Below are 70,913 nucleotides of genomic sequence, written 5' to 3'. Positions count from 1 at the left end.
TCGTCAATATACTAAAGCATTCCTGCTTGTTATGGAAGGGACAGAGAGTACATGCTACCCTTAGGGATGGGCTCTCCAGGCATTAGGTCTATTGCACAATCCCAAAGTCGATGCGGGGGTAACTTGGCTGCTGCGACTGGATTAAACACAGCGGAAAAGGAACCATAGCATGAAGGAACACTAATGGACAGATTTTCTCTTTGACTTTCAATAGACGTAGAATGAATGATCATGGATTCTGGCTTTTCGTTGGGATGAGATACATGGTTTGTTTTATTGCAATTACAGCCCCAATTTATAATCTCTCCTGTGGCCCAGTCTAGTGAGGGTTGGTGTTGGATCAACCACGGACACCCTAGAATAATGTCTGTCTGGGTTTTCTTAAGGACAAATGGAGAGAAAGACTCATGGTGAGTATTCAGTATACTGAGTGTGACAGGTGCAATTTGGGAGGTCACATACCCTTGGTTAATCATCTCGCCTGTCACTGCGTAGATGGAGTATTGTTTCTGAGTTTTGGTCGTTCGGAGATCGTGGATTTCAGCGAGTTTTTCCGATTATGACATCTCTAATTTGCAAAGTCACACTGATGGTTAAAGGGGATGACACAGAGGGTTTAGGAAGGACTGAACTCACCATTAAATATGGAGGATGAGATGGGAAAGTGCATATTAAATGATTTTCATTCCCACAATAAAGACAGAGACGGTTTTCTCATCTGGGAATTCGCTCAGTAAGAGTCGGTCTCTTTGTTTCCACTTGCATTTGTTCTGGCCGTGATTCAGGGAGTTTTTCAGATGTGGGCTGATGGGGAAGAGGAGCTGGGGCAGGTGTGTCTTGGTAGCAGGACTTGGATGTAAGGTGCACTCGTTGGGCTTGTTGCATGAATTTTTCTAACCCCATATTATCGTCATATATGGCGAGCTATAACCGTAGCACAGGATTTAGCCCTTCCCAGTACACTGTCAGTAAGGCTTTCTCGTTCCATCCACTCGCTGCGGCCAGGGTTCTAAATTCAAGAGTGTATTCCGACACGTCTGTCAGGATATCACACGGAGGCTGAGGTTAGTGAATTCAACACAGTGCTTTATTTACAATATATTCGTGGAAGGTGAGTCAGGGAAATCTTGGTGCGGGAGCTGTGGAGTTTGTGTTTGTGGAAACCCGGTGAATGGCGCTTCCTCGGAAGCCAGGTGAGTTTGTTCGGTGTCGGAACGTCAAAGCCACACAATGCTTGAATATCAACACTTGTCTCTTTTCCTTCTGCAGTGAGAGTACAATTACGTGAGCACTCAGGAGGTAACGAGGTACGTAGGAGCATTCACATCATGGAAGTGCCACCAGAGTTCTGGAGACAAGAGAACAAAGACACAAAGGTTAACTGCCAAAAGTGAGTATACGTTACGGCTGGTGCTCTGTCGAGATGACGTGGAATTGGAGACAAGATCGTGAGGTCGATTCCTGTTGGAGGCTTGACAGTGAACTGAGGTTTCCGGAGGTGTCTTATAGTGCTGGGGTAATGGAGACCAGGTGCTGGTGATTAGAATTCAGGGGAGTGTGAGCACTGGCGATTGGCTGGGATCGTGTCTGCCCGATCCCTGATAAAAACAAAAAATGCATTACCTTTTACATTTTATATCTAAACTAAAGCATTCATGTACGAAAAACAATCAAATGTAAAAATAACCTTGTGTGTTCATTACATATAAATGTATTATTAAAACTACAAAAGCAGTTCAATGAAGTGCAGAGTGATGCCCTCTTTATTCTTTTATTGTTAGATTAACATTCTGATAATGATAGAGACATCCTATACTGTAAAGCACGGATCTAATATAATGTTGCACATCAGATGTTTTCCCCCAACAGTTAACTTAAGACAGAGCAGATTATGTTTGCGTGAATTCTGAAATACTGTAATTCTGTATACGTGTGTATTTATTGGGATTCTGCGCTGTTATGTGCACGCACTTCGGATGACAGTCAGCGTGAGAAGCATGCGGAGAAAACCTTTTTATAAAATGTATTTCTTCCGGTAGATCACATTAGCTGTGTGAATTTACATTAACTTTGCCAGCTTGGGTCACATATGACGTCGTTAAACCGTGGAGAAGTACCAAATTGTCACAGTTTTAAAGACATACAGAACGCAATGCCTCAGAAAATCCGATCTGCCCGTTTACATATGACAGTCGCATTGGCACGTATATGATTTTTATCAGAGCTATTTCCACATATGAATGAGGCCTGAAACCGATCTTGAAGTATCCGAATGCATGCGCTTTTTTCTGTTTACACTGTCATAGAACAGATCTGATCTGTGTCACATATGAGCAAAAAATCGGCACTCTATATCAGGGTTTCAGCCACGCAAAGACGTCAATATATATATTATTCTCCTGAGTAATCCTATTTCTTTAATGTATTTAACAATAACACATATTTTACCTTGTTCTACATGCTCTTTCAAAAGGCTTGACAAATAAATGATTCCACATGTTTCTTAATATATATAAAAAAATATTTTTTACTGTTATTGTCTTCAAGCTCTACATTCAGCACAATATTGCCCATTTTAAATTTGAGATATTATTAATAGTATATTTGGGATTTTTGTTGTCTCTAGTAGAGGGAACGTTGTTATTTAACTTTAACATTGCAGTTTTATATAGGCTAATGGATACATTTGTAAGGCTTTTCTCTACACTCCAAGTTACAATTTAATTAATTTAAACTTTATTATTGGGGACAGTGTATGTAAATTCAATATGTTGTATTTAGAATTTTGCACTGCATTTTGTTTTGTGTTTATCAGAAAACAAGAAAATTAACCATGATTTTATTACACTAAAATTTTAACCATATATTTTTTGTCAAATTGTTAACAGAATATGAGAATCAATCCATGGTTTCTGCACTTTTACTATAGCAAAACCATTTCGTCAAAATTATTTATTTTTCTTTTATCCTAAAAATCATTAGGATATTGATATTAAGGATATTAAGTAAAGATCATGTTCCATAAATATATTTTGTAATTGTCCTACCCCAAATGTATCAAAACTTAATTTTTAATTAATAACATGCTTTGCTTTGGACTTTAAATATTTTTCGCAATATTTAGATTTTTGCACCCTTAGATTCCAGATTTTCAAAAAGTTGTATCCCTGCCAAATAATGTCCTATAGTAACAAACCATACATCAATGGCATTATTATTATTGATATAAAAATCTCAATTTAAAAAAATTTACCCTTATAACTGGTTTTGTGGTCCAGGGTCACAAATAGGCTTGAATAATTACATTGTCTATTTTTTATGGTACATAGAGTCTCTATTCACTTTGAGTCATTATTTGATAATAGGTTGTAACAATTACATTCAGATATGGATATGTAAACAGTTACCACTGACAGTTTTATCTGGTTTATGTCACTGATCTTGGCATCACTCTTATTTGGAATACAAATAAATAAATGATTAAAACTATTAGAGTATTGAGTGACTAATTCTGTTTATTTTTATCAGGATCATATTATGCTTGCTTTATGCAGAGAAAAGTCAATTCCTCTCAGAAAAGTACAAATAAAGATAATGTTGGATGTGTAATATTTGGAGCATTGGGATCACTAGACCAGGGCTTACTGAACTAATTTTTGTGAAAACCTCAAATAAGCGTAAAATCCTGGGATGCCCTTGGATGTTACAACACTCGTCATAAATCGACTGGATCACTGGAGACATTCTACAGTGGAGTTGGCTCTGAAAGGAGCCTGCCTGAAAAGTCTCCTAAACTAATCGGATCCAGTGTCTATCAACTCAGCAGTTGGCTACAAAATTACCCCCACATCGGCCATGGGACTGCGCCATAGACCTGCTGCCTGGGGCAATGCTACCTAAAGATAAAAATTAGGGATGCACCGATACTGCTTTTTCCAGTACTTGCCCAATACCACACTTTTATTTTTGGTACTTGCCGATACAGAGTATCGATACCAATATTTTTATTACATTTGTAAAAAAAAAATTATATTGGGTAGAGAAACCAAAAGAGTATGTATAATGTTAGCCGGTTAACTTCATTTATTAAGTAGATGCAGTCAAAGCAATATTTAATCAAAACACACCTAAATTTAACATTACACATTAGCACAGTTTAATCTCTGTAGTTTAGAAGATGGTAATAAAATATCACAAGAACTCAGAGTTAAACTGTGTAAGAACAAATTCGCCTTGATAATGTTAAATAGCTTTGATAGAAAAGTATGTAATGGATTACAATCAACCCAAAAAAATATTCAGTGAGGATGACAATATTTACACATCTATCAATACTTAGTCAGGCAAACCTTAGCCTTAATGACTGCCTGTTGTCTCCTGCACATGCTGTCATCCAGGTTCATACAGACTTGGTCTGAAAAATCTTTGGTCCCAAATTTGTTTTACTGGTAGTCCACTCTTTTAATAATTTTTGTGGTATAATTTGTCACAGTTTACTTTATTTTGCTAACTTTACTTACATAAATTAACTATGGTGTCCTACACCCACTTGAGCTGCTCCATTGTAGCGATTTATTACTGTAATGACACACTTTGCTGTAATAATGAAGAGAACCACTCGTTATAAATCTGTGATAATTTTCAGAAATAGAAGTCATGTTTTTTTTTTTTTTATCTGAAATGTGCTGCGATTTATATTCCAAAAGCCACTCATATAATCAGGGCCATTTCAAGATATTTGGGGGTCCTAGGCAAAAGACGGAAGTGATGTCCGAAATCCTCCCCCAGGATAAAAATTCTGGTGCATTTTAAGAGTCATGAATTACTCTGTAATACGTTACACAAAGTGACCACTAGAGTGTAGTAAAGGATACAGTGTCTGCAATGAGGCACTGTTGATGGGAATGACACAATTTGATAAATGTTTATTTTTGTCAACAAGGCAAAAACAAGGTAAAAAAATTATAATTAATCATATTATTATTATTATTCTTAAGAACTGAATAACCATCCAAAATTAAGAGGTTTAGCAATGGCTGCGGTCTTATAGAAGGAATAGAAGGACAAACGCAAAGGAAAAGGGGCATTTTTCTCCAGATGGAATAGAAATATCACCAATGGAAATTGATAGCCTGCGTACACCTAAAATGTAACCGGACTTGATGGATTATTTTGTTTGGACCTAACTGCATGGGAGTCATAGGACTAGCTCATTTTGTTTGGAATTGACAAAATTTTTACTGTGACCACAGCCGCGGGCAGACAGCCGTCAAGAGTAAGTGACAACACTTAACTAGCTTTTGCCTTTATACATTGCAAAAAATCTCATGCAATGGTAATCTGGGCTCATGCATCAAGAGGATTTAGCTCAAAGGAAGTTTTCGAGCGCTGTAGCTACAACAGTGAAGGGTTGAGAAGTTGTCTGGTGAGTATTTTGTGCTTAAATTTTATGCAGACAGAACAAAGTTGTGTGTATGACTATTAGTCAAACTTTTTCACCCTCTAACAGCGCTCACATCTAACGTTGTGTTTGGTGACTGTCAAGGTTTATGTTTGCAGATATGTGAAAACACATCAGACAGTTGTATTTGGAGATAATAATGGTTTAATTACATCTTTTGGAAAATCCTGAAGGGTATGAGCACTTCATGATGACATTTTTAAATGTAAATGCCCGCGATAATTCTGAGTGTGGGAACAACAGTTTCTCTTCCACTGATAGCTAGTTGGGGACCTGAGGGGTGCGCGACGATGGAGGTCACTTCAAAATTACAGCGATTAGGGCACTCATAGTGTTTGTCATTGCATGGGGGAATCCCTCTAGTTTTGGGGGCCCCTCTCACGGAGCAGTACTGGAGAGTGATAGCGCTGTCTCACTGTGGTGGTTTGTTTACGGTGGTTGATAATGTTTGACTAGGGCAGATACACAACCTAAACGTACTCTTACCTATAAAGCCACTTCAGTATACCCAAATAAATTGTGCCAGATATACAGTTAGGTCCATATATATTTGGATACAGGCACAATTTTAGATTTTTTTCAGGTATTTACTAAAATATACAGGTGCTGGTCATATAATTAGAATACCATCAAAAAGCTGATTTCACAAATTCCATTCAAAAATTGAAACTTGTATATAATATTTATTCATTACACACAGAGTGATATATTTCAAATGTTTATTTCTTTTCATTTTGATGATTATAACTGACAACTAAGGAAAATCTCAAAATCGGTATCTTGGAAAATTTGAATATTACTTAAGAACAATACAAAGAAAGTATTTTTAGAGATCTTGGCCAACTGAAAAGTATGAACATAAAAAGTATGAGCATGTACAGCACTCAATACTTAGTTGGGACTCCTTTTGCCTGAATTACTGCAGCAATACGTGTGGCATGGAGTCGATCAGTCTGTGCCACTGCTCAGGTGTTATGAGAGCCCAGGTTGCTCTGATAGTGGCCTTCAGTTCTTCTGCATTCTTGGGTCTGGCATATCGTATCTTCCTCTTCACAATACCCCATCGATTTTCTGTGGGGTTAAGGTCAGGCGAGTTTGCTGGCCAATTAAGAACAGGGATACCATGATCCTTAAACCAGGTACTGGCAGCACTGTCTGCAGGTGCCAAGTCCTGTTGGAAAATTAAATCTGCATCTCCATAAAGTTGGTCAGCAGCAGGAAGCATGAAGTGCTCTAAAACCTCTAGGTATATGGCTACTTTAACCTTGGACCTCAGAAAACAGAGTGTACCAACACTAGCAGATGTCATGGCACCCCAAACCATCACTGATTGTGGAAACGTTACACTGGACTTCAAGCAACGTGGATTGTGTGCCTCTCTTCTCTACCTCCAGACCCTTTACTCTGAGACCCTGATTTCCAAAGGAAATTTACTTTCATCAGAAAACATAACTTTGGACCACTCAGCAGCAGTCCAGTCCTTTTTGTCTTTAGCCCAGGCGAGATGCTTCTGACACTGTTTGTTGTTCAAGAGTGGCCATTTTTGAATGGGTTTTGTTTCACAATCCTCTACAGGGTGTGGTTATCCCTATTGCTGCTGCACTTTTTTTCTACCACAAGTTAGTAGTTTTCCCCATGATTGTGTAGCCTAGAAAACTAGTTAATTAGCTGATTAGAGAGTGGCACCAGGTGTCTTCAATATTGAACCTTTACACAATGTTCTAATTTGGGATTTTCCTTAGTTGTGAGTTATAATCATCAAAATTAAAAGAAATTCATGCTATACTTATATAATGGATATGGACTGAAAGTGCATACTCTCAGGTTTAATGTGAGAGTATTTTCTCCAGGAGTAGGTGTGCCATTGTCAAAAGGTTCCCAGTAATCCCAGTAAATTTTTGTAAAATTACCAGAACGACTTCACCGGTAAATACAAAAATGTGCCGTTCACACAAGCAGTGGTGTTCCTATTTTTACCATTCACACATCAGTTCCAAAATACCGGTAAACTCAGAGATGTCAATCATCCACCTGTGGAAAAGTGTCTTAGTTTCACTCTGGTTTCAACAGAGTGAGAGGGTTTAGGACGCATATCCATCATATCCATCTTCCACAGGCAGTTCAGAGACATAAGGCCGATGGCTAGGAGATCTGGGACTACACAATACCATCTGGGGCAGAAGGACTGGCTCTTCACCAGGGATATTCGACTTTGACTGCCTAGTCAATGTCCATGTTTGGCCATCTGAAGCTGCCCGTGGGGGAGGAGGAACTGTCAGAGTCAGTCACCTCCACAGCACTAGACCAATCAGCTCCAACCAGCACTCTGCTCACCATTCACCAGCATCTGGTCTCAAACTTCGACTCCTTCCTTCCTTAAATTCCCTCTCCTTCTGTGCCCACCCGTTCACTGGAAACTTCAGCCAGCCTGCACCAGTTCATCTTCTGCAACATTACTCAATTTAAGTTCTTACCTGTTGATCTGATGCTACATAATTACCTGTTTCCCCCACTGTTTGTCTTCCAACATCTGTAAATAAAGATCACTGCTAACTCCACCTGTTTTTTTAGTGACATAGCCAAGATTAAATGTTATAATACTATTCGATTGTTAAGTGATGTAAGAAGCGCTGTAAGAAGCCTCAACTCACTTCACTTGATAATATGACCTCAGTAGTCGTTTATGAGCACGTTTATTCATATTAATCATTCACGAGAACGTTTTCAAACTTACGGTGCACACTGTTTTCTTGAGGTATCTGATTGTTTTAACTGAGTGTTTGGACACAGAAGAAGTAACCCGTAACATCAGTCTTAAAGAGTAACTAAACCCTAAACCAAGTTTTTTTAGTTAATGATCTGTAAGAATGGGGCTTTATTAGTGCTGGTTCATTGATTCGAGTAACTGTTTTGACATTTGAGTATAAAGAGTTTTAATTCTACAATATATGGTGTAAAAACATCTGAGTGCTGCCCCTCTTCAGGTTGAACGGTGCAGTTTATTTTTCCTATTGGATGTTTGCGGTGGTAGCCTACATGACGCAAGTGGTGGCAGGTAAGCAGGTAAGCAGTTTCCAGCTCACCGCGCCCTTGGCACGAGCTACCACGCCCTTGGCAGTATAAAACCATCTTGTTCTGTCAAAATCACTGTAGTGATTCAGGAGTTGGAATTGTGAGTATTGAAAATGATCAGAATAGAGTATTTAAGCATCTATTTATGATTTATATAGTTATTTAGATCATTTTGTGTAGCATTTGTAGTTAATTAGCATAGTTATTAGTGTTACATTAGTATTGTTAGAAGCATAGTTAGTTATAGTATTGCATCAGTTAGGATAGTTTCAAGTTAGCGTAGATTTATTTACAGTGGTCAGGATGGTATGTAAATGTAGTGTTGCTGGTTGCAACAGCACTGCTGGACTGCATAGTTTTCCAGCAGACTTGAAAATCAGGCACCAGTGGTTGCATGCACTTAGCCTGGAAGACCACGAGTTCCTGCCTGGAGCTTGAGTGTGCAAAAGGCATTTTGCGCCGGATTGCTTCTCCAATGCAATGGAGGTGGAAATGGGCTTCTCCACACACCTCGTGCTGAAAAGCGACGAAGTTAAGAGCACTAAATTTATATGGCTCAGGCCCTGTATCCACAGACACCTCGACATCCTCAAAGCTACTTGCGTCACTACAGTTACTCTCAATTTTAGCGACTCTGACAGCAGCTGTCAATCCATCACTGCGGATTTCAGGTTCACACCCCACCTGCTCAGCCTCACCCATTGTAGTTTGTGGTTCATTATTAGCTTATTGATTAAAACACACAAGACATAAAAAAGTACAATGGCAAATATGTGGTTCAATGTTTTATTCATTTATTTATTTTTAATTAAAATATCTACAATAATGACAAACTAAATTAGCCTATATTAAATGAAGAAATTTAATTTTTTATTAACAAAAGGTGCGCTTTTGCATCAGTATCTCGCATCAGTGTCAGGTGACCAACCAAACCCCTATTATAGCCTAAATAGAAACTCTGCATATGCTTGCACCAGTTAATTGTATATATTTTATATTAGTTAATGTTGCTTTTGTGCAATAGATGAATAAATATTTATTTTATTTAGATATTTCTATTTTGCGGCAGTCCCGTGAATAATTTTATTTAACCGCATCCCGCACACACACACACACACACAAGTCTCTGCACTCGCTTATCAAGTCTTGTCCCATGCGCTGCACTGTTGCGTCGGGTCTCGTGCGAGAAGATCTCTAATCCACTGGTACTCGACTCAACGGTGAGTGTGCTACACCCTCTTTACAATCACTAGATTATAAAACACTGTATTCTGTCAGAAATGTAACACGGTTTCTACTGGTAAGTTTAGTCAAGTTAATAGGCTCAGTAGCTTCTGCAGCATGTAGTCCTCTATTGTTGTTGCTGGTGTTACATGAAGTAGCCGTGTTTGACTAGGGTCGTGACAAGGGGTGATGACTTCAGTTTTTTTTTTTGGATCAACTTTTTTTATTTTTGAGTCAATAAAACAACATCCATTAAAAAAAATAAACGGAAGGGGAAGAAACAGACACATTAATATTTTTACAATCTGAAAGTAAAGAAGAAAAAAATCTTATTTGACCTGAAATCCCGGTAGATAAACATTTCCATGCATCAATGGTACTGGATTTAGCCTTGTTCATTTGTGCCATTGTACATTCACAACTATTTTAAGTAGGCTGTAAATCCAAATGTTTTTGTACACGTGAGTGAACCAGTTTTGTATTATTGTCTACTTTGCAGCTGTAAAACCAGCAAACAACATTCTCTTTATGGAACTTAAAAGAGCAGTTGGAATCCTTATTGAGAAAACATGAACATGGGTTAGACATGTAATCAATTTGCAGCAAAATGGATAAAACAGAATTCACGGGTCCATAAATGTGAAGAAAAGAACCTGATGATACAGGGTTACAGATTATACATTGACTACGTTTACAAGCTGTTAAAATTCGGGTTATGGTCGGGTTAAGGTCACTATTTGGGTTTCTGAAACATTCGGGATAACCCGTTTAACCCGAGTTACTCCTGTATACATGGAATGTGTAATCAGTCGCCAATATCCCGATGTAAACGGCGACGCACGGTTAGCGTCTGGACGTAAGACGCAATATGCGTCATTTCCGATTCTTCTTCCTGTATCCAAAGACTCAAAAGACCAAGATTCCTTGCGAATAGAACATGTGCAGAACACACATTTTGATGGGGATATGCCGAAACGCGTTTACAAGACCAAATATTCGGGTTAGAAAAGGGGTACCCCAGGTATAATATCCCGGTTTTTAAAAATCGGGATATGAGCATATCCGGGTTTTTGCCGGTGTTTACATGGCCGTGCGCGACCGGGTTATTGCTAATATCCCGGTTTTGAACGGGTTATTGGCTGCATGAAAACGTAGTCCCTGTTACAGATATGTCAATTATAGTCGATTGAAGTTTCATTTTAAACCTTTTGTAAGGAGTTATTTATGCTCTATGGATGACTTTGAAATGGATTTAAGGATGAACCAAGTTTTTAGAAGTTAAGATTAGGTTTGACCACACCCTCTCCCAATCGAACGATAAATCAAAATCTTTTAATTGTCAATTCCACATGTTTAATAGAAATTAGGCTTTGTAGTGTGATCATTAAGTTAACTATATATTAATGAAATAGATGGCCAACCAGAGGATGGTGCAATCAAATCCCACATAGGATGAGAGGAAATGGGGGATTCCCAGGGAACTCAATAGGCAGAGCAGAGAGCAGAGCGTAACTGAAAAAAGACAAAATATGATGCTGGTAAACAAATATTAGTTCTCAGTTCTTGAAATGAGTAGAGTCATTGCACGTTTTCCACGTGAATAATGTAAGTTCTGCCATAAGTCTTGATAAAAAATTTGAAAGGTCCTCCCATCAGGCATACCACCTTTTCCAGATCCTAATAGAATTGGCCACAACAGGGGCAAAAGTTATGTTTATCACTTTTATTTCCTGTGCCAGCAAATAAAATATCGGAGCTTACGTGGTTTAACCTTGTCAGCTTCGATTGCTCTCCCTGAAGCTTTAGATTGAGGATCAGCCCAAATACGAAGAGCCTTAAATTGAAAGGACAAATAATATAATTCAAAATTGGGTACACCCAATCCTCCCAAAAGTATAGGATGCTGCAACATGGCAAGTTTTATTCAGGGTAGTTTAACATTTTACATAAACTGGGAAAGTATAGAATTGTTCAGCATAAAGTAACCTGGAGGAGGGCTGGAGTCTTCTTCAAGACTGGATTAAAGCTCTTTCTCTTGGTAGTTGTGGCTGGACTAAAGTCAGGAAAAAAATTGTAGCGTGACATATCCATATTTCACCGGATATGTCGGCCGAGCACCTTTAAGGATCGCAGACCTGTCATGCCTTCGTAGTGCAAGGAAGATGAGAGTACATTGCCAAACTGAGTTTTTCCTTCCGTGATACACGCAATGTGCCCGGTCAATCATGATGTCACTGCTGGAGTCAGTTCAAAATTCTGTTGCTTCTCATACAGTCGAAGACACAACTGAATCGAGAGCACTTTGTTGCTCTTTGAGCACTAGCTTGATACCGTTAGCTATAGTTCCTCAGTAAATGGCAGAATCTTTTAATTTTTTCTTTATTAGTGATTGTTCAATCTGTCTTTCCCGAACATCCTTGACTGTGGCTAGTTGTTCACAATTGACTGACAGGATATATCAGTGATGGAGTCCTGGACTCAGACTCGAGTCCCGACTCGAGTCACTATTCTTTGGACTTGTGACTCGACTTGGACTCGGACTCGAGGATATATAAAATCGGACTTGAGCATTCTTCACGTTGTTTTTGACAAAAAATTTTATTTAAAAAAATTATATAAGGTGTTACACTTTTCCTGTTTCGTGCCCAAGACCGGCCGGGATCTATTCTTTTCCCTCACAGACACTGCTACCGCTCGCTCTCTTTGCTTGACAACACACTCACTGACGTCACTCACTTTACTTTCACTTTACTTTTTTTCCGAAGCGCTCATGCGCTTGTGGGAAAGGATGAAGCTGATTGGTTAGTTCTTGTCACATGACCTGCGATGCGAATGCGGCATTCTGAAAAGTTGAGAGGTTTTTAACTTGATGCGGTGCGGACGCACCTGGAAAAAACGAGCATGTCTTTTCCATTATGAGCACGCATACCGCGCGCCTACATTGGAAATAACGAACTTGAGCGCGCAAAATACACGTTGCTTTCTGACCAGTCGCGTGCCGTCACACACACACATTCACTTGAACACATACAAACGCACTCACGTTAAATCACTCGGTCACACACAAACGCTCTCTCTCTCTCTCTCTCTCTCTCTCACACACCCACTCCACTCTCTCTCTCGGCATATCGTATTGACTTTTTATGTTTTAAGTAACTTTTAAATACAGTGTCTTGTAAAATGCACGTTTCTTTTATTCTCAGAGTGTATTTCTGTAATACAGTGGAAAATTTCCTAATCATTTACTCCTCCCAATGCCATTCAGGATATCCATGGCGTTTTTTCTTAAATTATGTTAAGGAAAACATTTCACCATGTTTTCTTCATATAATGGACTTCAATGCCTACCAACTCAGTTGGTTGCTATTGTTTCCTCAAAAAAAAATTTCCAATACGGGACTCGAGACTCGACTCGGACTCAAACACTGGGACTCGAGACTCGACAGTTGGTGACTCGACTACAACACTGAGATATATATAATTTCTGACAAAGTGAGCACACCGAAGGACTATGTGTGCATTGCTGCCGAAGGGTCACATGATCTTCCATGACCTTCCATGACATCATTGTTTCACAAAATATACGGATTGCCTGTACACATGAAAATGCAAAGGTGTAATTTTTAGATTCAGCCACTCTGGGACCCGGTTTAAAAAAAATATATAGTGATTTCACTCTCCCAAAATGCCGGATCCGCCTAGACGAAACACATATACCATACAAAATATTTACATATACAGCTAAACATGTCTCCATGTGTACAGGACCTTACTGTTATTGTTTTTTGTATAACTGTGTATAACAGATGACTGAATGAAACACTTCCCACGTACAGTGCATTAATACGGTTTCTCTCCAGTGTGGATCCTCTCATGTCTTTTCAGACTTGATAACTTACTATATCTCTTAACACAGTGTGTACACTTGTAAGGTTTCTCTCTAGTGTGGGTCCTCTCATGTGTTTTCAGATGTGATGAAACAATGAATCTCTTGTCACAGTGTGAACATTTATAAGGTTTCTCTCCAGAGTGGATCCTCTCATGTGTTTTCAGACTTCCCAACTGATGAAATCTCTTGTCACACTGTGAACACTTATAAGGTTTCTCTCCAGTGTGGATCCTCTCGTGTGCTTTCAGATTTCCTGAATGACTGAATCTCTGGCCACAGTGTGAACACGTATAAGGTTTCTCTCCGGTGTGAATCCTCACATGTATTTTCAGACTTGCTGAATGACTGAATCTCTGGCCACAGTGTGAACACGTATAAGGCTTCTCTCCATTATGGATCCTTTCATGTGATTTCAGGTTTGTTATCCCACTGAATCTCTTGTCACAGTGTGAACATTTATATGGTTTCTCTCCAGTGTGGATCCTCTCATGTTTTTTCAGATTTTGTAAACAATTCAATCTCTTGTCACAGTGTGAACACGTATAAGGCTTCTCTCCATTATGGATCCTTTCATGTGATTTCAGGTTTGTTATCCCACTGAATCTCTTGTCACAGTGTGAACATTTATACGGTTTCTCTCCAGTGTGGATCCTCTCATGTGTTTTCAGATATGGTAAATAATTGAATCTCTTGTCACAGTGTGAACACTTATAAGGTTTCTCTCCAGTGTGGATCCTCTCGTGCTGTTTTAAATTGCTCACTGAACTAAAAGTCTTTTTACACTCAAAGCACATGTACTCTCTCACACTAGTATGTATTTTCTGATGTACCTTCAAACTTAGTAGATTCAATAAACTCTTACCACACAAATTACATGAATGTGGTTTCTCCTTTGAATGAAATTCATAGTGTTTCTTAAGAAGTGAAGCCCATAAAAACATTTCACCACATTGATCACATGTGTACGGTTTCTCTCCAGTGTGGATCTTCATGTGTCTCTTAAGGTTTGCTGATTGTTTGAAACTCTTCCCGCACTGATCACAAGTGAAAGGTTTCTCTACAATATGAATTCTCATGTGACGCCCATAACTTGCTTTGTGTGTGAAACTCTTTCCACACTGAGTGCAGGTGAATGATTTCTTGACTCTTTTTTTCTTTATTTCTTTCTGTATGGTTTGAGTGCAACTCAAAGATTTTCCTCCAGTTTTAATATGCTTTTTCTCCTCAACTTCACTTGATTCTTCATTCGCCCCTTTCTCTTCAATGAACTCTGAAATAAAAGTAAAAATTATTTATGTTAATTTATTAAAAGCTGAGAAAAGTGAACATAAAAGTGACCCCATTCAATGTTTAACGTCTGTAAATACACAATTAACTTTTTTTTTTTTGAGATTTAATCACAATATATAAAGTGCAAAAGAACTATAAAGACCCATAGGTAGCACTTTACAATAAGACCTCATTAGTTAACATTAGTTGATGCATTAACATTCACAATGAACAACTGCTACATTTGCGAAGTTATTCATCTTTGTTAAAGTCTTAGTTCATGTTAGCTCATTAAATAAAACAGTTGCAACATTCAATTTTACCAATGTGATATTAAATAATTGGAATAAATAAGATTAATTAATGTTCAGATTAATTTTTCTTTGGTCGTTTGTGCTAACTAATGAATAACTAATGAAGCCCTAATGTAAAGTGTCAATGAAAAATTAAGAATCAAAACATTTAAAACAATATTCTAGGGCATGTTGTAGTCCAGATTAAAATGGAAAAAAAAGATTGTAAATAAGTAGCCTAGTCTAAATATAGTATTTGGCTCTGTGATAAACACCATAGCAAATACACAAATCTGAATGGGTATTTAAAATTATTTAAATAAGTTATAGAAAGTAGCACAGCTGCTTTATTTATGGGATTCCAGGGTAAGGGCTGCATTTTCTGTAGTTTATCGCCATCTGTTGTCAGAGAGTGAATGTGTTTTCTTTCTCTCATGTGTTCCCCATGTGCTTCTCATGCATGCTTGTTTGCATCAGAGCACACATGCTCTTTCAAGCAGCATACAGCAGTGTTGTGAATTTTGAACAGTAGTTGGAAATAGAATTCTTAAAATGCATTTCAAATTTCTGAATAATTTGAAAGTGCCCGTGATAACAATTAGGTATGTCCCGATCCGATCCACGACATCGGTATTATGGAGATTTTTGCCCAGAACGCTAGATCGTGGTTCAGAGGGAAGAAAAAAAACATGATCCAATACATAAGTCTGATAACAATCCAACACAAACAATGGGAAAATCTAGCTTAAACCATTGCCTAAAAGCGTGAATATTAGCATTTCCGTTGTTGCGATATCCAGTCAAACGCAGCTTGTCACGTGATAACAGTAGTAGCCAATTATAGTGACATGAGTATGAGAGATCGCTAACTTACAGAATAGCCATGTTAGCGGTTTGGAAGTATTTTAATCTTAAAGAGGAAAAAAGTCCAACGGTCGAAAGCAAAATTTGCTACGCATTTTGAGCCCCTGCCCACGATTTCTTCAGAGAGAAGGGGTGTGCATTATGAATATTTTTGATCGTGGATGATAAAAATGTCTCCACAATCTGCTTTTGAAGAAATATTTTTGTATTATGCTGCAGTACCCATATTCTATCCATGGAATGAATATACTGCGACAGCCAACATATCCAGGACTATAGACACAGGTATTTACTGTGACCACACTGGCCGATACCGATTAATTAACCGATAGTTTTTAAAATGGATACTAAAAAAAAAAAAAAAAAATTAAATAGTGCTTTATTTACAAAAATGATTTTCCATTATTTATTTTTCCTGGATTCTGTTATTTTTGTTTTGTTTTACTCCACTCCTTTTTAATTGTTAAATTAAAGTTTATTAATCATAATGCAAGTCTAATTAGTTAACAAAAATTACATGATTGAAATGAAAGGTTTTATTTTTTTCTTACCATATTTTGTTTTTGTTACCAAATTCTGTTATAGCATGTTTAATTATTTGAATGCATAAAACAACTTAATTTGTTTCTTAAAGAAGCCTAATGGTTTTCCCCTCAAAAATTCTGTGTATTTGGATTTTTATTGTTTTCAAATCAAGGCATGAAACATTAATTTTATTTGTCTTTTAAATTACTGAAAATTAAGTAAACATTCTTTTTTGGCAAACAAAGGGGATTTACTTTTGAAATGAAAACATGGAAGATATTTTGTGTGATTCTTCCTTAAAAGAATAATGTTTGTTTCATTTTAGTAGCAGTAGTAGTAGTAGGCTATGTACATTCTACTGAACAATAGACTTCAAAATCGGACTTTTATTTTGATGGGTTTACGTGATTACCTTTACAGCTTTTGCTCAAATCAAACGGTCAGATTCTCATGAAGTCAAGAGCGCTAAACTGTGAATTTGGTTTTTATGAATGGATTCCGTGATTCAGTTCACGTTTTCTGCATTGCGGGAAACCATAGGACCCGACATTCATCCCAGCACAATGTTTACTCTCACACTTAAACTGCTTGTTGTTATTGATTATCTAATGAAAATAAAAAAGCAGCGCTGAGTTTAGCAAGACTCAACGGTATCATACACACTCCGGACGCATCCGCATGTAAAAGCATACTACCGCGTGTGTAGCCACATGACTCTGCTCTTTCCAGTCAGTGGCATAAAAGCAAAACACGAATGTGAACGCCGGTTCAACACATACTGATGGCCTTGCATCTTCACTAAACTTTGTCAGTTCTATTTGTTTTATGGTTTGGACATTCAACCGATTAGATGATCGAATGTGTATTATTATATCAAGCTACCATGTTCGCACTAGGGCTGTAAAAAAAAAAAAAAAAAATAGAATTTCGAATATTCATAGAATAAAAAAAAAATCCACATTTGAATGCAAAAATGTTACATTCAAATTGTAGGTGTCCTTTAAGAAGACAGCTTTGAGGCACACCCCGGGTACACTTCACATTCCGCGTTCTGTTCCACATGCAGTCACTTTTTCCCAATTGACCTCAACACTTTGTTTTCATCAGTGGAAGTGCATTAGCATGGTTTAAATCGTACTTATATGACCGGCCATCAGTTCGTAGCAATGAATGAAGTTGTATCATATCGATCACAAGTGCAGTATGGAGTACCTCAAGGCTCAGTACTAGGGCCGCTACTCTTCACGCTTTATATGTTACCCTTGGGAGATATCATCAGGAAACATGGTGTTAGCTTTCACTGTTATGCTGATGATACTCTGCTCTATATTTCTTCGCGGCCCAGTGAAACACACCAATTTGAAAAACTAATGGAATACATAGTCAATATAAAAAAACTGGATGACAGTGACAGATGACAGTATTTCTTACTGCTAAATTCTGAAAAGACAGAGGTGTTAATTATAGGACCTAAAAACTCTGCTTGTAATAACCTAGAACACTGTCTAAGACTTGATGGTTTCTCTGTCAATTCTTCGTCATCAGTTAGGAACCTAGGTGTGCTATTTGATCGCAATCTTTCCTTGGAAAGCCACGTTTCTAGCATTTGTGAAAATGCATTTTTCTATCTCAAAAATATATCTAAATTACGGCCTATGCTCTCAATGTCAAATGCAGAAATGTTAATCCATGCATTTATGACCTCAAAGTTAGATTATTGTAATGCTTTATTGGGTGGTTGTTCTGCACGCTTAGTAAACAAACTACAGCTAGTCCAAAATGCAGCAGCAAGAACCAGGAAGTGTGACCATATTAGCCTGGTCCTGTCAATGCTTCTCTGGCTCCCTATCAAACATCGTATAGATTTTAAAATATTGCTTATTACTTATAAAGCCCTGAATGGTTTAGCACCTCAGTATTTGAATGAGCTCCTTTTACATTATAATCCTCTACGTCCACTACTAGGGATGTGCAACAGTGATCGAGTACTCGACCGCGACAGCGATGATCGATCACATGAACGATGATCGAAATTATTATTATTTTTTTATTATTGATTATGGCAGCACGTTGGGCGGCTCCCTGATCTCTGATTGGTTAGCTTCCCACTTGATACCTCAAAAGACGTTAGAAGACAGATAATCATGGCCTCAAAGTCACATAGTGATGGCTGGCTTCCCTTTGAGAAGAACGATGAAAATACAGTTCAGGGTAAGCTGTGCAGCGCCAAGCTGTCACACACATCTACAACAAATATAATCCACTATCATCTAAAATGTTTACATAAAATATTTGGCGATAACAGAGCGGAACCCAGACGAGCATTGAATCACTTGCCGTAAGACTTAAATGCAACGCAGGCAGAACTGAGAAGACCACAAAGCTGTTCGCTGAAATGGTGGTGAAAGATTTGCTTCCCATTAGTTTCAGGGACAGAGAAGGTTTACTTGTGAAGTGGTGTCTGGCTGTTCCTGCAACATCTGTTCCAGCAGAGCGAATTTATTTCGCTAAATGTGAACAGGCTGCGCACTCGGCTCTCATCTGAGCACGTAGACCACCTTATCTTTTTGAATAGACATTTGAATGTTTCACTGGTCGTGGTAAATATAATATCAATTTTTTTTATATAATTATTATTTTAGTTTTGAGTTTTAGCCATAGTTAAAATATCTAGGCTATTGGTCTCTGTTTTATACCTTAGAATAGTTGTTTGGTGAACTTTTTTCTTATCTTTTAAAAACTACATTTCACCGCTGGATCAAATATGCTGCTAAAGTTATACTGGAAGACAATGTTTTGTTAAAAAAAAAAATGCAGTTGAATAAAGTAGCAAAAAAAGAAAAAGTATCTTTGTGTGTTAATTTTTAAAACACAGACAAATAATGAAATGGTCTTTATAAAATAAAAATGCACTGGATATATTTGTAGCCTATTAAACATATTCGTAGAGATGACGAAAATTATTTGTTTGTAATAGTTTTTATCTTAAATATATTTTAAATCTTATTCAATTATTTAGCAATAATCAGTGATTTCCATGCTGTTAAATAATATTTTGGTTGATCAGAAAGTGCAAATTGAATACAAAATATTAATTAAATATTATAATACTACATAAGAAATAACGATAGTGACACTAATGTGAATTTATTGTACTTTCATGTTTGTAAAGCGCAATCCGAGTTACACTTTCGGTCAAGTTCACATCTGCATCGGCGATTTTTTTTTTTTTTTCAGATAAAAGTTGCAAGAGCTAGTCTATATCTGAGTAATTAACATGAACAATTATGCTGAAATAGCTGCATATCAGAGATTCGTTTCATGCTCATATAAGCAATGCCGGATAATGATATTGCTCTTAAATGTTTTATTTTTCTATTATTATTGTTAATTTCTTATTAATGATGTTATAATAATGCAGCCGAGCTTTTTTTTCCGTCATATTTGTGGGCATAATTCAATTCATATGGCTTCGAAAACGCGCAGGTGGTTTATGGAAAATAAAACTTAACTTAAAAATACAGCTTTATAACAACTATTACACTTAATAACGTAGATGAAAATATAGCATAAATCTGCCATACATTTATAATGAGAACTTTATAGGAATCTATAGTAAAATCTGTCCTTGCCCATCTTTCAGCGCGCGGTCATGAAAACGCATCAGCGGGAGCTCGCGCGCTCTCTCTCTCTCTCTGTCTAACGCATAACTTAGCATCCTATTGTGCTGATATAAGTTGTTATGTTACGTCTGATATGTATCTCAGTTATCTGATTTATCATAGGACGTGCATAGAATTAGATTTTAATGAAATTGTGTTGCACGTAGACTTTTCAGACAATTACGGTTGCAAGATGAATTCAGAAATCCAGCCTCATCACTTCGCAGGAAGCCGAAAGCTAGTCACACTGCATACTGCAGTTGCTTACACTAGAGCTGAAGATCTTTGCCCGAACCCGATGGGACCCGATGGGTTCGGTAGGATTCGGGCTTATCATCTTACGCGGGCTCGGGTCGGGCTCGGCCTTGCGCTCCGGTTTGCGAGGTAAACGAACGGTCATGTGATGCGTTTCAATTAGTGCGAGAAAGATGCGAAAATGGATGCTGAGTAGGTGTAACGGAGGCTTGCCTCTGGCGATTACGTTTTGGTTGCACCAGCAACTAAAGCAAAGTCTGAGTTGTGGAAAAGTTTTGACCATGTTTATAATGAGAATAATGAGTGAATAATGATGCACCATCAGTGAGCGCATGAACGCGCTGAAGACATCTACAGTGGATTCAATATTTCCTCCACAAAAACATGCTGGTATAGCCAAATCTCTGTGAGTAAAGGTTTTTCAAATGATAACTAAATATGAATTGAGTCTTAAATGCATAATGTGGACAGAGTATTTATGCTAATGTTGGCATTCTTTTATTAAATGCCAGCTGCTAGTGGCGAAGCAAATCCGGCGGAGCCTTTATCTTAATTTCGTTATTTTTATTTGTGTGTTGGTCTATTTATAGGTTAAGTGAGCCTATGCCTATTTAGAGTGCTGAGATGTTACGATGTTACAGAGGACTTATTTTATTTCTTTATTCCAACTTCCAAGTGGCCTATAGTCTACGTTAGTTAGGCTCGGGTCCTATCGGGCCTAACTTTTAAGGCCCGATTACAGCTCCAGCTTACACCTCAAAAGGAACCCAGAGGTATACAACTTGGTCACCATCACGTTAGCCGCATTTCCATTGTCGGGCCAGTGTGAGCCAGGGCTTAAAACGGGCCGGGCCGGGCTAATAGCCTTGGGCCAGTAGCACCAAGGCCAGAATAATGCAGGGTTTCCACTGTCAAGCCAGAAGCTCCACTGCGCGTCACTAAAACACGCCCTTTACACACCTCTCAGAAACAACGTCACGCAACCTCATCATTTCACCAACAAAGATAAGTTATCAGAAAACTAATAAAAAATAAATTACTGGAACATGCGCGATCACACAGGAACATGATAAAAGTGGACGTTTGATTGCATGCTTTGTTAATTATTCAAATTCGAAAGCAACAATGTTTTAACTATAGAATAAGTGATACATTGATCATAATGATTTAATTCATCAGGACTCAAAGTTTATCATACATAAATACACTTATTTCTATTTTATTTATTTATTTAATTTATTTATTTAGATTAGATTAGATTCAACTTTATTGTCACTGCACATGTAGGTACAAGGCAACGAAATGCAGTTAGCATCTAACCAGAAGTGCAATAAGCAGTAAGTACAGAATAAAGGTCTATAATATGTACAATAACTATACAGGTAAGTATTATGGACATAATTTACAGATATTAAATACTATAAGCACGATATACAGATAGGTGTACTATGAACATACTATACAGATGGGCTATGTAAAAGTGTATGTACACTATAGGCAGAACTATGAACATAATTTACAGTATTGCAATGGACAGTAAAGTGCATAGAAAAAAAATATTTCAATGTGCAAATGGATTATACATTGTTCCTGGATGAACAGGCAGTAGTGCAAGTAATAACAAGTTACTTTTTGCTTGTTGTGAGTAAATAAATAAATCAGAGTGTTGAAGAGGGGGAGGAGTCTATGTGTGGTGTGGGGGGAGTTGAGGTGTGTCAGAGGGCAGAGTTCAGCAAGGAGACAGCTTTAGGGAAAAAGCTGTTCCTGAATCTTGTGGTCCTTGTCCGGAGGCTCCTGAAACGCCTTCCGGAGGGGAGGAGGTTAAACAGTTCGTGGTCAGGGTGAGAGGAGTCCTTGAGAATGCTGCGAGCTCGACGTAGACAGCGTTTCTTCTGGATGTCCTCAAGAGCAGGAAGCGGTGTCCCTGTGATGCGCTGGGCAGTTTTCACCACCCTCTGCAGTGCCTTGCGGTCAGCCACTGAGCAGTTCCCATACCAGACTGTGATGCAACTGGTCAGGATGCTCTCGATCGCACACCGGTAAAAGTTCACCAGGATGGTTGAAGACAACTGGTTCTTCTTCAGTGTCCTGAGGAAGAAAAGGCGCTGGTGAGCCTTTTTGACGAGGCTGGAGGTGTTTGTGGCCCAGGACAGTTCCTCCGAGATGGTGGTTCCCAGGAACTTGAAGCTGGAGACACGTTCAACAACCATCCCGTTAATGTGGATGGGGTCATGCGTGCTTCCTTTCTTCTTCCTGAAGTCCATAATGAGCTCCTTGGTCTTATTGGTGTTAAGGAGCAGGTTATTGTCAGCGCACCATGTGGCCAGGTGCTGTATCTCTTCCCTGTAGGCAGTCTCATCGTTGTCACTGATGAGGCCAATCACCGTGGTGTCGTCTGCAAACTTGATGATGGAGTTGGATCCATGCACAGGCTTGCAGTCGTGGGTGTAAAGGGAGTAGAGGAATGGGCTCAGCACACAGCCCTGTGGTACGCCAGTGTTAAGTGTGATGGTGGTGGAGTGGGTGTGGCCTGACCGAACATGCTGAGGCCTGTTGGTCAGAAAGTCCATAATCCAGTTGCAGAGGGAGCTGTTAATGTCCAGGTCTCCAAGTTTTGTGGTCAGCTTGGAGGGAATGACGGTGTTAAATGCTGAACTGAAGTCAACAAACAACATCCTAACATACGTGTTGTTATGGTCCAGGTGTGTGAGTGCAGAGTGCAGCACTGTGCATACTGCATCCTCTGTGCTCCTATTTCTGCGGTAAGCAAATTGGTGTGGGTCCAGTGTGGGTGGGAGGCAGTCTTTGAGATGTGCAAGGACCAGTCGCTCGAAGCACTTCATAATGATGGGTGTGAGTGCTACGGGGCGATAGTCATTGAGGCAGGTTGGGGAGGAGTGTTTTGGTACTGGCACAATGGATGTGGACTTAAAACATGTAGGCACAGTTGCTTGGATGAGGGACATGTTGAAAATGTCTGTGAAGACCCCTGCAAGCTGCTCTGCACATGCCCTAAGCACACGTCCAGGAATGCCATCCGGGCCAGCAGCCTTGCGTGCGTTGATCCGGCTCAGTGCAGTGTGGACATCTGTGGAGGTGAGTTTGAGAGGTTGGTGGTCTGAAGAGGCTGAGATTTTGGTGGCCGTCTCCTTGCTGTCGCTGTTGAAGCGAGCATAAAAGTCATTTAGCTCGTTAAGGAAGGAGACGTCCGTGACTGTTGGTGTGGAGTTGCTTGACTTGTAGTCACTGATAATCTGGATGCCCTGCCACATGCGTCGGGGGTCAGAGTTGGAAAAGTGTTCCTCTACCTTCAACTTGTAGCAGTACTTTGCCTTTTTGATGCACCTTTTCAGGTTAGCCCTGGATTTACTGTAGGCCTGAGCGTCGTCTGACCTGAAAGCGGTGTTGCAGGCTTTCAGCAGAAGTCGCACCTCCTTGTTCATCCATGGCTTCTGATTAGGGTATGTTGTTATCTGTTTTTCTGTTGTTACACTGTCAATGGTGGAGTTGATGTGATCCAGTACAGAGGAGGTGTAGATATCAATGTCCGTGTGAGAGCCACAGGCAGCCTGTGAAGCAAACATACTCCAGTCAGTGTGTTGAAACCTGTCTTGAAGTAAAGAGTCAGCTCCAGTTGGCCACACTTTGATGGTCCTCACTGATGGCTTCACACGGTTGATGAGGGGTGAATACTTAGGGGTGAGAAACAAAGAAAGGTGATCAGACTGTCCGAGGTGGGGGAGGGGGCTCGCGATGTAAGCTCCATTAATGTTTGTATAAACATGATCCAAAGTTTTGTCTCCTCTGGTGTGGCAGGAAACATGCTGGTGAAATTTGGGGAGTACTGTTTTTAATTTGCAGTGATTAAAATCACCCGCGACAATAAAAGCAGCCTCCGGGTGAGCAGTCTGTTGTTTACTAATGGCTGCATGAAGTTCGTTCAAAGCAAGCTTGGCATTAGCATCCGGTGGAATATAGACTGCGGTTATTATGGTGGAAGTGAACTCCCGTGGCAGATAAAAAGGTCTACATTTAACCATGAGAAACTCTAGGTTAGCTGAGCAGTGTCTCCCAACAATGACAGTGTTCGTACACCAAGCTTTGTTGACATAAATGCACAATCCACCACCTCTTGTCTTGCCTGAGTCATCTGCCGTTCTATCTGCCCGGAGCGTGTAGCGTCCTGCTAGCTCAATGGCATTGTTGGGTACGTCGCTGTGTAGCCATGTTTCTGTGAAAACCATGACATTGCAGTCCAGAAGTTTCTTACTGTGGGTGATGCGGAGTCGTAACTCATCCATTTTGTTCACCAGTGACCGCACATTAGCGAGAAAAATGCTGGGTAAAGAGAGCCGGAGCGGTGTTAGCTTTAGCTTAGCTCTTAGACCTCCGCGCTTCCCCCGCCTTTGTTTACGATCCCGACGCCGCCTGCGAGTACTTCCGCCCGGCCGGGTAGAGTGCGAAGCTTCGGGTGTTCTAGCGATCTCAGGGATGAGTCGAAGATTGGTGATAAAACTGCTGGTAAAGTCCTCACCGATATCCAAAAGCTCCTGTCGGGTGTATGATGTTAAAGCAAAGCTGTTCAGTACGAACAGACCCGAGATGAGCAGGAATAAAACTGCAAAATTGCAAAAACTGGAGAGACGCTGAGCCTCGCGATGTGTTCGCGCCGCCATCTTGGTCATTTATTTTTGGCACTTATGAAAATAGCCTGCTTATTCAGTCGAGTCCGTTTCTGTTTATTTGAGTTTTGAGCTGGCGTTAAAGCTGTTATCTTTATGAAATTATCTGCTGTGCAGACACTCTCTATTTTCATAAAAGCTCCCGAACAAAAATCATTATATTTTGATGATCTGCTACGTGGAGCTAAACTTTCGAGACGAGACTTATGACAGATAAAATATGTTAAATAAATACACAATTGTGATAAAGAATAAGCTGCTGATGTCTGATCTCTCCTGGTTGCATTTACCATGTTTACTATGGTAACGTTAATGTTTAGCGTGCATAATCTTTTACATCGCTTATAAAGATTTCTGTCTTGTTTAGTGATTATAATCTACATCGGATCAAGTTATTTCAAACATTCGCTACTGAGTAAGAGTGATTTTTGAACTCATCTGAGTCTTTAATGCTGGTGCTATAGCTGTTATCTTTCTGAAATGATCCGCGCTGATGCTCTCCAGACACGGAGAAACTCCGCCTTTTTTTCATAACCCCTCCTCTAGCCCCAGCTGGACCGCTTTGGCCCAAGGTTTTCGTCAGTCCAAAAAACCTTGGCCGTTGGCCCCGAGAAAGTCCCGAGGAGGCACGATCAAGCCCCGGAAGTGACAGTGGAAACGCGACTGGCCCTGGCACGCGGCTATTAAGGCATGACGAGAGAGCTGTTTGGGCACACATCGTGCCTGTTTTGGAAGATGTGATGCTGGAACGTAGCCAAGCCATTGACATACTGCATGTCATCAGTGATGGTCCCGTAACACAATACAGAAACAAAACCAACAGCTTTCTGTTAAGCCAAGTTCCCTTCACAATCAGGTTTAAATATGTAACTTGGAATTTCTCAGAAAGGTCACATGTCAAGGGAGCCCCAGACGGTGTTGGTAGTCAAAAGAACAGCAGACAAGTATGTTCTGAGAGGCAGTGATTTGCAATCTCCAATAGATTTCAAGGAGTTTCTATCCTCTCAAATAGGGACGAGAAATTCAAATGGATTGAAGAGTCAGATATTGAGGCCTACGACAAACTGCTACCTCCATCTGTCAAACCAGTTACAGGGAATCTAGGTACACACCAAGTCTTGTCATCATCACCAGGAGTGATCCTGCACAGAGACTTAAGTTGTTTCTGTTCATATCCTGAAGTGTGTTCTTGCCACAAATCAAAGAAGGTGGATTTTGGAAATACTTTGGAGACTGAATCAAATGATTCCTTTGAGGAAGAAGATTGATGCACACAAGGAAAATTTGTCATTGTGGAGTATGATGGCAGACCATATGTTGGGCAAGTCATGGAGGTTCATGGAGATGAACTAAAAATAAACTGCATGAAGCAAAAGAGTTAGAATTCGTTTGTGTGGCCGGAGAAACTTGACTGCATTTACTTTTCATGGCAGAAGATAATGATGATAATGATAATGATGTCATATCTGAACCGGAGCCAATGCACCGTGCTGCTCGACTCGCACCCCTTGATTGGTTGATGTTCAATTCTTGATTGATGAATGCTGTCACTTGCTAAGATGACCTCAGGACACTCTTAAAAATATTCTTGTTTGCCGTAACCCGACCGACCCTGACAATTTACCACAGACTCAATTATTTTTTTTTTATTTTTTTTTGCTTTTAGTCCGACCGACTTGCAGATTGTAAATTTTCGTTAAGACCACCCAACCATTGTTTCACTCTTCAAACAACTAATACAAATGCAATAAAATAGTATTAATTATATTTAAGTATTGTAAATATATAAATTGCCTTGGCCTACATACAAATGAAGGCTATCTTCTTTAATAAAAAAAAAAAAAAACCCTTGAGGTCATCTGTGTTTACGGATGTCACACTGTGGCCTGTGCGTTCGCTTCGTCTCATACTCTCACTCACTGTCAGAGTCAACGGTTCATGCTTGGTAATGATGGCTGTGGCTGCAGTAAACTAAATGTTCGCGGTCACTGCTCAAAGTCATACGGGTTCGGGCACCATAATACATCTAAAAAAAATCATTAAAACAGCTCGACAGCGCTTTAACTTGGCACGAAGTTCTGGAAAAACTGTGCCCAGATCTTTTCCCATCCTGCAACTGCAGCTTCGTACAAACACGCACAACAGCAAATAATACTTCTGCACAATGTTTCTCTTTTTACAACAGAAATGAGAATTCTGCCGGTATTCAGACAGTCTCATGCCTACAGATACAGATTCGGGCTAGAATCGCCTAGGGCTGTCAAAATAGCTGAAAAACTAAATACCAATTTTTTACTTAAATATGATCAAAATTCGAATTGTATTCAAATTTTAAATGCATAATTTCAGTTAGGGTGAAGAAAAGCTTTTTGCTTCTCTTCTGAGGTTCAAGCAAAATATTACTGCATGTTTATTCAAAGCATTAGAATACATGACTGTGAAAAAACATAATATTTAAAATAATGTTTATGAACCAATTATTATTAATTAAGTTGCTTAAACTATAAACAAAACAGCATCATGTATGCATGCATTGTTAAATAAATAAAAAGGGCGGAAAACCAGTTAGACAGGATACATTTTTTCATTTAAAAACAAGAGATGCAGTGGGATGGGGAACAAAAACCCATAATAAAGTCTCGAGATATTTTTAGAAAACTAAATTATTAAAATTCATTTTACATGTCTTTCTAAACATACGGCTCTCTTGTGCGAGATGCGAGTCCAACGGTGTCCCTCTAGAAAATGCACGAAATATGCATTCTGTGTGAACGGCTTGGTTTCCGTTTTGATGTAAACAAGATCTTCTCCACATTGATGTTCTTTTTTTTTTTTTTTTTTTAAGTGGCTTCAACTGGATAGGCTAACATAACCTTATAATGCAATGGCACATACATCGTCATCGCATCTCGTGCGCCACTGAAATACCTCAGACGGTGCGCGTACACAAGGTGAAAGATGAGACAGCAGATAGTTGTGTAGATACAGCTGTGCGTGCGGCAAGATGGAATGGAACACCGGGGCTCATAAAGCAGCTTCCTTAATGCACACCTAAAATTCAAATGCGCATTCGAATGTGGATTTTTATTTTAAATTCGATGAATATTCGAAAAATGGTTTAGAAAATCGCCTATGCGATTTTTGTTGTTGTTGTTGAAATTTAATCGTAAACACAGCCATGTTGAAGCCTGCAGTAAATGTTTTGCATTATGGCAGTCCACTCTGCTTATTGTTTTTCGAAAATGTTGCACTCCTATTTGTCATTTTGCACGTAACTTCACGCCAATAAATCATCAGAAATATTGGTCTTTACCAATATATTGAATCTTTACATTCCTCCTGCCTGTTGTCCGTTGATTTACCTATATTTGGTGTTATTTGCTGTATAAAACTTTAGACATGCATAATCGTCACTCAAATCAAACAGGATTTTTTTCACAAAAGTGACAACCCAAAAACCCGGTTTGTCTCCGCGATTGCGGAGAGGCACACGGTCAGAAGACAAAGTTACATGTCTAGCGTGGTAAAAATCTCCTGCCTCGTTCCTCGCAACACTAACACGCCTGCTAATTTCGCGCTGAACACTCTGACCCCGGGGAAATAGTGTTCACACCACTGACATTGGGCAAAGGACCATTTACATTGGGCAAAGGATTCACTGTTTGTGCTTTGTGTAGGGCTACACTTTCACTTTCAGTATAACCGTCATCTTCTGAATGCAGATATTCCCCTTCAGAATCAGGGTCCTCTCATACCTCTCAAAAAGACCTCTCATACTATCTTGCTCTATTCTTTTTCCATTCTATCTGTTTTCTCTTATTTTATTATATTATTTAAAACACCCTTGCTATGTCTACTGTCAAGCTAACTGAGACTTGTTATAGCACTTCTATATCATTCTTTTGTTAATTTTGATTGCTTCCATTGTCCTCATTTGTAATTGTCTGTCATGTTTATTTAAAAGTGCTCTTTACCTTTAACCCTAGCCAAACTGTAATAGTAGACTATAAATACCGTATTTTTCGGACTATAAGTCGCATCAGTCCAAAAATACGTCACGATGAGGAAAAAAACAATTCGCACTGGCCTATAAGTCGCATTTATTTAGAACCAAGAACCAAGAGAAAACAGTACCTTCTACAGCCGCTCTGTGTTCAGTGTAGACTACAGGAGCACTGAGCAGCATAGAGCGCCCTCTGGCGGCTGTAGACGGTAATGTTTCATTTTGGTTAATTTCTCTCGGTTCATGTCAAATTAATTTTGATAAATAAGTCGCACCTGACTATAAGTCACAGGACCAGCCAAACTATGAAAAAAAGTGCGACTTATAGTCCAGCAAATACAGTATATGCATTTATGGTGTAATTACTAAACTTTTGTGTCAATGCATGTTCACAGCACGTGCAGCTGAAACTAGCTTTTTGAAATTATACTACATGCCTGAACAAAACAAACAGAAGAAGCCCTGAATGAGATGCCTATTCAATCTCTGACAGCAGGAGGTACCTCTGGAACACCAGATACAGTATTTACTTGGTTACCGCTGTAAACAAAGCTCTGCTGAAACACTGCATCATGAACTATACAGAGACGAGATGAAAAGAAAATACCACGTAAACTTTTCAGAAGACAGTCAGCTCTCCTCAGAAACAAATTCATATATAACCCCAGTTGCAATAAGGCAAAAAACAGCCAGTTGCCGATCGCATTAAAGGCCATGTTGCAGGTTAACCACCACTGTCGATTAATGGGCACATAAATCACTCAAGATATATCACTTTTAAAATGTCTCAAAATGGTCTTAAAGACCAGTTTTTTACGTTTTTGGTATTAAAGTTTTTTTTAACGCAATTCGGTGATGACATCACGTTGGGGAGAAGTGGAGGAAAGCTAGCCTCAGCCTAGTATGATGCTGCGTTCCAGGCAAACCGTAACCTGTGTTTTTCCAACCTTAAACCCGTGAAAGTGCACTGGAATGGCAGTCAAACTAGGGGTTTGCACGGATAGTCAAACATTCAAAGATTCGTTCTGCTCTAATTATTTGAGAAATAAAAATAATATTCGAATTTCGCTATATTTTTGCTTGCCATAAAAAAAAAAGAAAAAAAAAAAAAGTCCACAATAAAACCTATTTGGTCGCTTTCTGTGATACTCCACGGCATATTTGAGGATGTATGCAAGCAAAAAAGAATTAACAAATGAATAAGAACTGCAGTCTTCTACAGTACTTCAAATATGCCGTGGAGAATCACAGAAAGCGACAGAATTGAAGAACATTGTTGCGGCATCTCTCAAGCAACGAATGAACACAGCTAACTTGCAGAATGCAGTGAAAACTCCTCTTCTCGTGTCTGCCCTAGAACCTCGGCTCAAACATCTCAGGTTTCTCTATGAAAACATGAGGGAAGAAAGAAAGAAACCTTTTTGGAACATTATCAGAACATTTTCCTTGATGCGAGTGGTGCGGATGCAGCCGCCGTCACCAACGATGAAGAGGATGTGGCAATGCCCACTCGTCGGAAAAGGCTGAGCCAGTTCTTCAGCGATGATTACAGAGAGTCCAGCTGAGACGAGTGGGAACAGTTCTTGCTGGAGCCATGTATTTCACAAGATGAGGAACACAAAGTGCTTCATAAAACTTATTTGCTTAGCACACCGTTAGCACACCGTTATTTGTGAGTCCCGACAACGACTGTGCCGTCAGAGCGCATTTTCTCTGCGGCCATTAGGCTACTTTGGAAATTGCTGTTTAATTCCGTTGACGACCTCCAGTCTGCGTTTTTGCATCCGTTAGCTGCTTGTTAATCACATAACGCTTCTATGTTCGTTCTTGGTGCCAACTATGGAAAAAAACTATCAATAAAAGGCTTATAATAAACCGCTGAAGGTTTAACTGCAACTGCTGCATTCAACTGTGTGACACGCGTGCACGCGAAGGGGAGTGCGATTTGTCCAGGGAGTCAGATTTCAGTACAACACCGGCCTTATTGTTAACAGAAGCCGACTTTCCCCCGATCATGTTTACATGCTCGTGTTTCTTAACAAGAACATGTAAAACAAAAAGTTTTTTTTATTTGTTACCTTTTTATTTATTTTTTGCTTTTAATCTGTACTTTTGTTTGTTTGCACGCATTGTTAAAGGTTCAAGCTTATTGTGTGTAAGCTTGTTCAAAGATGACGGAAACAATAAGTGTTGCTGAAAAATAACGTCTGTCTCATTAAACTTTATTTAAATAAACGAATATTCGAATATTAGTTTTTTGTGAGCTCAAATATTCGAATGTGATATTTGTGGAAAACGCCCATCCCTAAGTCAAACCTGTGACTTACCACCCGTCAACTCGTACTAGATCGATGTACTCCAAGTTCCAATGTACTACAGCCCCTATGGATAATACCCAACAACATAAAATATAATGGATAACAATTTAAATGTTTATTACCAACAAGCAAATTGCACAAATTCATTGAAAAATTAACCCTGCAACACGGCCTTTAAGGATCTGTGCACCGTCAGCATTACGTTAATTTCATCAAGAGGGCTCGCGGACAGCTGCACTTCCCGTGGTATTGCGCATGTGTCAAGCTCATCCGTCCGCGCTTATCTGTGGTTAATTATACTTTTGAAAGCTGTTGGAAAATAATAGTGCTTTTGAAACCATGAGATTTTCAAATCATGGTATACCTTGAAACCGGTAATCGGCCCATGCCTAGTAGGTATGTGTCGACAAACGATAGTATTGTGTATCAACGATAGTCAGAGATAGACGATAGCAGATGTGTCTGTCAATATTTAAGACAAAATTAGGATCATTCTCCTATTATTGTATTAAATTAATTATAATTATTATTTGTAGTTTTATTAGGCGGCCTATTAAAATTCAGCCTTTTTTAAGTGAAGAGGAAAGAGATGCAGTCTTCCAGTTTCTCATCCACATGCAACGGCTCACTCATCTGCTGACAAAACTTATGATGATGATGATAATGGCAACCCTGAATTGATGCCAGTTCTTCAAGCTGAAACCATTGAAAATGGTATGTGCACGTTGTAGTTAAACATTAGTCTATTATTTTTTGCCATTAACAGCTTGAAAATATGACACGTTATTTTATTTTATCAAGTAACAGCTGTAAGAGGCACACATTATATTTCTCTGACATTACTAAGCCATGCTTTTTTTTTTTTATTTTTATTTTAGAACATGTTCCTCCTTTCAAGAAATCAAAACCCTTGGAAGATCTCTTTGGTGAGACGGGACCTTCTGCACTGTGGACCCTAGCCAGACTATCAAGACCCCTCAAGAGCTGGCCCATGCTAAAGTTGTTTAGTACAGAGACACTGCATCTTTGAACTTGCAGTGTCCTCTCTCCTGAACATGTTGAACAGTTGATTTTTTTTTTTTTAAAGAAAAACCTCTCAAAAGCACTGTAGCACTTGTTCGAATCATGTCTTATGTTGTGTGAAAGATCAAATGTCAGAGAAGTTTAACAGTTTTATTTTTGTATTTTTTATATTAATTTGTTTCATTTCATTTATTTATTTAACTAGAGTACCTCAGTTATTTGCACTATTGCACATGTTGGCACAAAAGACTGGAAGGCTTTATTGACTGTTGCCATTATAAGCTTAACTGATTTTATCAATCCCCCATCGATACAAATTAAGAGCGTACTAACGATTTTTATAATTCTTGACAAAATTATAATATATTAAGTTTTGTTGGTTTTTTTTTTTTTTTTGCCTAGTTAGTTTTGCCTACGTTCCTATGGCCCAATGACGCTACGATGAGCATTTACTGCTTTAAAAAAAATGCGGGTCGGGTACAATATTTAATTGTTATATTTTGTGGTCCGAGTTGCGGGCGGGTAAGTTGAAAACATTGGTCGGGTACAGGTTATTAATACATTGACCTGCGCATCACTGGTGCGAGTGGATAGATTCGCGCTTGCGCATTATTTTAATGTGCTTTTACGTTACAATAATGCACTCTTGTTGCTGCTTTTGAACCGCTTACACATAGGCCTAACTTACTGTATACGCACTGCAGATGCGTACAGTGACCCTTGGGCAATAAATATATTGGGCAAAACATACAACACCTGAGGCATCGCTACAGTAAGCTAGAGATAAAGCTCTCATTGGTTTTCTTTTGGAAATATGTTTAAAATTTATACTGAATGCATTTATGACTGTAAAGCATGTCTTTGTGTGTCAAAATCTTGATTAAAATCGAAATCGCAAAATTGATCAAAAAAATCGTGATAGTTTTTTTTTTCCATATTGCACAGCCCTACTGGTGATGACCAAAATCACGTTTTAGCTTTCTGTATTGGTTAGTCCTCCAATTTGCGTAAGCTCTTTAGTTACAATAGGAGGCTATTTCTAATGCTATAATTATTTCTGTTGTCTATGAAAGAAAGGCAGGAAAAATTAGCCTAGACAAGCACTTTATAGTGTTTTTTTCCCTTCCCAGATGCCCGATTACAGTCAAAAAATACCTAAACAATCAGAATCAGAATCAGAAAGAGCTTTATTGCCAAGTATGTTTGCGCATACAAGGAATTTGTTTTAGTGACATAAGCTTCCAGTACACAGAGACACCAACACACAGACAAAAAAAAAAAAAAAGGTAGTCAAATAAATAAGTGTATAAACAATTGTGCTATAAATGATAATGGGATAGGATTGAAAAAGATGCAGGGATGTACTAGGATGGAGGGGTAACAAATAAATATAAGGATGTTGCACTTTTGTTTGCATAAGCATAAGTGGGGAACATTTAACTGTTCATGAGGTAGATTGCCTGGGGGAAGAAACTGTTTTTGTGCCTTGCTGTTCTGGTATTTGCGGCTCTGAGACGCCGGCCAGATGGCAAAAGTTCAAAAATGGGGTGACTTGGATGTGAGGGATCCAGAGTGATTTTATGAGCCCTTTTCCTCACTCTGGATGTATACAGTTCTTGAAGGGTGGGCAGGGGAGCACCAATAATCCTTTCAGCAGTCCGAACAGTTCTCTGTAGTCTTCTGATGTCCGATTTTGTTGCTGAGCCAAACCAGACAGTTATAGAAGTACACAGTACAGACTCAATGACGGCTGAGTAGAACTGTTTCAGCAGCTCCTGTGGCAAGTTAAACTTCCTCAGCTGGCGAAGGAAATACAACCTTTGTTGGGCCTTTTTTACAATGGAGTCAATGTGATTGTCCCACTTCAGGTCCTGAGAGATAGTGGTGCCCAGGAACCTGAATGACTCCACTGCAGTCACAGGGCTGTTCATGATGGTGAGTGGGGAAAGTGCAGGGGGGTTTCTCCTGAAGTCCACGATCATCTCCACTGTTTTGAGCGTGTTCAGCTCCAGGTTGTTAAGACTGCACCAGACAGCCAGCTGCTCAACCTCTTGTCTGTAAGCAGACTCATCACCGTCCTGAATGAGGCCGATGACTTTAGTGTCATCTGCAAACTTCAGGAGCTTGACAGAGGGGTCTTTAGAGGTGCAGTCGTTGGTGTAAAGGGAGAAGAGCAGAGGGGAGAGAACACATCCCTGAGGGGCGCCAGTGTTGGTGGAGCAGCTGTTTGATGTGAATTTCCCCAGTCTCACTAACTGTTGCCTAGCTGTCAGAAAGCTGGTGATCCACCGACAGATAGAGCTAGGAACAGAGAGCTGGGTCAGTTTGGTCTGGAGGGTTGTTGGGATGATGGTGTTGAAAGCCGAACTAAAGTCAACAAACAGGATCCTCACATAAGTCCCTGTTTTGTCCAGATGTTGCAGGATGAAGTGCAATCCTATGTTGATTGCATCATCCACGGACCTGTTTGCTCGGTAAGCAAACTGCAGGGGGTCCAGTAAGGGTCCAGTGATGTCCTTCAGATAACCCAGAACCAGTTTTTCAAACGACTTCATGACGACAGACGTTAGAGCCACAGGTCTGTAGTCGTTAAGTTCTGTTATCTTGGGTTTCTTTGGGATGGGGATGATGGTGGAGCGTTTGAAGCAGGAAGGTACTTCACACAACTCCAGGGATCTGTTGAAGATCTGTGAAAAGATGGGGGCCAGCTGGTCAGCACAGATTTTCAGACAGGCTGGTGTAACACCATCTGGGCGTGGTGCTTTTCTTCTTTTGTTCTTCTTGAAGACCTGGCGCACATCATCTTCACAGATTTGAAGAGCAGTAGGTGTGGAACGGGGGATTGCAGGAGGTGTTAATGGTTGTGCAGGGAGATGGTCAGAATGGGTGTTGGGGATTTCAAATCTGCAATAAAACTCATTCAGGTCGTTAGCAAGCCGTTGATTAGCCTCAGTGCAAGGGGATGGTGTCTTGAAGTTTGTGATGGCCCTCAGTCCTCTCCAAACTGAAGTTGAGTCGTTGGAAGAAAACTGGTCTTCCAACTTTTTAGCGTAGTTCTTTTTAGCCGCTTTGATCTCTTTGTTCAGTGTGTTCCTGGCCTGATTGTACAAGACCCTGTCCCCATTTCTGTAGGCATCCTCTTTGGCCTGACGAAGATGTCTGAGTTTTACTGTAAACCATGGCTTATCGTTGTTGAATGTTAAATAAGTCCTGGTAGGAATGCAAACATCCTCACAGAAACTAATATAGGATGTTACAGTCTCTGTGAGTTCGTCCAGATCGGTGGTAGCAGCTTCAAAAACACTCCAATCAGTGAGGTCAAAACAAGATTGTAAATCCTGCTCCGTTTCGCTGGTCCATCTCTTCACAGTCCTTACTACAGGTTTAGCAGATTTAAGTTTCTGTTTGTAGGATGGTATAAGATGAATCAGACAGTGATCAGAATTTCCCAAAGCTGCTCGTGGAACAGAGTGATATGCGTCCTTTATTGTGGTGTAGCAGTGATCCAATATATTACTGTCTCTGGTGGGACATGTAACATGCTGTCTGTATTTTGGCAGTTCACGGGAGTGATTGGCTTTATTAAAGTCCCCCAGAATGATTAAAACAGAGTCCGGGTGTTGTTGTTCTGTCTCTGTGATCTGATCAGCAAGTTTCTGTAAAGCTGAGCTCACGTGCGCTTGCGGATGGATGTAAACACTAACCAGAATGAACGAGTGAAACTCCCGCGGCGAACAGAACGGCTTGCAGTTGACAAACTGCATTTCTAGATCAGGACAGCACATCTTCTTTAACACAGTTACATCTCTACACCACCGCTCATTGATGTAAAAGCATGTCCCGCCGCCGCGCGATTTCCCCGTGGATTCTGATTCGCGATCCGCTCTGAACAGCTGAAAGCCCGGCAGATGGAGCGCGCTGTCCGGTATGGCGTCATTCAGCCAGGTTTCCGTGAAACACAGAGCAGCAGAGTGAGAGAAATCCTTATTTGTCCGAGAGAGCAGAAGGAGTTCGTCTGTTTTGTTGGGTAGAGAGCGGAGATTTGCCAGATGGATGCTAGGCAACGGCGTTCGAAATCCGCGCTTCCTGAGTCTGACGAGCGCTCCCGCTCGTTTCCCCCATCTGCGCGTCCTGAAGCGTTTGATCAGCGCCGCCGCTCCTCCGATAACAACGTTCAGTAAAACGTCTGAATAATTGAAAATTAACGGAAAAACATCTTGTGGTGTGTTCTGCCGAATGTTCAGCAGTTCATCCCTGGTGAAACTGATAGTGTTTGTTAAACAAAAAACAGGAAAAACGAACAAAAACAGTACAAACACTGGAGAGCCAAGCACTGAAGCAGCCATGCGCGGCGCCATCGAGTACAGAAAAAACAATGACAGTCAGAACACAAGCTATTATGAAAGGTATAAGAGGCAATTTTTGTTATCGCATGAATAAATACTATTTGTTTAAGTTTGTTATTTGCCCAATTAACGACAATAACATTTTTAGATTTAAACTGTTTTATTTACAGATTCCTAAAATATTTTACTTTCTCTTTTTATTATGGTAGGTGGTCTAATAAATTGTTACGCACTGCATGTTTTCATGGCGTTAAATTGGCATGTTTGTTTGAAAGACATTTGGCAGAATTTAAAAAAAAAAGTGTGTGTCAAAATAAAGAAAGAAAATTTGGCTTCTTTTTCAGCTTTAAGAAATATATATATATATATATATATATTTTAATCGGCCAACTAATAGATTGCCAAAATAATTCTTAGTTGCAGCCCTAAATATAACAATTTAAATAATGTATTATATTCATGCTTTTATGAGAAACAATGTTTAATTTGGTCACTGGCTTGATTTTTCACACACACACACACACACGCACACACACACACACACATTAACACTCGAGACAAATAAAATCTGACTGAACTTGAATAATTACACATCAGAAATCAGTGATTACAGATCAGACATTAGAATGAACAAGTTTATTTCGATGTTGTGACAATGCACTGTGTGCTGTATGTGTTGTGAGATGTGTGCGTTATCTGAAAGCGGAATAAATAATCTTTCCATTGATGTATGGTTTGTTATGATGAGACTGTATTGGGCCGAGATACAGCTATTTGCAAGATATCTGGAATCTGAGCGTGCAAAAAAAAGTTAAAAAAATGAGAAAATAACCTTTAAAGTTATTCGATAGTTATATGATTACAAAACACAAAAATAAAAGTATCCTCAGTGTCAGTTCAGTCACATTCCCATAAGAACTTTGAAACATGGATTTAAGAAAATGTAATGTTAGTTATGGTTTTATATTTACACAAAGGATATGTGAATGTACTACATTTGTCTTTAATGACTGTTTGAAGAATAAAAACCTACCTCCTTGTTCCTCGTGTTTTATTCTGCAGATTTCTGACTCCTCGTGTTTTATTCTCAATATTTCTGGTTCCTCTTCTTTTATTCTGCAGGTTTCTGGTTCCTCTTCTTTTATTTTCCAGGTTTCTTGTTCCTCTTCTTTTATTTTCCTGGTTTCTGGTTCCCTGTGTTGTATTTTCCAGGTTTCTGGTTCCTCTTGTTTTATTTCACTCGTGCTTTCCTCACTCTCCTCTTTAACAAACTCCATATTCACAGCAGATCTCAGTTCAGCTGATATTCCTCCAGAATTTTCTGCTTGATTCAAAATTTAGACACGACTGTAATGATGAGAATATTTCAGGTATTTAATGACCTGATTCAAAAACTGTATTTTTTCCACTTACAGAAACAACATATTTCTAACAGTTTGTATTAAACTAGCACCACGACAAAACAACAGAGAGCGCGGTGAAACTAATCCTCTTCTTCTGAGGTCTAATGGTGTTTGTCAAACAAACTAATGTGTTTTAGCGCCACCCGCTGGACTGGAGACAGAAGCGGCGAGAAGAGGATGGTGCTTTCACACCAAACAAGAATGAAGCGTTAGCGCGAGTGATTTACATATTAATGCAAAAACGCGAACAGACAACATGTATGGCAAGACGCTATAGCTTAATCGCGTTTACAGTTTTAAACCGTAATTGTCGCCGCAAAATACGCCGTTGTGATTACAAACGCAGTAAAAAACGTGCGAAAATATGTCAGTGACGCCGTATTTGACCGCCTTTTAGTGTCCATGACACTTTTTTTTTCAGCCATATGGCAGCGTAAAAAACGCCATTTTGGTTGTACAGAGCGGGCGTCATTTGGTGTTTTGCTGATAGTATAATGAGCCACGCCCACTGATCCCCGCAGCCAGTACGTTTGAACGGTTTCCACCTAATCAAGGGTAAACTAAAACAGACTAGTCTAATTGAGCACTGATCATTTTAGCCAAATGAATTAATAAGATATGTTTACCTCCGATACCCTATAATTTTTTGGATATTTAATCTCTACTAACATTAAACATATTAAAAATGGCACCTCTTCATCATAGTTTAATTTAAGGCTTATTGCTAAGATTTCATGTTCAGCAATTATCCTACCTTCAGCCTTTTATTCAACTTACACCGATACCTTTTACTACTGCATTAGTAAATTACTGGACACAGTTTTGAGTATTGTTTCCAAAACGAAAAAACATCCCTAGTAAGTGAGATAGTGTTTAAAAGGTGTGCATCATATCATGTAGCCTGTTGATCCCCTGCTTGTTAAAGTGCCAGACTCCAAACTGCACTGAGCGCTGGTTCGTGTTCCTCTCTTAGCAGGTCTAGCCAGCATTTTAACATTGATTAACCCGTAAATCAAAATCCATGACGTCCATAATCCAGTAAACATTGGATTTGTTTAGATTTTTCTAATTGTCTTAACATTACCTTTGAACATGGGTGAATACACAACTGTACGTTAAATAATTTGCATTTAGATCAACCCTATACATTCATAAAGGTAAAAAAAAAATTCTAAATCACTGGCAGTAATGGCTTTACAACCAACTTCAGAAAACTACCATGTGCTAAATGTTTTTTTTAAACAAGTTTTATTTTTTAAACATTCTGTATAAAACAGATGAATATAATCCCAGACTTTATCTTACAGTGTTTGTGCATGAATGTTTTTTTTTTTAATTATAGAAGAACAACCCAAATAAAATATTTTAAGACATAAAAAATAAAATTTATAATCCTTAAAGGAAAAACCCTAACTTCAATGAAATACATTTCAACTTAAAATATTAAATGCTTCTTCAAATTCTGATAAAATGTCAGAACCAACAGCCTTGTGCATATAGTGTGGTTGTGCTTCGGGTGATCCTTGAAAGTGTCCCAGCTCTAGGTCCTTTCTGATGCAGTCCCCTCCTCTCTGTCCCACTTGTGCGCTTTCTGTATGGTCCTGTACTAAATACTCATAAAATATCAGCTTGTTAAATATCTTTAACTGAAAACTGAATGCAAAACAAAATCACATACAATATTTTCACTTTACAGTTCAATAACAGTGGGGTTGGAAACAAAGTGCAGAAGTCTATTTATTAAAAACTTAATGTATTCAGATGAAAGTTTGCAATATTTACAAATTATTCACAAGCAGTGTTTTCAGAGCCCCCAGTTACACTGTTTTAATCAGAATCATAACTATACAGTGGCTGCGTTAGCAAAATGTTTGCAATCATATCTGCACAGAGGAGACGTCGGGCAGCTTCTCGAAGATCTGGTCTTTGGAGAAGGCTGTTTACCTTATACTGGATAAATGTAAGTATTGTTACTTAAAAAGTAAGATTAACTCAGAATGATTTGCATTGCTTGCCCACCCCAACACTTAAAGGCGCAATATGTAATTTTTCTGCTTTAAAAATAGCAGAAATCACTATATGTATGTTATATATATTTTTTAATTGTGTACTTACATCATCCCGACAGTTTCCACAAACTTTCAAATCCGGAGAAAATTATAGTTTAATTCGAAGACACGGCACGTTTCTTTATTTCCGTTTTGTCGCCCGTCTATGACGTCATATAAACTTTGACCCCTCTAGTTTATCTAACTTCCTGTGGAACCGCCAAATACAAAGGTGAACAGAAACAAATACGAGACGAAGAAGAAAAAGTAGTAGCCTTTATCGAGACTATTATATTATATATTTATATTGTTTATATTCGTATTTAAACCTCAATCAATAACTTAGTTATGGATCATGATTATGCTTTGCCTGCACGTTCCGTGAAGCGCAAACGTACGGATGAAATAAATGACCCGAGATGGTTTTGGGACAAGAGAAGCAACAAGACACGGGTAAATATTGGAGTTGCATTTCCAAGATAGAGAGAGCTTCGTGACAAGCTGAAACTACAGAGAGATGTCGAACTCGCTTGCATTCTGATAAACAGGTATGCATCCATTCAGCTAACTGTATCTATCCGTATATTTTGTGAAACGATGATGTCTTGTGTAAAATGCAGACGGACTAGCTCTCATGTAAATCTACATTTGTTCTATATCTAGCTGAATGAAGTAGCTTCAAATGCAGTTCTCTAACTTGTTCGATATCATAGTATAACGTAATTATAATTATTAATTAAAGCTGCAAGCAGCGATGAACGGGCCCTCGCACACGGGCTCACCGGCAGCGAGTGGCTTTAGTAAATAGGTGAACGGTGAGAAACATGCATTTAAACTCATAAATATAAGTGGAATATATCAAAGTTTACTCCATATTTGTGCCAATCTTTGTGTTGCCAGCAGGTGGTGCTCTCATTATAATTGACTATTGGCCTTCAGATGTGTTCAGGGTAGTGATGGGAAGTTCGGATCATTTTACCGACTCAGACTTTTGAGTCTCGTTCAGCAAAATGAACGAATCTTTTTTCGAGTCATTTCGTTCATTTCGTTCATTTTAGCAAAATGTTATTAAAATATTAAGTGCTACCTCCCCAACACATCTAGTACTTACGCAAACGTTGATCACACTACAAACAATATAAAACTAAAATGCTATGAGATAAAGAAAAAAATACTCATTCTTTACCTGGGTCTTCAGTCTGTGATTAGCTCATCTCACCTCTTATCTGACAAGAAGTCTTCGGGTTTAAGTCATTCCTTAATCACGTGACAGCCCCATACGCAAAACCAACGCGGTCTCGAGCCGGAAAGAGAATTGATTAGTTCATCTGACGAGTCTTTCGGGTCGAGTTTGACTCGTTCCTTAATCACGTGACAGCCCCATACGCAAAACTAACGCGGTCTTGAGCCGGAAAGAGAATTGATTAGTTCATCTCATGAGTCTTTCGGGTCTCGGGTCGAGTTTTACTCGTTCCTTAATCACGTGACAGCCCCATACGCAAAACTAACGCAGTCTTGAGCCGGAAAGAGAATTGATTAGTTCATCTCATGAGTCTTTCGGGTCGAGTTTGACTCGTTCCTTAATCACGTGACAGACCCATACGCTATTTCTGACATTTCTGTCACTGTGTTTTTGTTACTGTTTGTTGAGGGTCTGTGGTTTGTTATTATTTTATAAATAAAAAAAACCCTGTTATAAATAAAATGTTGATTAATTTGTCTTCTTGACTGTCTATCGGTAAATAAACACTAGGCTATATAATAATATAATAATCCAAGCTTACAATAAAAAGTATTTATAGACTAGTTTGTTCATTTTTACTCCAATTTTGAGTTTGCTGGTATAATAATTGCTTTTCCTAGGCAGACTTGACATATTGGTGTAATATATGTATAAGAAGATTGCTCAAAAAAGGACATAATGACATACATTAAAAGCAAATAACATTTTGAATTTGAATTATTAATGTTAAAGACATTAAGGTTATGATAACTTCAGCTTTAACAGTTTTAACCCAGCTCAGAGTGAGGAGTTTCAGATCCTGGTGCACTGCCAGTGCAGGGGCCATGTTTTGGGAAGACTTTGACGAGAGGGTAGCAAGCTTGAGGCCTTCTGCTACCTCTTCTAAGACCTCAGATGCTATGATGGCCAACCTTGCAGAGCAACTCTTACCCCGCACATCAGACCCTCTGGCCTGGTGGAGGAGATGTTCACCAGTATACACAAGCCTTTCTGAAGTCACAAAGACAACACTTTGCATTGTGGCCACATCCGTGCCATCTGAATTTTTTTTTCTAAAACTGGGCAGATTATCTCAGATAGAAGAACTCACAGACTCAGCCCATCCAAGGTCAGGGAGCTTGTTTTTTTTAAATAATGTAAACATGCCTTAAAGCAAGTCCTAAAAATATAGCCACAGTGTGTTATTTATTTTAAAGCTTATTTATTTTTATTTATTTAGAAAAAGACTAGCTTGTTGTGCAATATTTTTGTTGTTGTGATTTTAAAAGGTAATTTGTTATTGTTATAAGGCTCCGTAGCTTTAGTATCTCTTAATTTTCATTTATTTTTTATTCAAATGGTTTAAAATTATTTTGGGAATAGCTTGTTGTGCAATATTTAGTTTTTCTTTTTTTTATATTGTATTTTTAAAGTTCATTTGTTAAGGTTATTAGACCCTGTGGCTTTATTATCTTTTAATTTTAATTTCATTTTTAATTATTTACATTTTTATTATTTTAATTTATTTTGGAATAGTTGTCCTCTTTGTTACAAAGCTTTTCTGTAATAAACAACAAACAACTATTCAAAAGTATGTACAGTGTTTTTAATGTTTATAAAGTGTCATATGTTACAAAAGTATGGTTTACACAGACAATCTGATTTAATAACTGCACAACTAAACAAAAACAAACAAACAGACAGAAAAAAAGATCAACATTTTAAGCATAACCAACTCTTTATTTCCACATTCAGTGTTATGGAAAAGTACCACCATGGCAGAAATTAAAAATAACAATTTGAAACCAGAAATGCATCACGTTACTGTAAGAGTAAATAATACTAATAATAAATAAGTACTACGCACCCATTTTGTAAGGAAAGTTGTAAATGAACTAATTACTCTAGCCAATGTTGTCACATCACAGTACAAAAGAACGAAAAACCCGAAGAACCGAAAGATGAACTATTCAATTCTCTGCATTCTTTTACTGTCAGTGTCTATTGGTTTTAGCGTATGGGTCTGTCACGTGATTAAGGAACGACTCGACCCGAAGACTCATGAGATGAACTAATCAATTCTCTTTCCGGCTCATATTGCATTGGGTTTAACGTATTGGGCTGTCACGTGATTGAGGAACGAGTCAAAAACCCGATAGACTCGAACTATGAACTAATCAATTCTCTTTCCGGCTCATATTGCATTGGATTTAACGTATTGGGCTGTCACGTGATTGAGGAACGAGTCAAAAACCCGATAGGCCCGAACTATGAACTAATCAATTCTCTTTCCGACTCAGACTGCATTGGGTAAGCGTATGGGGCTGTCACGTGATCAAGGAACGAGTCAAAAACCTGATAGACCCGAACTATGAACTAATCAATTCTCTTTCCGGCTCAAGACTGCATTGACTGACAGGTGAATTACTACTACTAGAACCCATAGAATAATGCGCATGCGCGACTGAACGAATCACTCCCCGAGACGACTCGTTCTTCCCGAGTCACATTAAAGATTCGTTCAAAATTAACGAATCGTTCAAGAACGACACATCACTAGCTCAGGGCAGGACTCTTATCGAACATGTGAAGTTTGGGGAAGATCGAACAAATTATGCCTGAGTTACAACAACTTCTCTTGCTGTGGCGAGACATCAAAATTTGTCATGACACCATGGACATGCCCTTTAACAAAAACTCAAGATCTCCACAAGTTAACATTGCACAGACCTTTAGATTAGACTGACTACAAAAAATACATTAATCTCAAAAAAATTCTAGTAGTTTGTCACAGCATACAACATGTCACTTCCTGTTGCCAATAGGTGGCGCTATGACTATAACTGAATATGGGCATGTAGATCTGTTCAGGTCAAGAGTCTCATCCAACATGTGAAGTTTGGGGCAGATTGGACATTGTATGTCTGAGTTACAGCAACTTCCTTTTTCATGGCGAAACATCGAAATTTGTCAGGCCGCCATGGATACGCCCTTTAACGAAACCTCAAGATCTTCACCATTTAACATCTCAAAGGCCTTAAGATTTAACTGACCAAGTTTGGTGTTGATCTGAATAAATCTCTAGGAGGAGTTTGCTAAAGTACAACCCCTGAAAATGTCAAAAACAACGCCAATTGTGCAGAGAAAATTCTAAATAACTGACTTCCTGTTGGGATTCGGATTTTGTACCAAGAGACTTTTTCGTAGATATTGGTGTGTTACATGTGTGTACCGATTTTTGTACATGTACATGAAACATAGCTCGAGACGCACTCCGTTGAAAGTGAATACGCACTCCGTTGAAAGTGTATAGGTGGCGCTATAGAGCCATTCTGCCACACCTGGTGGAATATTGGCCTTTTGACAAAAGGTGGCGCTATAGAGTGCCTCTTCCACGCCCTTGTAAAAGCTTTTTCCATTGTCTAGCTATCAATAATACTGATATGTGTTTTGAGTTTCATGTAAATCTGAGGTTGTTATCTGCCTCAAAATCACCATAACAGAATATTCACGTTTGACACGTTGCCATGGCAACAATATATAAGATATCAATATTCCCACAACAGGTTTACATCGGCCATGTTTTGTCATTATTCTGATGAAGTTTGAAGCAAATCGAGTAAAAATAAGATGCTGAATTCAAAGCATTTTGAATGACTCAATTTCCTGCTGCCAGTTGGTGGCGCTATAACATTGACTCTTAATAGTCACATATATACGATCGGTATCATACTTCGAACAAACCGATGAAGTTTGATCAAACTCAGGTAATGTATGTGGATGTTATTAGGCATTTCCTGTTTCAAATTTTTTGCCCTAAATTCAACGCCACTATTACGCCCTGGGCCTAAGGGTAGTAGAAAACTCTAAACAGGGCGTATTAAGACTGGGTTGTAGTGATGGAATCCCAAGAACGAGTCACTCCGGTCGATAATCAAACAAGTACAAGATGTTAATCAGTATAAGTTATTAGATTTATTAAAAGTTAACAAGTGAAACAGAGCATCTCTCCAGGGTGTCCCAAAGGCCAAAATAACAAACAAAACAAATCTAGAAAGGAAAAGAGTAATAACTAACCTCAAATAATAAAAGTAAAATACATCTTACTTCCCTAACTTCCTAACACAAAACAGAACCCAAACAGATAGCCAAAACAAATCGGCAGGACACCCCTTTGCTCCACGTTCTAAACACACAAGGTTGAAAAGGCAAGAACGTGATCACTACCATTTACTTGCTACTCAAAAGTGACAAATTTGATCATCGGCCGGAGAAGGGATCCAGGAGCTCTCAACCCAACCGCGTCCGAACCAATAATGAGCTCCCTGTTGAATGCCGGCAGCGTCCTTTTTAAAGTCCCCGCCTTGTCTCCACCACCAATGGCGATCGTGCATCCAATCAGTAGGCATCCTATCAGAAACCAGATAGAGTAATAGGGAGGAGAAAACACACACACACAGCAGGAAAATCAGGTCGTAACACCCCCAGACACAAAGAATCTACTTCTAGTAGATTTACTCGAAACTAAACGACCGTGAAAGGGCGTCAGCAAGTACATTATCTTTTCCTTTTTTATAACGAATTTCCAGGTTAAAATCCTGGACAAAAAGTGACCAGCGCATGATCCGTTGATTCGAGTTCTTCATACGAGACAGGAAGACTAATGGGTTGTGATCAGTAAATACGATCACCGGAAGGGAGCTAGAACCAATGTACACCTCGAAGTGTTGCAACGCCATTAATAAGGCTAATGCCTCCTTCTCAATAGTGCTATAATTTAGTTGATGTTTCAATAATTTTTTTGAAAAGTACGCAACAGGATGCTCAACTCCATTCTCATCATCCTGCAACAGGACAGCGCCAGCACCGGTAGCACTCGCATCAACATCCATTTTGAAGGCACACTCATATCTTGGAGCAACCAAGACTGGAGCGCTACACAGAAGCGTTTTAACAGAATCAAATGCAGTTTGACACTTAGCGGTCCATTCAAAATTTTGCGAAGCACGAAGCAGATTGGTTAAAGGCAACACAACATCTGAGAAGTTTTTACAAAAACCCCGATAATAACCAGTCATGCCCAAAAATCTTCTGAGGTCACGTTTCGCACGGGGCACTGCAAACTCCACAATCGCTTGCACTTTTAGGGCAACAGGTCGAACTTGACCCTGTCCCACCCGTTTCCCCAGATAGGTAACAGTCGCCTTACCAAACTCGCACTTCACTAAATTAAGCGTAAGAGATGACTTTAGCAAGCGATCAAACACAATACTCAAAGTTTTTAGGTGTTCATCCCAGGTATTCGAATAAATCACGATGTCATCCAAGTAAGCTTTACAGCTATGAACCCCCTTTAGCACTTTATTCATCAAGCGCTGAAATGTAGCTGGGGCGTTGCGCAATCCAAACGCCATCACCCTGTAATTCAGAAAATCATCCGGCGTCACAAAGGCAGATATTTCGGCCGCACGCTCCGTCAAGGGAACTTGCCAGTATCCCTTAAGCAGATCTAATTTAGTGACGAAGCGCGCAGAGCCTACCTTATCAATGCAATCCTCCATAAGCGGGAGGGGGAACGAATCTGGTTTTGTCACGGCATTTACTTTCCGGTAATCCGTACAAAATCGTTGTGTGCCGTCAGATTTAGGAACCAATAAGCACGGTGAACTCCAGGCGCTAGAACTCTGTACTGCGAGACCATTCTCAACAAGATACTTTACCTCAGCTTCCATGATTTTACGTTTAACGGGGTTCACTCTGTAAGCACTTTGCTTTATGGGTGAATGGTCACCTACATCAATATCGTGTTCCAAAACTTGAGTACGAGTAGGGATATCTGAAAACAGTCCCAAAGAAGAATTAATTATCCTAATAATATCATTTCGCTGAGGTTCAGATAAATGTACCAGATGAGAATTTAAACTCTCCAGGACCATAGAATTATTCAGTTTATCACCCGAGACTAGGGTATTATGCAAGCTCAACCCATCTTCGTCAACATCGCGGTCAGAAACGGATGTAGCCGAAGCTACAGGAACGATAACGGAGCTTTTTGACTCCACATCTTCCCCACGACCAACATACAACTTCAGCATATTTACGTGACACACACGGGTTTTTCTCCGTCGCTCGGGAGTTCGAATAACATAATTCGTGTCACTTAGCTTCTGATCAACGACGTACGGACCAGAGAATTTAGCTTGTAGTGCAGCACCCTGAACTGGCAGTAAAACTAGTACTTTATCCCCCTCAGAGAATGAACGAACCACAGCAGTCTTATCAAAACGTCTTTTCATTTTTGTCTGCGTACTCTCCAAAGCAGACTGAGCCAGTTTACAAGCATCATGCAGTCGCTCCCGAAAGCAACCGACATAATTAAGCAGATTACACTCAGATGGCTGTTCAGAGAGCCAGTTCTCTTTCAGCATCTTCAGTGGGCCCCTCACTGTGTGCCCAAAAACCAATTCCGCCGGGCTAAACCCCAGCGACTCCTGAACGGTCTCACGGACAGCAAACATAAGTAAAGGCAGCCCTTCATCCCAATCCTTTCCTGACTCGACACAGTATTTACTCAACATGGACTTTAAGGTTTGATGAAACCTTTCGAGCGCTCCCTGCGTCTCAGGTCGATACGGGCTAGACGTAACATGCGCAATCTTCAGCTGGGACAATACCTGTTTGAACAGTCGAGACATAAAATTAGTTCCCTGGTCCGTTTGGATCACTTTAGGAAAACCAAAAGTAGAAAAAAACGTAACCAGAGCTTTCACAACAGCTTTCGCTTTCAAAGAGCGTAACGGTACCGCCTCTGGATAGCGAGTAGTCGTGCACATGAGCGTAAGCAGATAGACATGCCCCGATCTAGTTCGCGGTAACGGCCCAACACAATCCAAGATTATCCGAGCAAAAGGCTCTCCCAAAACAGGAATAGGTTGAAGAGGTGCAGGACGGATGATTTGATTAGGCTTTCCTACAACCTGGCACACGTGACACGAACGACAATACTGAACCACATCAGATTTAATACCAGGCCAGAAAAAATAACGCAAGATTCGATAATAGGTTTTAGTAATTCCCAAATGGCCAGCAACATTATCATGAGCTATGCTCAAAACCTGGTTGCGTAAACATTTCGGTACTACGAGCTGGTAAACCGTATCCCAACTTAAACCATCCGACCTTGCTGGACTCCACTTTCTCTTCAACACATCACTGTCCCAAAAATATCCCACTGATTTACCTTCAATGTCTGTAAGAGTAAGCGCCCTTTTCCTGCAGCACAATAAAGAAGGGTCTTTCTGCTGTTCAGCAGAGATCAGAACCTTGTCAGCGGACAGCGACAACTCAGCCGACTCCATTTCAGCACCATTGCTCCTAGACAGCGCCTCAAAGTTGGGCAGCTCAGCTGTTACCACAGAACACTCAGTTTTCGCTCTACCCTCTCCGGCCATGAAGGTATCCGAAAGACAAATCGAATCATCAAACTTACGCGCTTGAGCGCGTGTAACTACACACGCCGTAAAAACCGAAGGAAATTCTGATGCTAACTCACCGGAAATAACAGGATCCAACACAGGATTTTCAATAACTTCGGGAATTGGGAGTACCTTTTCCCCGGCTAAATCGTTACCTACAATTAATGCAACACCACTTACAGGTAACTCATGACGTACTGCCAACTTTACAAAGCCTGTTACTAACCCGGATCGAATGTACACGTTATGCAACGGTACCTTCAACACACCCAATTCAATTCCTTGAATAAGAACATCAGAACCACAGTAACTTTTCTCAGAAAATGGCAGCGCCCTAGCTAACACGAACGATTGATTAGACCCTGTATCACGCAACATGGTTGCAGGAACCAAATCTTCTTCAGATCCACTAAGAGAAATCATTCCCTCACACACAAAAGGATCAAACGCTGCATCAATATACGAATTAAGTTGGCCACCGATCTTATGGACAAAACCGACACTTTTAGTTGACTTCCCCTTGTTTTTCTTTTTCAATGATGGACACGTCGCAATCAAGTGGTTAGGCTCATGGCAGTAAAAGCATTCACGAGTTTCGACAGGTAAAACTGGCTTAGGGAATTTCGAAACTTTAACGCTCTTCTCCAAAGGCATAGCAGAATATGTCTCACGACGTGCAGCAAACAGATTTTTGTGAGTCAACGAAAATTCGTCTGCACAAACGGCAGCTTCAGCAAGGGTACAAACTTTCTTTTCGTTTAAATAAACAACAATTTTGTCCGGCAAAGAGGTTTTAAAATCCTCAATCAACATCAACTCACGAAGTTGTTCTAAGTTAGCGACTCTGCTAGAACTACACCATCTATCAAAAAGCACGCTCTTCTCCCGAGCGTACTCCACGTAAGTTTGACTGGCAATTTTAACATGTGAGCGAAACTTTTGCCTATAGGCTTCTGGCACTAGTTCATAAGCCTTTAACACAGCATCCTTCAACTTATCATAATCCAAGCTGTCACTAACAGACAGAGTGGAGCAAATCTCCTGGGCTTTTCCGCTTAATTTGCACTGTATCATGAGAGGCCAAGCCTCTCTCGGCCAGCGCAACGCAGCAGCTATACGCTCAAATGCGCCAAAGTACGAGTCCACCTCATTATCCCGAAATGCGGGCACCAAAGTGAGATGACGACTAACATCAAAATCATCTAAGTTAGAAGCCCCAAACAAAGGCGCCGAAGGTGGAGAATTCCCAACATTGGGAGGAGTAGAAAGTGGCATCGGAGTTTTCACTAGCCCCAACGAACGGCTGCCAGCCTGCGTCTCTAACTCGCATTGCCTAAAACGTAGAAGCTGAGTAGTATGTTCCTGACGTTTAATCTCTAGATCTAATTGCTTTAACTGAATAGCCAGCCTCAAATCCTCCGAGTTTACGCCGCTAAGTGAACGCAGCATTGGATCGGACTCTGGAGCTTCAGTATTAACGTCATCCCCTGTCGCTGCATTCATTCCTACCTCAACGTTCGGTTTAGGCTGTAAAATACCCTGCTGTATTAACGCCGCCTCAATTACGTCTCGTACAACTTTCTTCCTAGCAGTTTTTATAACCGGAACACTATAAAAGTCAGCGACCAAATACAAGTCAGTCTTTCGACAGGACTCCAAGAGCTCACACGAAGGATCCTGCTTAAATGCTTCTATACTAAACTCCATATAAACCAGCCTTACACTTCCCCACCACCCATGAAAAAACCGCCAGTCAAAATATAGAATATAGATTGTACTTACCAGCAGAGCCGCAAACCTCTTAATTCGCATCGAACGAATAAATAAAATAAAGTCAATAGAATTGGACGAGCCCCCAATTATTACGCCCTGGGCCTAAGGGTAGTAGAAAACTCTAAACAGGGCGTATTAAGACTGGGTTGTGGTGATGGAATCCCAAGAACGAGTCACTCCGGTCGATAATCAAACAAGTACAAGATGTTAATCAGTATAAGTTATTAGATTTATTAAAAGTTAACAAGTGAAACAGAGCATCTCTCCAGGGTGTCCCAAAGGCCAAAATAACAAACAAAACAAATCTAGAAAGGAAAAGAGTAATAACTAACCTCAAATAATAAAAGTAAAATACATCTTACTTCCCTAACTTCCTAACACAAAACAGAACCCAAACAGATAGCCAAAACAAATCGGCAGGACACCCCTTTGCTCCACGTTCTAAACACACAAGGTTGAAAAGGCAAGAACGTGATCACTACCATTTACTTGCTACTCAAAAGTGACAAATTTGATCATCGGCCGGAGAAGGGATCCAGGAGCTCTCAACCCAACCGCGTCCGAACCAATAATGAGCTCCCTGTTGAATGCCGGCAGCGTCCTTTTTAAAGTCCCCGCCTTGTCTCCACCACCAATGGCGATCGTGCATCCAATCAGTAGGCATCCTATCAGAAACCAGATAGAGTAATAGGGAGGAGAAAACACACACACACAGCAGGAAAATCAGGTCGTAACAGCCACGCCACGGGCAAACCCTTCGAGATATCAAAAATCCCCTCGCAATTTTTCATCCCCAATGTCTTGAGATCATGTTCACCGAGTTTCGAAGCAAACAGTTGAAAGTCCTCAGAGGAGTATTTCAAATTCCAGAGCATGCTTTTTTTAAACAGCCCTGAATAGCTGACTTCCTGTTGGGCGGAGCCTATGACATAAAGCGCAAAAGTTGTAAGTGTACTGAGTTTCATATAAATACATGCAAGTGTGTGTGAGCTATGGTTCAAGGTTTCTGACTGTGTTCCAGGGGGCGCTGTAGAGCCCCTGTGCCACGCCCGGGTCCCAGCCTCTTTGGCGTCCTGATGGCCGCAGGTTCCAATGTGTGTGCCAATTTTCAAGAGTTTTTGAGTATGTTAAGGCCCCCAAAAACCCCCGGAAGGTTCATAAAAAATAAAAATAATAATAAGAAGAAGAATCCTTAGGGGAACAATAGGGCCCTGCGCCCATTGGCTCGGGCCCTAATAATAATAATAAATTAAAGCTGCAAGCAGCGATGAACGGGCCCTCGCACCCGGGCTCACCGGCAGCGAGTGGCTTTAGTTAATAGGTGAACGGTGAGAAATATGCGTTTAAACTCATAAATATAAGTAGAATATATCAATGATTATTCCATATATGTGCCAATCTTCCTGTTGCCAGCAGGTGGCGCTATCATTATAATGGAATATTGGCCTTCAGATGTGTTCAGGGCAGGACTTTTATCGAACATGTGAAGTTTGGGGAGGATTGGACATTTTATGCCTGAGTAACAACAACATCCTATTTCATGTCGAAACATCGAAATTTGTCAGGCCGCCATGGACACGCCCTTTAACGAAACCTCAAGATCTTCGCAATTTGAGATCGCAAAAGGCTTTAGATTATACTGACCAAGTTTGGTGTTGATCTGAATAAATCTCTAGGAGGAGTTTGTTAAAGTCCAACCCCTGAAAATGGCCAAAACAACACTAATTTTGCAGAGAAGATTCTAAATAACTGACTTCCTGTTGGGATTCGGATTTCGTACCAAGAGACTTTTTCGTAGATATTGGTGTGTTACATGTGTGTACCGATTTTTGTACATGTACGTGAAACATAGCTCGAGGCGCACTCCGTTTAAAGTGTATACGCACTCCGTTGAAAGTGTATAGGTGGCGCTATCGAGCCCTTTTGCCACACTCTATGGAATATTGGCCTTCAGATCTGTTTAGGCCAGGACTCTTATCACACATGTGAAGTTTGGGCAAGAACGGACATTTTATGCCTGATTTATAACATCTTTTATTCCCGTGGCGAGACATTGAACTTCATCACGGCGCCATGGACACGCCTTTTAACAAAAATTCAAGATCTTCACAACTAAACATCACACAGGTCTTTAGATTAGACTGACCACAAAAAAGACATTGATGTCATAACATTTCTAGGAGTAGTTTGTCGCAGTGTAAAATATTTAACTTCCTGTTGCCAATAGGTGGCGCTATGACTATAACTGAATATTGGCATGTAGATCTGTTCAGGTCAAGAGTCTTATCCAACATTTGAAGTTTGGGGCAGATTGGACATTGTGGGCCCTATTTTAACGATCTGAAACGCAAGTGTCAAAGCGCGAAGCGCAAGTAACTTTGTGGGCGGGTCTCGGCGCTGTTGCTATTTTCCCGGCGGGATAAATGGCTCTTGCGCCCGGCGCAAATCTAAAATGGGTTGGTCTGAAGTAGCTTCATTATTCATAGGTGTGGTTTGGGCGTAACGTGAAATAAACCAATCAGAGCGTCTTCCAACATTCCCTTTAAAAGCAGGTGCGCAAGTTCCATTATGGATTGCTATTATTATGGCGTATTTACCAGGCGCACGCCAGGAGCGGTTCACAGCCGAGGAGACTGATGTTCTTGTAAGAGCAGTGAAAGACAGAGAAGTTGTGTTGTATGGGGATGGGAGAATAATTAGCCTGAATAATTTGTAAGCTAGATTTATGCCTATTTTTTCACATCTTCGTGTCACACCACAATGATTTCCGTCATCTCATGTGTTAATATTTTTTTAGTGTAACAATTTATGATTTGCAAAAATAACTGTTGCATCTGTGTAGATAACATGAGCAAAGTGTATGCACGTTGTGCACGCTATACATTATGGTCAAGCATGCGCCCTTAAAATAGCATAATGAACAACGCGCAACGCGCCACTGACTTTAGACTAGGTTTTTTCTGGTCAGTGGCGCAATTGTTTAATGGAACAGCAAAATAGCACCAGGGATTGTTTGCGCCGGAACACGCCTCCTTTTTTGCGCTGAACCGCCCAGGGAGCGCAAGTTCATTCACTAGTTTAGCGACGTGCTTCTGTGGAGGGAAAAGCGCGCTTTGCGCGGGTGCAAAATAGGAATGACACATGCGTCGGTGTACAAAGTCAATTGCGCTGGGTTCAAGATAGGGCCCTGTATGTCTGAGTTACAGCAACTTCCTTTTTCATGGCGAAACATCGAAATTTGTCAGGCCGCCATGGACCCGCCCTTTAACGAAACCTCAAGTCCTTCGCAATTTATTATTGCAAAGGGCTTTAGATTACACTGACCAAGTTTGGTATTGATCTGAATAAATCTCTAGGAGGAGGTCGTTAAAGTACAACCCCTGAAAATGGCAAAAACAACACCAATTTTGAAGGGAAAATTCAAAATAACCGACTTCCTGTTGGGATCCGGATTTCGTACCAAGAGACTTTTTTGTAGATATTGGTGAGTTACATGTGTGTACCAGTTTTTGTACATGTACGTGAAACATAGCTCGAGGCACACTCTGTTGAAAGTGTATAGGTGGCGCTATAGAGCCATTCTGCCACACCCGGTGGAATATTGGCCTTCAGATCTGTTCAGGCCAGGACTCTTATCACACATGTGAAGTTTGGGGAAGATCGAACATTTTATGCCTGAGTTATAACATCTTTTATTCCCATGACGAGACATCGAACTTTGTCGTGGCGCCATGAACACGCCTTTTAGCGAAAACTCAAGATCTTCACAACTGAACATCGCACAGGCCTTTAGATTAGACTGACCACAAAAAAGACATTGATGTCATAAAATTTCTAGGAGTAGTTTGTCGCAGCGTAAAATATGTCACTTCCTGTTGCCAATAGGTGGCGCTATGACTATAACTGAATATGGGCATGTCAATCTGTTCAGGTTCGGAGTCTCATCAAACATGTGAAGTTTGGGGCAGATTGGAAATTGTATGTCTGAGTTATAGCAACTTCATTTTTCATGGCGAATCATCGAAATTCGCCAGACCGCCACGGACACGCCCTTCAACGAAAACTCAAGATCTTCGCAATTTAACATTGCAAAGGCCTTTAGATTAGGCATACCAAATTTGGTGTTGATTTGAAGAAATCTCTAGGAGGAGTTCGTTAAAATACAACATATGGAAATGACCAAAATTACACAAAATTTGCTCATAATATTACAAATAACCGACTTCCTGTTGGTTTTAGAATTTTGCTCCAAGAGTCTTTTTTGTAGGTATTGGTGTGTTACATATGTGTGCCAATTTTCGTGCATGTACGTATAACATAGCTCGAAGGCTGTTGATTTTCTTCGTATAGGTGGCGCTGTCGAGCCATTTTGCCACACCCTTTTTGAGCATGTTTAAGCCCTCAAAAAACGGAAGAATAAGAATAAATATAGCTGCAAGCAGCAATGGCGGGCTCAAGCCACCAATGCCATCGCCACCCCGGTGGCATCAGGTAAACTGTGCCCAGCGGGCACATGCATTCACAATATCCCTCTGGCAGTGAGGTTTTAAAGGATATGGCGGTTAAAGGGTTAAACCGAATCATCTAGACTTTAAAATCACATTCACAGAACAATATATATATATATATATATATATATATATATATATATATATATATATATATATATATATATATATATAAGGGCCGGGACTTTAACGCGTTAATTGAGATTAATTAATTACACAAAAAATAACGCGTTAACTAAGATTAATTAATTACAGAAAAATAAATTCCCGCATTTTTAACAACTTATTTTTGCACCGCAGAATGTTTCTCACTGGATTTGTTTCGGCGGACCGATTATACTGAAGCACCAACTGGCGTTCGCTTCGCATATCACTACTGTCTATGATATCACTGCAGCACATCGAGCCTCAAGTATAACCTCAACGCAAAACATATAGCAGCTAGCGTGGACTTTACACTTTAAGTTGAACTATATATTATTTTGTTGGTGCAACAGTTTATGTTGAACTCGTTATTGTTTTGGCCAAGGTTATTGAGAGTTGGACTTAGTATGTTATGGCCTCTGAAGCAACAGAGAGATGTTTTCTAATAGTCAGTGTTTCCAATGTTCTGAATGTAATTGACAGTATTGTGTTTTACTTAAAAAACTCTTTACAGAAGGTTCCAGCACCTATAAGCTTCCTGAATTTCTGAAATGTACTATTTCTAAATTGTTTCTAAATATGCTATTGCTACACTTCATGGCAAAAATTGCTCTGGTCTGCTACACTTGGTTGAACAAAAATAAACAATATTTTGTTGCTTAAGCTTATGTATTCAGTCATTATTCAATGGTATATTATAAATCCATGTGAAAAATAATTACTTCTCACTGTTCTCAGGTCAAATATTTATATGCGATTAAAATGCGATTAATTTCGATTAATTAATTACAAAGCCTCTAATTAATTAGATTAATTTTTTTAATCGAGTCCCGGCCCTAACATATAAATATATATATATATATATATATATATATATATATATATATATATATATATATATATATATATAGTAACACTTTACAATAAGATTTCATTTATAAACATTATGTTAACATGAACAATATTTATATAGCATTCATTCATGTCAGTTAATATTCCAAACTTAAACATTAAAACATTGTTTTATTGTGATTTTTTTCCAAGCACATTTTACCAATTCCAAACCATATCAATCTTAATAACTACCATTATTTTTTATTTAATCATTTATGAGTGCTATACAATAGTCCAGGAAAGCTGGAAGAGAAAAACTCCTTATATTAATGTGCAGAATTATTAGGCATGTTTTCTTTTACAGATGAAATGCGCTAAAAAGAGTTTTAACTCAAACTGTTTTAACTCAAAGTCGAAAATTATGAAATACCCATGAGAAATATCAAACACAAATGCAATACAGAAATGGATAAGTTAAGACTTGACCATTGTACAAAAATGCTGACTGGGTCATGAGGTCAGAAAAGAAGAAGAAAAAAAAAACAGGTCAAGAAGAACTGACAAAAATAATTGCAAAATAATTAGGAATTAATGTGAAGATTAATTTTTAGTCAATTCTGCAAGACAAACTTTCAGGAAAGGAGGTGGAATAAAAATGAGCTCCTAAATCTTAATCCCGGATTCTGGAAGATATATTCCTCAAACCATCGGACAAGAGTAGGTGGTGCTGGTCCTTCACGAGTCACTCTAATCTGTTCATAAAGCATATATATAAAGTCTTAATATATAGTATTTAACAATACTTCATGGTATTCTAATTAAATAATTTTTTGGAATCTTAGATCTCTCAGAACCTGACACCGAGTAATTCTGAGACTCCAGGAAAGTGGCAGTTCTGTAAAATGTTGGCGCTGGAGACTAAATGCTCCCTGATAGTTTCACACCTAATTCACTTAACACACACACACACACACACACACACACACACACACATTACCCACAGTGACAGAGGGACAGAGTGACATCAGATGTATGATAGTTTTTTAATTTTCTATCATCCACATAGTGTTGTATAGTCATGAAACTATGCATATTTCCTCAGAATGACTTGTCTTCTATGTGTACATTTTTTTTGAAGTGTTTAGAAGCTGCACTTAAAAAAATAAAAGACATTTACTGGTTACTTTTTTACTGTTATTTCAAAAAATCACCACAACAAAACCATTCAAGCTATTCAAAATTCATCCGCACCTGTACTGTAAGATACATTCTTTAAACAGCGGTAAAAGAGGATGTGGTGCTGATCCTTCAAGAGTCACTCAAAACGTATCTGTCCATAAAGCCTATAAAGAATTATTCTTAATATACAGTTCACAATACTTCAGCATGTTGTTCTAATTAAGTGAGGGTCATTTTATCAGTAAAATACATAAAATTCATATAATTTTTCTTTGAAAGATTTCTATAAATGATTTAAATCATACTTGTTTCTACAATAATTATTTAAAAGTGATCCTATAGCTCCATCTGGTGGCCATTATTGGTACTAAGAATTGCCAGCTTGATTTATATGTTATGATAGTTTTAATTTTATGCTGGCTCTTGAAAATGATAAAGCTATGAAACTTACTGTGCTTCCTTCAAATGATGACTTCTAGGTATATAAAAAATTATGAAGAGTTGGAATTAAAAATTTTAAAGATATAGTAAAATAACTATGGTATTTTTTTATGTTACTTTAATAAATCTCTATGGCCACACCATTTAAGGTATCCTAAACCCATTCGCAATTTAACATCTTCAGTATATGGCTTCATGTTAAAAAAGTTTGGTGTGAACTACTTGTGTCTTCTTGGAGGAGAATGAATTCATTTACAGGCTGAGTTTATCATAAATCCACAATAACATTTCTGAGTTCTGTATCAATCTGTGTTGTTGTTTGTTTATTTTTATTTTTTTATTTTTCATAGGAAGATAACTGACCCTTTACTCTCCTTTTTAATAAATGAGCTATTTATAGCTGTATTTATAAACTGCTTACTACTGACTATTAATATTGGGACAAGGCTTTATGAAGCATGAACTGACTATTTACTAATGAGTGCAGTTATTATAAAGTGTTATCAATGCATTTGCTAATGTTAACAAATTAGACATTATTTTACAGTGTTATCAAATCCCCTAAATGATTTGTAAGTGTTTTGTAATGATTTTATTGACCTAAAAGCATTTGTGAAAGTTCTGCTTGCATTACAGCTTAGTCTTGATCTGTGAGCTGAACAGATTTACTGTTACATCCATGAGATTATGTAAATTCAAATAAATATCATGTCACAGGATGTCAGAGGTCAGTATCAAATTAGTTTGAAATTATTATTTGCAGCACAAATAAGGTTTTTTAGGATTTTTAAAAATCCCTAAAACTGTCAGAAAAGGATAAGGCCTAAGATTTCTATGTGAGTGGCTAAATTTGTTTGTTTTTATAACTATAATGCATAAACTATGAAACTATACAAAATGTATAAAAAAGTACAAGTTATTCTTTTCCAATGTTTTTTATTTATTTACATTTTTTTTTTTTTGGGGGGGATTTACATTTTTAAAAATTAGCCTATGGCAATCATTCTAAACAGCTTGAATAAAACCTGTCAATATTTATTATAGACCACTATAACTGTGTATAATCTAACAAACGAGTTTATTATGAAAATAAAGTGTGTACACCAGATAAATTGGACGATAAAGAAATTGCTAACAATAGTATAATAGAGCATGTTTTAGGTTTTTAGGCGTTTAGATGCAGAAATGGACAAATCAAATGTAAAATCAAATGTAATTGATTTAATTAAATATAGATTAAGTCTTGTTAGAGCAAAATAATAAATAAATACGTACACACATTAAAAAAGCAGCCAAGATGAATGAGTTTAATTTTTTATATAGATTAAAATTGAAGACAGAAGCAGCTGGTATATGCGGTCACTTAATATTAAAATCCAGTAGATCCACTTCAGATTTATTTCTCAACAGTTTATGTTCACGTGGCTGTTTTCGTTTATATTAGCCAAGCCATTATGTATTTTGAAATAATCTTGTCCGTGATGTGTTCGTTCTTACGACGAAAGGCAGAATCCTGCAGCTCGAGAGAGAAATGTTATTCTGCCAGTCGCGCTTTCAAATAGTCTTGCACACTTAAACGGGTCACAAACACCTGCATTTAGCTCGTGTAGTGTTATAATGGATGTATTGTGTGCATTTATGGCAATAATTTATTTTGAAAAGCTCTTAAACAAGAATAAATTCGTTTGTTTTGAACTTGTGGCACTGTGCACGCTGATCGGAGGCAGTGATTTCAGATAGGCAGCCGCGAATATTTCATTTTCACACAAACAGTTCAAAAACATCTTAATTTAGCTCTTGGTGTGCTCTAATTGGTGAATTGTGTGATATCGCTGCAATACTTTATTTTTAATAGCTATAAAACAAGAATAAACTCGTTTTTTTCTGAGCTCATCATTCCACACGCTCCTGCTCAGAGCGGTGATTCATCTCTCGTGTTTCTCACGTATCACTGACCACACATCAATTATTAATGAGCCCTGACCTTATAATAATCATATATGTTGGTTTAGCTTGTCAGTGTGAATTAAATCCAAGTATTTATTTGTATTTTAACCGATTTAAAATCGAAACCAAAAGACAGTCTCCTCCCTTTTTTATTCCGGTAACTGCACCTGTAGGGGCGCTATTTCTCTCAGACAATGGAAGTCTAAGCATACACACTCAAACAGAGGGACAGAGTGATATGAGATGTCTGACAGTTTTTTAATTTTCTGTTATCCATACAGTGTTGTAAAGTCATGAAACTATGCATATTTACTCAGAATAACTTTTTTTCTGTATGAAAAAAGGTTTTGAAGTGTTTGGAATTTAAAAATGCAGGAAAATTAATAATTCCATCTTTATTGTCATTTTAAAAAATCCCCACGACAAAACCATCCAAGCTATCCAAAACCCATTCACAATTTAAGTTCCTCAATGTTTTTTCAACATGTACACCAAGTTTGGTGTGTATAGTGTTACTCTCCTCTGAGCAGTATGCATTAATTCACAGCTAAATGTAAAAAACAATCCACATTCAAATCAAAATAGCCGACTTCCTGTTGGTCGTAGCTGATGACTGTGAATTAGAAAGTTGTCCGTCTTGATAAGAACAATTTTTGTACTGAGTTTGGTGTCTGTAGCTAAAACTAACCCCCCCACTTTTGACAAAAGGTGGCGCTATAGAGTGCCTCTTCCACGCCCTCTTATGAAATTTTGCCAGTGTCTAGCTGTCTCTAATACTGATATGTGTTCTGAGTTTGATGAAATTCTAAGCATGTTATATGCCTCAAAATCACCTGAGAAGTATTCCAGTTTGACATGTTGCCACGGCAACAATATTTTTAGATATCAATATCCCCCCAGCAGATTTATATCGGCTGTGTTTTAACATTATTCTGATGAAGTTTGAAGCAAATCGAGTAAAAATAAGATGCTGAATTCAAAGCATTTTGAAAATGACACACTTCCTGCTGCCACTTGGTGGCGCTATAACTTTGACTCCTAATAGTCACATATATGCGATCGACATCATACAATGAATAATCTGATGAAGTTTGATTAAAATTAGGAAATGTATGTGGATGGTATTAGACACTTCCTGTTTCTCATTTCTCGCCATAATTTCAAAGCCTCGCCACGAGCAAACCGTTTGAGATATCAAAAATCCCCTGGCAATTTTTCATCCCCAATGTCTTGAGATCATGTTGACCGAGTTTGGCGGCAATCGAGTAAAAAACCTATGACAAGTATTTCAAATTCCAGAGCATGCGCTTTTTACATAACTCTAAATAGCTGACTTCCTGTTGGGCGGAGCCTATGATATGCAATACGAAAGTTGTTCGGCACGATGAGATCTATATGTGTACTGAGTTTCATATTAATACGTGCAAGTATGTGTGAGCTATACATCAACATTTATAACTGTGATCCAGGGGGCGCCGTAGAGCCCCTGTGCCACGCCCAGGTCTCAGCCTCTGCAGGCTCCTTCAGGCCACAGATTCCAAAGTGTGCGCAAATTTTCAAGAGTTTTTGAGTATGTTAAGGACCCCAAAAGCCCCCACAACTTTGACGACAAATATGAATAATAAACCCCAAATAGCCAACTTCCTGTTGGGCGGAGCCTATGATATGCAATACGAAAGTTGTTTGTATTGATGAGTTCTATATGTGTACCGAGTTTCGTATGTCTATGTGCAAGTATGTATGATATATGGCCCTCCATATTCCAGGGGGCGCTGTAGAGCCCCTGTGCCACGCCCGTGTATCAGTCTCTGCCCGGCCCTAATGGCCGCAGGTTCCAATGTGTGTGCCAATTTTCAAGACTTTTTAAGCATGTTAAGGGCCCCAAAAGCCCCCGAAACCTTGAAGAAAAATAATAATAATAAATAATAAATATAGCTGCAAGCAGCGATGGCGGGCTCAAGCCACCAATGCCATCGCCACCCCGGTGGCATCAGGTAAACTGTGCCCAGCGGGCACATGCATTCACAATATCCCTCTGGCAGTGAGGTTTTAAAGGAAATGGCGGTTAAAGGGTTAATCCGAATCATCTAGACTTTAAAATCGCATTCACAGAACAATATATATATATACATATATATATATATATATATATATATACATATATATATATATATATATATATATATATATATATATATATATATATATACATATATAAATATATATATACATATATATATATATATATATATATATATATATATATACATATGTATATATATTGTTCTTTGAATGCGATTTTAAAGTCTAGATGATTCGGATTAACCCTTTAACCGCCATTTCCTTTAAAACCTCACTGCCAGAGGGATATTGTGAATGCATTAACTCAAAGTCGAAAATTATGAAATACCCATGAGAAATATCAAACACAAATGCAATACAGAAATGGATAAGTTAAGACTTGACCATTGTACAAAAATGCTGACTGGGTCATGAGGTCCGAAAAGAAGAAGAAGAAAAAAACAGGTCAAGAAGAACTGACAAAAATAATTGCAAAATAATTAGGAATTAATGTGAAGATTAATTTTTAGTCAATTCTGCAAGACAAAGTTTCAGGAAAGGAGGTGGAATAAAAATGAGCTCCTAAATCTTAATCCCGGATTCTGGAAGATATATTCCTCAAACCATCGGACAAGAGTAGGTGGTGCTGGTCCTTCACGAGTCACTCTAATCTGTTCATAAAGCCTATATATAAAGTCTTAATATATAGTATATATTTCACAATACTTCATGGTATTCTAATTAAATCATTTTTTGGAATCTTAGATCTCTCAGAACCTAACACATTGTAATTCTGAGACTCCAGGAAAGTGGCAGTTTTGTAAAATGTTGGCACTGGAGACTAAATGCTCCCTGATAGTTTCACACCTAATTCACTTAACACACACACACACACACACACACATTACCCACAGTGACTGAGGGACAGAGTGACATCAGATGTATGATAGTTTTTTAATTTTCTATCATCCATATAGTGTTGTATAGTCATGAAACTATGCATATTTCCTCAGAATGACTTGTCTTCTATGTGTACATTTTTTTGAAATGTTTAGAAGCTGCACTTAAAAAAATAAAAGACATTTACTGGTTACTTTTTTACTGTTATTTCAAAAAATCACCACGACAAAACCATTCAAGCTATCCAAAATTCATCCGCACCTGTTCTGTAAGATAAATTCTTTAAACAGTGGTAAAAGAGGATGTGGTGCTGATCCTTCAAGAGTCACTCAAAACGTATCTGTCCATAAAGCCTATAAAGAATTATTCTTAATATTCAGTTCACAATACTTCAGCATATTATTCTAATAAAGTGAGGGTCATTTTATCAGTAAAATACATAAAATTCATATTATTTTTCTTTGAAAGATATCTATAAATGATTTAAATCATACTTGTTTCTACAATAATTATTTAAAAGTGATCCTATAGCTCCATCTGGTGGCCATTATTGGTACTAAGAATTGCAAGCTTGATTTATATGTTATGATAGTTTTAATTTTATGCTGGCTCTTGAAAATGATAAAGCTATGAAACTTACTGTGCTTCCTTCAAATGATGACTTCTACGTATATAAAAAATTATGAAGAGTTGGAATTAAAATTTTTAAAGATATAGTAAAATAACTATTGTATTTTTTATGTTACTTTAATAAATCTCTATGGCCACACCATTTAAGGTATCCTAAACCCATTCGCAATTTAACATCTCAGTATATGGCTTCATGTTAAAAAAGTTTGGTGTGAACTACTTGTGTCTTCTTGGAGGAGAATGAATTCATTTACAGGCTGAGTTTATCATAAATCCACAATAACATTTCTGAGTTCTGTATTAATCTGTGTTGTTGTTTGTTTATTTTTATTTTTTTATTTTTCATAGGAAGATAACTGACCCTTTACTCTCCTTTTTAATAAATGAGCTATTTATAGCTGTATTTATAAACTGCTTACTACTGACTATTAATATTGGGACAAGGCTTTATAAAGCATGAACTGACTATTTACTAATGAGTGCAGTTATTATAAAGTGTTATCAATGCATTTGCTAATGTTAACAAATTAGACATTATTTTACAGTGTTAATAAATCCTTTCAATGATTTGTAAGTGTTTTGTAATGATTTTATTGACCTACAAGCATTTGTGAAAGTTCTGCTTGCATTACAGCTTAGTCTTGATCTGTGAGCTGAACAGATTTACTGTTACATCCATGAGATTATGTAAATTCAAATAAATATCATGTCACAGGATGTCAGAGGTCAGTATCAAATAGTTTGAAATTATTATTTGCAGCACAAATAAGGTTTTTTAGGATTTTTAAAAATCCCTAAAACTGTCAGAAAAGGATAAGGCCTAAGATTTCTATGTGAGTGGCTAAATTTGTTTGTTTTTATAACTATAATGCATAAACTATGAAACTATACAAAATGTATAAAAAAGTACAAGTTATTCTTTTCCAATGTTTTTTATTTATTTACTTTTTTTTTTTTTTTTGGATTTACATTTAAAAAAATTAGCCTTCGGAAATCATTCTAAACAGCTTGAATAAAACCTGTCAATATTTATTATAGACCACTATAACTGTGTATAATCTAACAAACAAGTTTATTATGAAAATAAAAGTGTGTACACCAGATAAATTGGACGATAAAGAAATTGCTAACAATAGTATAATAGAGCATGTTTTAGGTTTTTAGGCGTTTAGATGCAGAAATGGACAAATCAAATGTAAAATCAAATGTAATTGATTTAATTAAATATAGATTAAGTCTTGTTAGAGCAAAATAATAAATAAATACGTACACACATTAAAAAAGCAGCCAAGATGAATGAGTTTAATTTTTTATATAGATTAAAATTGAAGACAGAAGCAGCTGGTATATGCGGTCACTTAATATTAAAATCCAGTAGATCCACTTCAGATTTAATTCTCAACAGTTTATGTTCACGTGGCTGTTTTCGTTTATATTCGCCAAGCTATTATGTATTTTGAAATAATCTTGTCCGTGATGTGTTCGTTCTTACGACGAAAGGCAGAATCCTGCAGCTCGAGAGATATTGTGCCAGTCGCGCTTTCAAACAGTCTTGCACACTTAAACGGGTCACAAACACCTGCATTTAGCTCGTGTTGTGTTATAATGGATGTATTGTGTGCATTTATGGCAATAATGTATTTTGAAAAGCTCTTAAACAAGAATAAATTCGTTTGTTTTGAACTTGTGACACTGTGCGCGCTGATCGGAGGCAGTGATTTCAGATAGGCAGCCGCGAATATTTCATTTTCACACAAACAGATCAAAAACATCTTAATTTAGCTCTTGGTATGCTCTAATTGGTGAATTGTGTGATATCGCTGCAATAATTTATTTTTAATAGCTATAAAACAAGAATAAACTCGTTTTTTTCTGAGCTCATCATTCCACACGCTCCTGCTCAGAGCGTGATTCATCTCTCGTGTTCCTCACGTATCACTGACCACACATCAATTATTAATGAGCCCTGACCTGGTAATAATCATATATGTTGGTTTAGCTTGTCAGTGTGAATTAAATCCAAGTATTTATTTGTATTTTAACCGATTTAAAATCGAAACCAAAAGACAGTCTCCTCCCTTTTTTATTCCGGTAACTGCACCTGTAGGGGCGCTATTTCTCTCAGACAATGGAAGTCTAAGCACACACACTCAAACAGAGGGACAGAGTGATATGAGATGTCTGACAGTTTTTTAATTTTCTGTTATCCATACAGTGTTGTAAAGTCATGAAACTATGCATATTTACTCAGAATAACTTTTTTTCTGTATGAAAAAAGGTTTTGAAGTGTTTGGAATTTAAAAATGCAGGAAAATTAATAATTCCATCTTTATTGTCATTTTAAAAAATCCCCACGACAAAACCATCCAAGCTATCCAAAACCCATTCACAATTTAAGTTCCTCAATGTTTTTTCAACATGTACACCAAGTTTGGTGTGTATAATGTTACTCTCCTCTGAGCAGTATGCATTAATTCACAGCTAAATGTAAAAAACAATCCACATTCAAATCAAAATAGCCGACTTCCTGTTGGTCGTAGCTGATGACTGTGAATTAGAAAGTTGTCCGTCTTGATAAGAACAATTTTTGTACTGAGTTTGGTGTCTGTAGCTAAAACTAATCCCCCCACTTTTGACAAAAGGTGGCGCTATAGAGTGCCTCTTCCACGCCCTCTTATGAAATTTTGCCAGTGTCTAGCTGTCACTAATACTGATATGTGTTCTGAGTTTGATGAAATTCTAAGCATGTTATATGCCTCAAAATCACCTGAGAACTATTCCAGTTTGACATGTTGCCACGGCAACAATATTTTTAGATATCAATATCCCCCCAGCAGATTTATATTGGCTGTGTTTTAACATTATTCTGATGAAGTTTGAAGCAAATCGAGTAAAAATAAGATGCTGAATTCAAAGCATTTTGAAAATGACACACTTCCTGCTGCCACTTGGTGGCGCTATAACTTTGACTCCTAATAGTCACATATATGCGATCAACATCATACAATGAATAATCTGATGAAGTTTGATTAAAATTAGGAAATGTATGTGGATGGTATTAGACACTTCCTGTTTCTCATTTCTCGCCATAATTTCAAAGCCTCGCCACGAGCAAACCGTTTGAGATATCAAAAATCCCCTGGCAATTTTTCATCCCCAATGTCTTGAGATCATGTTGACCGAGTTTGGCGGCAATCGAGTAAAAAACCTATGACAAGTATTTCAAATTCCAGAGCATGCGCTTTTTACATAACTCTAAATAGCTGACTTCCTGTTGGGCGGAGCCTATGATATGCAATACGAAAGTTGTTCGGCACGATGAGATCTATATGTGTACTGAGTTTCATATTAATACGTGCAAGTATGTGTGAGCTATACATCAACATTTATGACTGTGTTCCAGGGGGCGCTGTAGAGCCCCTGTGCCACGCCCAGGTCTCAGCCTCTGCAGGCTCCTTCAGGCCACAGATTCCAAAGTGTGCGCAAATTTTCAAGAGTTTTTGAGTATGTTAAGGACCCCAAAAGCCCCCACAACTTTGACGACAAATATGAATAATAAACCCCAAATAGCCAACTTCCTGTTGGGCGGAGCCTATGATATGCAATACGAAAGTTGTTTGTATTGATGAGTTCTATATGTGTACCGAGTTTCGTATGTCTATGTGCAAGTATGTATGATATATGGCCCTCCATATTCCAGGGGGCGCTGTAGAGCCCCTGTGCCACGCCCGTGTATCAGTCTCTGCCCGGCCCTAATGGCCGCAGGTTCCAATGTGTGTGCCAATTTTCAAGACTTTTTAAGCATGTTAAGGGCCCCAAAAGCCCCCGAAACCTTGAAGAAAAATAATAATAATAAATAATAATAATAATAATAATAACAAATAATCCTAAGGAAAACAATAGGGCTCTCGCCCTCCAGGCTTGAGCCCTAATAATAATAATAATAATAATAATAACAAATAATCCTAAGGAAAACAATAGGGCTCTCGCCCTCCAGGCTTGAGCCCTAAATATAGCTGCAAGCAGCGATGGCGGGCTCAAGCCATCAGTGCGAACACCACCCTGGTGGCATCTGGAAAACTGTGCCCAGCGGGCATCAGCATTTACAGTAACCCTCTGGCAATCAAGATGGAAGATTTGCACAAAATACTGAATACATTTTTTTTGCACAATATTTATCAGAGGTACAACAGGTTTTATCTAATGTTTCCATAGCTCTAAGAAAAGGGCAAGGCTGTCATAAATCCATATCAAATGATATGTTTAAAGACACAGACTCTTTGAAGAAATTACTTAATTTTGATGAAGGCTATAGGTTTTTAAAGCCAATAAGAGGCACTCCTGCATTTTGGCAAGGTGTGCAAAAAGATTTGTTTGCAATGGTTCGACAGCTGGGCATTCCCACATGGTTCTGTTCATTTTCATCTGCTGACATGAGATGGACAAATTTGATGTCAAGCATTTTAAAACAAGAAGGTAGAGCATTAACATCAGATCAGTTAGAATGGTCTGAAAGATGTGCAATTTTGCGTAATAATCCTGTCACTGCTGCACGTATGTTTGATTTTAGGTGGCATTGTTTTCTTAAAGAGGTCCTTATGTCACCTCTTCAACCTATAGGGGAAATTGTTGATTATTTCTATAGGGTTGAATTTCAACAGCGAGGTTCACCTCACGTTCATTGTTTGTTCTGGATAAAAAATGCTCCACAAATTGACAAACAATCTGATGAAGACGTAGTTGAATTTATAGACAGATATGTTTCCTGTGACATGCCCACGGAAAATGAGGAGCTACACAACATCGTTACATCTGTACAACTTCATAGTAAACACCATTCTAAAACTTGTAAAAAGAAAAACACAGTTTGTCGTTTTAATTTTCCTAAACCTCCATCATTGCGAACATTTATTTGTCGAAGAAAAGTTGAAGATGTGCCTGAGAAAGATGTGTCTGACAAAGATGTTTGTTTTGATAGTTGTCAAAATAACAACAGGGAAAAACTAAATGAATGTACAAATCCTGACATTAACGACAAAATAAATGTAAAATATGCTCATGATATAATGACTACAGTGAAGAAAGCTGTTTTAGATCAGAACGTAAACTCTATAGAAGAATTGTATGGCAGTGTAGGTATAAATCAGGATTTATTTGAAATGGCATACAAGTGCATAAATAATAACACACACATTGTTTTAAAACGACAGTTAAATGAAGTTTGGGTTAATCAGTATAACAAGTTTGCCCTTCAGTGCTGGAATGCTAATATGGATATTCAATATGTAACTGATGCTTATGCCTGCATTGTTTATATAATTTCTTATATTTCAAAATCAGAAAGAGAAATGGGTTTGTTGTTAGCCAATACACAGCGAGAAGCATCAACTCAAGGAAATACTGATGCAAGGCAATCTTTGAGGAAATTAGGCAGCGTGTATTTGCACAATCGTGAAGTTAGTGCACAAGAAGCAGTGTACAGATTAACAAATATGCATTTAAAGGAGTGCTCAAGAAATGTCCAGTTTATTCCTACAGGTGACGATACTGTTCGTATGAGTTTACCATTAAGTGTTATTCAAAACAAATTGGAGTCTGAACATTTGAAAAGTGAAGATATATGGATGACAAGTTTTGTGGATCGTTACAAGAATAGACCAAATCAGACTGCTTTTGATGATATGTGTTTAGCTACATTTGCATCTGAGTATCGCATTGCATATCATGGAACATCTTCTGCTAATAAAATAAAGTTAAACAACAATTTAGGTTTCATTGTAAAAAGAACACGTACTCAACCAGCTATTGTGCGTTTTGCTCGATTCTCAGTGACAAAGAGTCCTGAAAAATTTTATCAAAGTTTATTACAGTTGTTTCTTCCCTATCGTGTAGATAGTCAGTTAAAACCAGTGGGCTTTAATCATTTTGAACAGTTTTACAGGGAAGGTGCAATTACTTTAAGCAATGGATCTGTACATTTAGTGCACACTGTAGTAAATGCAAATAGAGGTCTTTTTGAAAAAGATGCAGATATGCTGGATACTGCACAAACAGCTGTAGATAATGATGGCATGTTAGAAAACGCATGGTGTTTGCTCTGTCCTGAACAACAATTAGAGCATTTTGAATGTGCACAATTAAGACGTGAATCTCTCAAACACATAAATGAAACTGAAAGTTGTATTCCAGATTTAGCTTTTAATAGTGAACCACTTCCTCAGTTAGAGAAAAAAAATACTCTGAGTCATGAAGATGGTTTGAGTCTAATTCGTTCTTTAAACAAAACCCAGATGGTGATTTTCAATAAGATTAGACAGTGGTGTCTAGATAAAATTAGAGGAGAATTTTAATTAAAAAAGCCATTTAATTAAAGCCATAAAATATGAAGCAACAAGATTATTGTCACAAATCGCTTTGAACCCAGATGATATTTGTGTTCTTTTAACTGCTCCAACAGGAATTGCAGCCTTCCAACTCCAGGCTTCTACAATCCATCAAACTTTTTGTATCGGCACAAATATGAAGTTGCCATACGCACCTTTGGGTGAAGAGAAGTTAAATTCTTTGCGTGCAAAATTCCATGGCCTTCAGATTTTAATTATAGACGAAATCTCAATGGTAGATCATAAACTTTTAGCATATATTCATGGAAGATTAAGACAAATTAAACAAACTGGAGATCTTGGTATTTTTGGTAATGTTGCTGTAATCGCTGTAGGTGACTTTTTCCAATTGGCTCCAGTGAAAGGTAAACCTCTCTTTGTAGATGTACCTGGACTCGACTTATGGATAAATTATTTTAGTATTGTAGAATTAACACAAATTGTTAGACAGCAGGACACCACATTTGCCGAATTATTAAATCGATTAAGAAAACGAAATAGGAAAACTCAACTGAGAAAAGAAGATTTAGAAATATTATCAAACTGTGACAATGGTGAAGAAAATAATGATTTTTTACATATTTTTTCCACAAATGATGAAGTTCATGAGCACAACATAGAGATGTTAATTAAAACCTGTGAAGAGATTGAAACTATAGAGTCTGAAGATTATGCACGTAGTAAAAAGACTGGAAAAACAGAATTACTTGATGGTCATCACGTAAAAGTTTACAACACATGCTTGTCTGCAACATTGCTTTTAGGCATAAATGCACGTGTCATGCTCATTAAAAATATAGATATTAATGATGGGCTGGTTAATGGTGTTTGTGGTACTGTTACACACATTGCACGCTCTGATAAAAAGAAGTTACCTGAAGTCGTCTACATCTGTTTTGATGATAATAATGTAGGATTAAAAAGACGTAAACTATGTATGTCTGAGCCAACAAGATCATTACAATCTACACCAATATATGCAGAGGAGGAAAACGTTTGTAGTAAAGGTGGTCTTCGTCGACAGTTTCCTTTAAAGTTAGCTTGGGCATGCACAGTTCATAAGGTACAAGGTTTAACTG

The 70,913-nt window shown here is 38.5% G+C and overlaps 1 protein-coding gene across 1 annotated transcript; it reads right to left on the bottom strand.

Moving 5' to 3' along the window:
• Positions 1-13,122: 13,122 nt before the first annotated feature.
• On the bottom strand, positions 13,123-38,389 carry LOC113096004 (zinc finger protein 501-like). Its single transcript, XM_026261379.1, has 2 exons — positions 37,920-38,389; positions 13,123-14,916 (listed from the first exon to the last, which is right to left on the bottom strand). Exons 1-2 carry the CDS (start codon positions 38,161-38,163, stop codon positions 13,598-13,600), a joined length of 1,563 nt encoding a protein of 520 aa, XP_026117164.1. The 5' UTR covers positions 38,164-38,389; the 3' UTR covers positions 13,123-13,597.
• Between the last annotated feature and the right edge of the window lie 32,524 nt (positions 38,390-70,913).

This window comes from Carassius auratus, unplaced genomic scaffold (genome assembly GCF_003368295.1).
Source record: "Carassius auratus strain Wakin unplaced genomic scaffold, ASM336829v1 scaf_tig00215842, whole genome shotgun sequence".
Lineage (NCBI taxonomy): Eukaryota > Metazoa > Chordata > Actinopteri > Cypriniformes > Cyprinidae > Carassius > Carassius auratus.
The sequence above is the reverse complement of the archived record's forward strand: the minus strand, read 5'-3'. Positions and strand labels throughout refer to the sequence as shown.

Coding starts and splice junctions, on each gene's coding strand:
- LOC113096004 (XM_026261379.1), bottom strand. CDS start 38,163: ATGGAGTTTGTTAAAGAGGAGAGTGAGGAAAGCACGAGTGAAATAAAA. Junction 14,917..37,919: donor AAAACACGAGGAACAAGGAG/GTAGGTTTTTAT, acceptor CTTTTATTTCAG/AGTTCATTGAAGAGAAAGGG.